Source organism: Petaurus breviceps, unplaced genomic scaffold (assembly GCF_028583685.1).
Source record: "Petaurus breviceps papuanus isolate PSGF00001 unplaced genomic scaffold, PetGlider_PUasm1.0 90977, whole genome shotgun sequence".
Classification (NCBI taxonomy): domain Eukaryota; kingdom Metazoa; phylum Chordata; class Mammalia; order Diprotodontia; family Petauridae; genus Petaurus; species Petaurus breviceps.
The window spans coordinates 13617014-13689102 of NW_027187391.1; the positions used below are offsets into that span (position 1 = coordinate 13617014).

Below are 72089 nucleotides of genomic sequence, written 5' to 3' on the forward strand. Positions count from 1 at the left end.
CCTGTAATAACCCTGGTTCCCTCATGAGGGACCACTCCTCTCCACCTGGAACGGGGACCAAAATTGTATATGGGCCATAGAATTGCCAGTCAGCATCACCTACAACCAGCACCAGTAAAGGGTCCTCTGCAATCTTTTTCTGACCAATTATCTGACCCCCTTATAACTCCATAAGATACGGCGGATTTAGTCACCTCTAAGCCTGGCTCTGGTTCTGCCGCCTGCTCCAGACTGGTTCCCACTCTTCTGTCTTAGATCTCTCCTGCAAATTTCCCAAGTTGTTTTAGGCTGGAAAAATGTCTCAGTCTGACATTTTGTTGGCTCTACTATTCTAAATTTTTATTTGAGGAGTTATTTTAAAGTTGTTTGGAGGGGAATGTTAGGAGAGTTTGGCTGAGTTACTGCCTGTACTCTGCCATCTTCTCACACCTACCTTTAGTATTATTTCAGAATACTCTCCTTCCCAAAATCTCTGTTCTAAGAAAAATGTCCTGCTAACTGTTTTCTATTTCCATCTCTCAACACTGTGCCTTTTCACAGGTGGTCCTTGTCTAGAGTCTGAGGCTGGATTTGAACTCAGGTTCTCTTGACTCCAAAGTCAGTACTCTATTCACCCTGCCAACTAATTGCCCTTCTACAATATATTCTAAGTGAACCCTGTGACCTTAATATGAAAGATAAGACTTTTTTTTAATTAGAAGAGAAATAGATTACACACACACACACACACACACACACACACACACACACCTACAACAGTGCAAATGGAAAGAATAACCACAAAGTAAAAATCTAAAGTGAATATACAAAATTGTAAAGATAAAGCATAACTCAAATTAAGAGCTATGAGAAGATATATTCTTTGTGCACATGGGAGGTCCACAGCTATCACATATTTAATACATTTTTGGACTTTTTCAATGTATCAGTCAGTTATGCTAATTTTTTTCTCTTTAAAAATATTATTTGTTATGTGGGATGGCTTTCTGGGAAGGAAAGGGGGCTGCTTGATCCTGGGGAAACAGAAGATATCAACACAACCTTATTAAAAAAATTTTTTTGAGATCTAGCTCAAATGCCAATTCTTCCACAGAGTCTTCCTGAATACCCTTATAGTTAGAGATGTTTTCTTCCTTCTCCAATTGTTTACAATACTTTGCAACTTGACTGCCTTTTATTGGAGTTGCTTAGCTACACATCATCTTCATTATTCAACTGAAAATTTCTTGAAGGTAAGTTCACAACTAATTCATCTTCATATCCACTACAAGAGAGGTGTCAGACCCAAGGCTGCTGCTGCAAACAATTAGCAAAACTCCTGAGCTCAGCTGGAACCAGATTAAAATATAATTGAGAAATGTTTAACAAAATAAATAAAAATACAATGCAACATGGATGATATTATTTTGTGGTTTTCTAAGTCAACATATAACCTTCAGGGCTATGTTTCTAACAGTACTTGGCATAGTGCCTTACACCAAATAGGAGTTCAATAAGTATTTGTCGGATGAATACAGGAAACACTGAAAAACTTTGGATCAACATGGGTAGAAACTTAAGGGAAAAGACAGAAAAATATGGTGTGAGAGAAAATATAGGTCAACCTGTGGGAGAAAGCATTAGTAAAAAGTACCTTCTTAACACTGTTCTGTTTGAAAAAGAGAACCCAGTGACCCGGAATTAACTGCAAGTTTTCACCAGCTTCTTTTATCAGTTATATGGGAGAACAACTATGAAGAAAAAATTGCCAGTATGCAGAGGGATGACTTTCACAGTTGGATTATAAGTTCTTTAAAAAGAGGGACCATTTCTTTTCTTCCCTTTTGTAAAAGCTGACAATGCTATTTACTTACCAAACTAGCCAACGTGTTATCTCATTCAATAAGTTCTCTTGACTGCTTGATTCTATGTAAAAGTTCGTTAATTCACAAAGAGGTTCAAAGGGGAGAAGGCCTCCAGTGAGTTAAATGCATTATATTTGTAAACCCTCGGATTTCTTGCTTTTTCTTAATTCGAATATCTTACCACTGTATGTTTTTACTTCTTATTGTTAGTTGTATCCAACTCTCCATGACTGCATTTGGGGTTTTCTTGGAAAAGATTGAGTAACTTGCTATTTCCTTCTCTAGCTCATTTTACAGATGAGGAAACTAAGACAAATGGGCATAAGTGACTTGCCCAGAGTCACACAGCTAGTAAGTGTCTATGGCTTGATTTAAACTCAGGAAGATGAGTCTTCCTGACTTCAGGCCCAGCACTCTATACATTGTACCACCTAGGGGCCACATGTACTAAGCAATCATAATTAAGGGTTTGGCGCTGTATCTCATTTGTATCCTATTAGGTATCAGATAATTTTGCTGAATGAATGACAATTCTGGGACTTTACCACATCCTGAAGTGCTCCATCACTCACATCATCAAAGAAATAAATTATATTCAGCATAGTTTTTGAATCATTGAATCACATGTATAGACAGAGCTAGAATTAATAAAAGAATGAATAAATACATTTAAAATGAATTAATTAATCAATTAATTAAAAAATAAATAAATGGATAAGCCTAGATTCCAGAAGGAACCCTGATCCCACATCATATGGTTTTACTTATCTTCATAAGGAACTAGAAAACACAAATCTTACCACTCCCAAATTGTGGATAAGGAGATGGGCTGTGATTCATTTTTTTCCTTATGGCTACAGAGCTAGCAAGAGGCAGAATTAGGCCAAGAATCTAGATCAAAGGATTGTTACATTTAGATCTGAAAGGTGCTTCCAGAAATCAGTCACAGATCACTTCTGATTCCTCTGATTTGCAACTTGTTCTTGTTTTCTAATGGCCATCATTTCTTCTTTGTAGATACTGCCTTTCACCAAAAAGCCTGCCTCAAGAAATATTTGAATTCAAGCATTAGTTGAAGTGGAAAAAAAAAGACTGGATTTGGAATATGAGGACCTGGGTTTGAATCCTGACTCTGTTACTTGCTAAATGTGTGACTTTGGGCAGTTCTCCAACAAGTCACATCTTTTTGTTGCAATCTCTTTATCAGCAAAACCAGAGGCTTGACCCAGATGACCTGTTAAGTCCTTTTGAATTCTAGATCTATGATCTTACAAGCTCTCTATTTTACAGGTTTTAAAACTGAAGCCCAAGTAGAAATGGTTCCCTTGGGGCGACTAGGTGGAGCAGTAAATAGAGCACTGTCCCTGGAGTCAGGAGGACCTGAGTTCAGATCCATCTCAGACACTTAACACTTACTAACTGTGTGACCTTGGGCAAGTCACTTAACCCCAATAGCCCTGGATCCCCCCCTCCAAAAAGCAGAAAAAAGAAAAAGAAAAGAAAAAAGAAATGATTCCCCTGCTCCCACACTTTAGTCATAGCCAATGGTGGAATTTGAACTTGGAACTTTCATGCTTACATCTGGAACCTATTGTTCTTTCCGTTATACCATCCATCAGGAGGAAATTGAATGATTTCTAAATGATTAAGTGATAATTCCTAGAAATTATTAAGGAAAACCATCCCAATATCTTAGATCCAGATGGTAAAATAGAAATGGAAAAAATCCACTGATCACCTCCTGAAAGAAATCCCAAAATGAAAACTCCCAGGAATATTATAACCATAATGTAATTCCTAAAAATTTTATGATCTAACTGATTTTTAAAATATTTTCTATATTTGCTTCTTCAAAGGTTTTTAAAAGTCACTTTATTGAGTGGAAAGGGGTTCCATAGAATATTATTGGAAGGCAAAGGGAAAGGTTAAACATTTAGAATGAAAGGATCATATGGTGTTCTTAGAGAGTTAAAAACAAACATTTGTATCTTGTAATATTCCAGATATGAATTTACAGGAGTCCCTTGTATAAAAATTTTAATTGAAATGAAAAACAAATTGATTCAGAGTATGAAAGAACAACTGCTATTATTTCGAAATACATAATTCAGTCTTCCTTGATTTTAAGAGCACAGAAGAAAGACTTGGGGGATTAGATCTAGGGAAATTTCTGAGCTAAGTGTTCCCATAAGACAAGCCAATGTTGTCAGTGGCATCTTAACAGGCTGTACTGGGAGCTGCTAGGCCCCCGGGAAACAATCATAACAGTTAGGATGTAACTAAAAACTCTGTCAAGCAGTTTGTAATTTTAAGTTCCATAATTAATGTGGTTTCTGTCTCAATTGTCTTTTACAAACCTTGGAACCAAGTTGAAATGGAAGGTTGGTCCAAATTTTTTTAAAATGGGAACCTTTAATATACTTCTCACTAATCACTCTGTCAACAAGTATTTATTAATCATTAAGCACTTATATATCTCAAGAAGTGTTCCAAGTGCTGGGTATACAAAGAAAGGCAAAAAAAGTCTCTGCTCTCAAGAAATTCGCAGGATGATAGAACAGACATCATGCAAACAAATAAATATGTACAAACAAGATCTATACAGGATAAATTGGGGTTTGTCTCAGAGGGAAGGCACTAACATTAAGAACTATGAACAAGAGATGAAACTTTAGTAGTACAGAGGTGTCAGCAACAGCAGCAGCAGCAGTGATAGTATGCATACACATATACATATGTATACACATATATGCATATGTGTACATACATCCATACACATATGTGTATATGTCTATATTCACATATGTATATGTATCCTATGGATAAATGAAGAAATGTACTCTTGGATAACTCTGTTTAAGTTCTGAGCTACATGACATCTGTAGGCAGTAGCCTCCAGTTTCTTTTTGCAGGCTATGTCAACGATTGATGCTTCACAGGACCTCTCCACATTGTAGCCAGCTGTGTGATCTTGGACTCTTTTGTGCCTTGATGTCCACATCATATAAAACAAGAATAAAAATACATGCCTTACCTGCCCCATGAGAATAAAGTTAGATATTGATGATAAGGCTTACTTTTTAGACATCAAATGTTATGTAAATACATGGCACTATTAGTCAATTCAATAAGCATTTTTAAGGACCTACTATGTGCTAGACACATGGGCAGCTGGGTAATTCAGGGGATAAAGTGCTGGGCCTGGAGTCAAAAAGATTAATCTTCTTGAGTTCAAATCTGACCCTCAAACACTTACTAGCTGTATGATCCTGGGCAAGTCACTTAACCTATTTGCCTCAGTTACCTCATATATAAAATGAATTGTAGAAGGAAATGACATACCACTTCAGTATCTTTGCAAATAAAATTGGGGTCAGGAAGAGTCAGACATAACTGAAAAATAACAGAACAACAAATGTGCCAAGTACTATGCTAAGCATTAGAGATAGAAATGAGAAAAAGAAAGAGAGTCCCTTGCCCTCAAGAAACTTAATGGAGAGGTTGGTAGTTGAAGGAAGGAATAAGCAGGAGTGGGAGTAGGAATGGACCAGTGTTGGAAGGTAAGGGAAGATGTGCTTGTGTTGAAGTTAAGATTCTTAATTGTCTCTGGCCTGAAGGATGGGCTATGACATTTTCCATCATTTTGCCACATTCCCCTTGTGGTCATACCAAGATCACTTTAGGGTCAACCCATATACCTTCAAAGAGATCCCTTGATACTACTTTGTAGACCACTGATCTAGTACAACCTTCTCAACTTTCCCAATGAAGATACTGGGACCCTGAGAAGTTAAGTGACCATCCCAAAGTCCCACAAGAAATGAGTAGAGAAAAAGATGAAATGTGATCAGGTCCTCTGATACTGAATCCATTACTTTTCTCCATTGCATCATGTTTTTGTTGACAAATTTGACAAAATATCTTTAGATTTATCAAATCATGACAATGCACAATTTGTTGTTGTTGTTTTTGATGTGGTAAAGTTATTTTCAGCCATGTCTCTTTGTGACCCCATTTGGAGTATTCTTGGCAAAGATGCTGGAGTGGCTTTCCATTTCCTTCTCTAGCTCATTTTATAGAAGAGGAAACTGCAGCAAACAGGTTTAAGTGATTTATCCAGCGTCATACAGCTAATAAGTGTCTGAGGCTGGATTTGAACTCAGGACAATGAGTTTCCTGACCCTGCGGCAGGTACACTTAGCTGCAGTTAATTGTATTACCTCTATGAGCTCCAGTTTCCTCATAAAAACTGTAAACTGACGATAATATCTATAGTTAGTTGTGAATATCTCCCTCATAAAATTATAAGAATCAAGGAAAGTAAAATAAGTGAAGTTCTTGGCAAGTGTTAAATAAGGGTCAACTATTACTATAACCTTACCAATTTTGTTGATGAAAAATGCAAAGCCCAGAGAGATCACCTGAAATATCCAAGGTCACACAATTAGGAGCTGGTAGGAGTAGCTAAAATCCAGGTAACATGGCTTCTCTCCCAGTCCTTTTGTCATCATTTCACTCTATCTCTCACTTTAATGCTAGTCTTGTAAGACTGAGGGACAAGGATGGCATAACTGTCCATTTTACAAATGGAGAAATTGAGGCACAGAGAATTTGAATGATTGACACAACAATCACTGAATTTGAATTAATCTAATCTGATCCCATGTGAAGTGTTACACACAATGTACACCCTCTGAATGGCATTAGACATAAGTATGTAAAAATAAACATAAGATTTGGCAGCCATTCTTGCGAAAACAATGGATTTGGCTTGGAAACCTGTCCCAAGAAAAACTTGCATGAGGTACAGCAAGTAAATAAAATGAGTGCAGTTTACAAAATAACTACAATAGTGTAAATGAAAATATTAAAAAATAGATAAATTTTGATTAAAGTTACCAATTTTGGTCTTAGGGAACAGATGATGAAACATACTTTTTGACCACTCAGTAGAATGGTTGATTGTCCACTCAGTAGAGATTATGAAGGCAATTCTCTTCTGTAGTTTTATTTAACTGTTTCTAAAAAACTTGTTACAACTAAGATTCAGTGCAGTGGAGAGGGCATGGGGCAATGCTCTTTTGGAATAACCTATATTGAGAAAAGACTGGCATGAAAAAAACCATCAATAATTTTGGGGGAAGTTTTTTTGGGGGGAGGGAGAAGGCAGGACAATTGGGGTTAAGTGACTTGCCCAAGGCCACATAGCTAGTAAGTATTAAGTGTCTGAGGTCAAATTTGAACTCAGGTACTCCTGACTCCAGGGCTGGTGCTCTACTCACTGTGCCACCTACTGCCCCCAGCAATAAATCTTTTTTAAAACTTCAATAAAAATGAGAGGATTGAATTGGATGATCTTCAAGGTATCTTCTAGCTTCACGGCTTCTTTAACATCTAGAAAGTGGACCATAACAGAGGTCTTTATTTCTGAATTGCAGCTTTCAAAATTATTTCTGTCTTTTACTTCTGCTTTATCTTGTTTACCCTGTATTCCAAGTAAGGATTGAAAATTGAAATCATTCTTAATTCGGTGGACTAAGATCCTCATTATAGTCAAACATTATGAAAAGCAATGACAAGCTTAATTATTAAGGAGGTTTAAATATTCCCTACTTTTTAATTGTTAATTTATGGTTAGACTATATTCTCCATTAATTTTTGCTGATTATCTTTCCTGTATTCTTCTTGGTTAGAATTTGCTGATTATCACTCTATTTTGAACACTCTATTTTGATTCTCCAGCTTGAGAAATTTATACGGTTTTAGAAATTCATTAGTATTTATTTTGCAATATTCAGTTGCCTTTCCCACAACTATGCATCCATTTAAAGTCTGTTTCCTCTTGCAGTACTAGCTATTTAAAAAAAAAGTCAATTGGGAAAAAGCAGAGGCTTCTAGGTATTATGTCTTGAATCCTTCCTGGACAGATATTTATGTATGATTTACTGTCCATAAAGGTAAAATGTAAAAAAAAAAAAAAAAGTAACGCGGGTTGCCCTGAAAATAAATTAGGCAATAATGAATTCCAACTTGAATTGGGCACTTAATGTTTATGGTTTGCTGAGATTTTTTTTTATTATTATTATTCTTAAACACCTGAGCCTTCATAGGCAGAAAATGTATCCCATAAAGGAATTCCTTCGAGACTCCCTTTGGTGCTCATTGGATACCACACTCCATATAGTTGGAGCGACTTTCTATTGAAGTATAAATTCATGAACGGATTTCACCTATGGATCTAAGCAGAACCCTAAGAAGGAATTCACAATGTGAGAGAACTCACTGGATGCAGGAAACACTCTTCCAAAGTGGTGGTTGCCCTTTTCACCTCAGTAAGTATTAAAACAACAGGAATATTGAAGTCCTCAGTTCCGCCTATTTAGGATTTCATTGCCCTCCTCCAGGATACATTAATCTGCATTTCCTGCCTTAATCTTAGCAAGACCTCAAAGTCTGAAAATCCCAATAAAGTGCTGGATTTGGAAATAGCGCATTGTTAATAGAAATCATATCTCTAATCTTTTAATTGTTGGGGTAATTAAAATGGGTTTAGTAGAGGTTGACGTATTTGTGGAATGAAACCTCTGAAGGTGATCCTTTAAGAAGCAACCTCACTGATTTTTCAAATGGTGAGTCTGGAACTTGTTTACCAAGTACTGATTTAGTTAAAAGAAACAAAAGGAAAAAGTTATGGCTCCTTGTTTGGATTTGGACTACGGAATCTAAATCCGGTCTAATAATCCTACTTTGATTTTCACAGGGCTCTTTTTTCATAATCGAGTAACATTCTTCTACTTTTCTAGCCCCGGAGGAAGGCAGATCCTGACTTTTCCTTGGTATTTGCATTTTAACCCCAACTCACTTTCCCTCCCCTTTTAAACTGAGTAAAAGCCCCCTAACTCCGAGAAACCTTTGGTATTCAAATGCAATCACTCTGAGTGTTAAGTGGAGGATTCTTTGGGCGGGGGAGTGGCAGACCCTTTCTTTGGCTTATTTTACAGACAAAGCCCCGTTCCTGGGTGAGGTGAGAGGACTGGATTTTCTGGTGCAGTGACTCGGCCAAAAATGGGAGCTCTCCAGGAACTTGGTTCTGAAGATCATCCCGTAACTTTATGCTATCAGGTGAATGGGTCTTGTCCTCGAACCCTGCATCCGTTGGGCGTTCAGCTAATCATTTACCTGGCCTGTGCCATAGGTATGTTGATTACCGTCCTGGGGAACCTGCTGGTGGTGTTTGCCGTGTCCTATTTTAAAGCACTCCATACTCCTACCAATTTCTTGCTGCTCTCCCTAGCACTGGCTGACATGTTCCTTGGGCTCCTGGTGCTTCCATTCAGCACAGTTCGATCGGTAGAGAGCTGCTGGTTCTTTGGGGACTTCCTCTGCAGGTTGCATACCTACCTTGACACGCTCTTCTGCCTTACCTCCATTTTCCACCTATGTTTCATTTCCATTGATCGCCATTGTGCCATATGCAACCCCCTCCTTTATCCTACCAAGTTCACTGTCAAGGTGGCATTTAGATACATAGTGGTGGGCTGGGGGCTTCCTGCAGCATACACTGCCTTCTTCCTCTACACTGATGTGGTTGAGGAAGGACTGGGCATGTTATTGGATGAGATGCCTTGTGTGGGCAGCTGCCAGTTGCTGTTCAATAAATTCTGGGGCTGGTTGAATTTTCCTGTGTTCTTCTTCCCCTGTGTCATTATGATTAGCCTGTATGTGAAGATCTTCATCGTGGCCAACAGGCAAGCCCAGCAGATCAGCACTATGAGCAAGGGCACAGGCACCTCTTCAGGTCAGATTGGTGCCTCTAAACGAGAGAGGAAAGCAGCAAAGACTCTGGGAATAGCAGTGGGTATTTACCTCCTGTGTTGGCTGCCATTCACCATTGATACCTTGGTGGACAGCCTCCTCAACTTCATCACCCCACCTCTAGTCTTTGATATCTTCATCTGGTTTGCTTACTTCAACTCAGCATGCAATCCCCTGATCTATGTCTTTTCTTATAGGTGGTTCAGGAAAGCTCTAAAACTCGTTCTGAGCCGGGAGGTCTTTTCCCCTAGAACCCCAACCATTGACTTGTACCAAGACTGACCAATTTTCCCCAAGTAAAGGTCCAGATCATGTATCACTAAAGGAGAGTCACAGAACATCACAGACCAGGAGGTTTGGCAGAGTCAAGTGAGAGAGTCTTTGGAACTGGGGACAGGGAAAGAAAGATTCTGAAACTAGAAACAAAGTAAGCTTTCATTTTCCTGATATAAAATTAGGAGTGAAGAAAAAAGAAGAAGAAAAAAGGGTTGTGCTATTAGAATGTCAACCAAAAAAAAATAAACAGAAGTTTATCTGGCTTCTCTCTTTTTCTCTCCTTTTCAAAGGTCTGGTGGATGAAAGTAAAACAAAACAATTAGTCATTAACTGGAAGTGAGGGAATCTGCTTCTAGCCCTGACTTTGCCAAGACTTGTGTGATTTTGGACAAGCCAATTTTATATTTCTGCTCCTAATTTCTTCACTAGATAATGAAATGCCATTCCAATTCAATAAAATTGTTAACACTCTCACATATAGAAAGTAATGTGCTAGGTCCCAGGGATACAAAGATAAATAGTACACAGCCCTTATTCTCAAGGAACTTCCAATTTATTGGGGGAAAGACACGAAAAGGGAAAAACAGTGAAGAGGAGAGCTATAGGTTAGAATGCTCTGACAAATTTGAGGAAGGACAGAGAGGGTCACTTTCATTTGGTAGGCCGCAGAAGTGAGAGAGGGTTTGGAAGACAAGAAGTGACAGCTCTTAACATCTATGATTCTAAATTGATGAGATTTTCTGCAATCACTCTTACTTTATAGCCTAGTTTCTTTACTCAAGTCTTTGAATGTCTACTTTCTGGAACATTCATTTTAAGATTCATTTCTACTACTTACTCTGAACCAGTTTGATCTTTAAAACCAATGGTTTTGGAGTGAGAGTTAACTTCCTCCCACCTATTATTCTCCCTACTATCAGGCAATTTCATTAAGTACGCACTTCACAATTTTGGAAGACTGTTCATCCCTTCATTGGTTATTCTGGAAAACAGCTAGGACTTTCTATAGAATTGGTGTCTTTAGTCACATTACTAATTTAGCTTTTGTTTTGTTTTTTCTTTAAACATGTATTTTACAATTTGTCTTACAAAGGAAAAAAAATACCCACTACTACATGGTTTAACAATTTCCCTCGAAACCCCAAGTACTAAAATCACTTTCCTGCTCAAAATGAAACACTCTTCAATTTCATAGGGGATTTCAAAACTTATGGCTACTACTTAAAAATCATTTATTTTTTTTTCATAACTTATCAGGTAAGTGAAGACAATGCTTATTTTTGACCCCTATTTTTTTACCCTGTTTCAGAAAAATATTCTATTCTCCCCACTTCAATTTATTATTTCATCATTTTTCCAAATGAAATTTTGTACATCATGAATGAGATTTTAATGTACCAGCATTACAGATTTATAGTTAAAAGTCACCAAAGATTTGTCACTTGTCAAATATACTTTTTTACAATCTTCATCCTTCTTCAACTCTGCAGTCTTTGAAATTATTGATCACCCTCTTTTCCTGGGTATTTTCTCTTTTCTATGTTTTCATCACACTACTTTCTTCTGGCTCTCATGCCTGCCTGTCCACACCTTCTCAGCTTGTTTGCTGGTTCTTTCTCAAGGTCATGCTTACTTGTTCCCCAAGGTTTTGTGCCGAGGCTTCTCTTTTCACCTCTCTACTATCTTGCTTAGTGATTTCATTATCATTTTGGTCTATATCTATACTCTTCACTCATCATCTCTTTGCAGATAATTTCCTGATCTATACTTCTAGCTTTAACCTTCCTCCTGAACTCCAGTCTTGCATCAGCAATTGCCTTTTCGATATATCCAACTGTATGTCACATAGGCGACTGCTACTCAAAATGCCATTATTTACTCCCCTATACTTCTTCTTCCAAACTTCCCTAATACTGTTGAGGGCATCACTATTTTCTCAGTTACCCAAGCTCAAAATTTGGTAATATCCTTGACTTTTCTCTCACTCTCACTCCATAAATATGATTTGTGGCCAAATCTTGCTTCTGCACTCACTATATCTCTTACATAATTCTCTTCTTTCTACCCACAAAGTTATCATCCTAGTGCAGGCTGTTACTACCTAATACTTGTACAATTAAAATTGCTTTCTGGTTTGTCTTTCTGCCTCAGGTCTCTTCTCACTCCAATACATCTTCCAGTGAGGTACAAAAGTGACCTTTAAAAAGTACAAGTTTGATCATGTCAGCTCTCTCTACGAGTGCCTCCCTATTACCTTCAGGATCAAATATAAAATCCTATGGCATTTATAACCCTTCACAATCTGGTTCCTTTCTACCTTTCCAGTCTTCTTACATTTTATTTCCCTCTATAAACTCTGTGATCCAGATATTGATACTCTGGGCTTCAGTTTTCAACATTCTATGGTTGTATAGTTTACTATAACATGAAACAGTATATTGTAATAGATAGTGATCAAGTTAGAACTGAGATCGAGTCTGATTTCTGATATCAGAGTAACTAGGGAAAGCAGTGAATATCAAGTTGGACTCAGAAAGATTGGAGTTCAAGCAGCCTCAGATACTTACTGGCCATGAGCCTCTGGGCAAGTCTCTTAACCTCTACCTATATTGGTTTCCTCATCTGTAAAATGGAAATAATAATGGCATCTACCTCCCATGGTTATTGTGAAGATAAAATGTGAGCATATTTTAAAAGTGCTTCACAAACATTAACGTGCTATATAAATGCTAACTTTTGTTATTGTGATTATATATCCTTGTTGTGTGACCCTGAAAAAAATCTGTTAACCTCATAATCCTATAGGGAACTACCAAAGACTATGAATTATTGAAGATTTGCTATGGTAGAGGGCATTTCTTGGGAGTTCCTGACATTTTGATATTTATACATTTATCTATTTTTTTGATGTTACTAAATTTATGGCAAAAAAGTCCCCTTATTTTTCAAACTCTAATTCTCAGATAAAGGAAACAAAAATATATTTTGAGGCACAAGATTATATACACTCAATTAGAAATAATTATTTAAAGTAAGAGAAATTATTGTTGGCTGAATTATGGGGAAAGGGACATGCAGTAACATTGGTGGTAGAATGATTGATATAATATTTTTGTAGAATAATTTAGCAAAATATGACAAAGTATACAAAAATAATAATCTCTGACCCAGTGACATACTTATTTAAACTAAATGTGAAGGATGTTATTAAATTAGAAGAAAAATGTATACGGACAAAAATATTCATATTAACTTTGTGATAGCAAGAGTATGGAAAAACATACAATTCAGGAACGGCTGATTTAAGTGTACTATGTTAGCTGAATAGAATATGGCTATACCCTAACTGTTACACAAATGTGAAGAATATGAGGAAATATGGAAAGATGTGGCATGGAGAAAAGAAAATAGAGTCATAACTTACAAAATAACTATAACTACATAAAAATTACAGCAACAATACCTTGTAAGTACATAGATATAAAAGAGATCTGAAAAGAAATAAAGAACAAATAAAATATTTTATTATATATTAAGGGTCATGTTCTTTTCTTCAAATAGTTTGGAGTTTTATTTTTTTTAATCTGGTTTGCTTATTTGTTAATTTTCTTGAGATTTCTATTACTTATACCATTATTAACTGTGAATTAAGTAAGCAAGGGCTTCTATTCATGTAACATCTCTTGGTTACACCCATATTTGAAATACAATTTGAGTCATCCTCTATTCAAACCTACCACTCTTAGCCCCAATCCAATGGGTCTGCATCATGAAAAAATTATGGTACATGAATGCAATGGCATACTCTTGGGATATACCTAATGATGAAGGGATTGCTTTCAGAGAAAACTGAAAGAAATTCTATGAACTGATACAGTGAAGTGAATGGAACCAGCTGAACAATTTGTGCAATAACTTTAACATTATAAAAACAAACAAATTTGAAAGCCATAAAAAAACTCTGATCCATGCAGTGAACAACCACAATTCCAGAGAATTGATAACATAGCCTGCTACTCATCTCCTGATGGAAAAGTGATGGATTCATGATGAAGAATGAGAACATATATTTTTTGATGATGGTCAATGCAATAATTTATTTTGCTTGACTATGCATATTTGTTACAAAGGTTTCATTTTCCTTTTTTCCCTCTAATATGTTGAGGATGGTAATAGGGATATTTGTTGTTAATTTTTTTTAATGAAAATGTGTTTAGAAAAAAGAAAGAAAAAGATATTAACCTGAATTTCCTCTTTTAGTAATGATTTGGATGATCTTGGGCAAGTCTCTACCTCCTTCAGCCTCAATGTCCTTATTTGTGAAAACAAAGGGTTGGATTATATAATTGCTAAGATCTCTTCCAGCTCTTTTATTCTATGAATAAGTAACATTGATTTAAAAAAAAAAATCTGACTAGGGGATCAGCTAGGTGGTGCAGTGAATAGAGCACCAGCTCTGGAGTCAGGAAGAACTGAGTTCAAACCCGGTCTCAGAGACTTAAAACTTACTAGCTGTGTGACTTTGGATAAGTCACAACCCCAATTGCCTTGCCTCCCCCACTCCAAAAAAAAAAATCTGACTAGATACATTCAAATGTTTAAAGGAGAGATACAAAGGTTGGGGCATTTTAGAGCAGTGGAAATTTCTTGTTGTTCCCACAATATACCAAATGGAGATCTGTACTTACTGTCTGGATAAACTTGGCCATGGTCATCATGGAATAAATTTGCACACATTTGCTTTATTTGGCTAATGTCCCTAAATATCCCTGGAGTTGTGTGCCCCAAATCTCCCCCTTTAATACCATAGGGTCATGGGGCTGCCAATGAGTTATGTGTATGGGGGAAGGAGGAGGTAGTATGAGCAGAGAGCCTAGAATTTTTTGTTGTTGTTATACACATTTATAGGAATTTATGACTTGAATATCTACTTTAGGGACTCCAAGTTGGTAAAAAAATAAATGGTGAAACATCCTCAATATTTCAGTCACATATTACTTTGACTGTTTCTTAATTTTCAATTGCATGGTTCATTCATTCACTTACAAAAAATTAAAATACCCTGCTATGTGAAAGATTCTTTTTCCAGCACCATGGAAACGCAAAAATTTAACATGTGGGTTTTTTTTAATCACAAAGTTTAGCATGTATGCATGACAATCAACAAATAAAGTTCCTAACATGTTCCAGACATTATGCAATGCATTGGGAATGGAAAGAAAGAAAGAAAGAAGGAAAGAAAGAAAGAAAGAAAGAAAGAAAGAAAGAAAGAAAGAAAGAAAGAAAGAAAGAAAGAAAGAAAGAAAGGAAGGAAGGAAGGAAGGAAGGAAGGAAGAAAGAAAGAAAGAAAGAAAGAAAGAAAGAAAGAAAGAAAGAAAGAAAGAAAGAAAGAAAAGAAGAAAGGAGGAAGAAAGGAAGAAGGAAGGAAGGAAGGAAGGAAGGAAGGAAGGAAGGAAGGAAGGAAGGAAGGAAGGAAGGAAGGAAGGAAGTTTCCATTCTTAGGGAGCCAATTTTCCTCCCCTGGAAAACTGTTTGTATAAAATCATAGAAGCATGGATACCACTAGTTTTCTCCTATGTAAACTGCCCTCATAGTGAAATTTACAACTGAAATCTGCTTTCTTCCAATTCATATGACAAAACACTCCAAAACCAAGTGAGTTCTCATAAAAGGTCAGACATTACATTTTTTCTTTCAGGATATCCCCAAATAGTAAGTCACATAGCAAATAGCCTTCTTCTCTGCACCATCTATGAAAGGAGTAATTGATTTCATAAACATTTATCTGAATGTTTATAAATTGGGCCAAAAGTAAACAAGAGTTCTAAAACTAGACCCTAGTCTTATTGAGCAAAAGCAGAAGTGAGGGGTAGAAAGAGGCAAATTTAGACCTGATTCCAAGAAAAAGAAATAAAAACACAATTTCTATGAGAATGTTCAAGTAGATGATGTATGTCCACATTTGGGTATATTATAGTAAGGATTCCTTTCAGATATAGATTGAACTAAATGGCAGTTGAGGTCTCTTCCAACTCTAAAATTCAATGACTCTGTGACATTACTTTTAAGTACCAAACCAAAGAAAACTGATGACCATCAGACCAAAAGAAGTATCCTCAAAGTGGACTATGACACTGTACTAAATGTCTCCATAACCATAGGAGAAGGAGATTATGCCTTCTCTCACTTCCCACCAACATCACTGGTAATATTAACTATCATTTGGAAGAAGACCTTATAAGCCTGCTATGTCTAGCATAACAAGCAATGAAAACTTCCACTGAATAGAACATTGACAGTTCTGACAGAGTCAGGGGTGAAAGGAAAGCAGGAGGCTACTACTGTTTGTTTCATCATACTAGGAACAGGGAACTTCTAGGGCATGGCTATCTTCATATGTCCCTGGATTCTTATGCCCACCACCACTATGGTGTGAGGACTGGCGGCATGTCCTTTCAGAGAAACTACATTTCTCAGAGAGCAGGCCTTTTAAAAATATTTCTTATAAGACTAAAGATGAAATACAGAAACCGCCTCCTTCCCAAGAAGTGATAGACTTAAAAGGTAGAAGGACACTGTTTTGGATGTGATCAATGTAGAAATTTGTGTTGTTTAACTGTAAATGTTTGTTATGCAGACTTCATTTATTTATTTTATTTTATGTCTGGAGGTCATTGTGATTGAGAGATAATTAATTCTTATAAAAATAAATTTTAAAAATTATTATAGATATGATAATAATAAACCATGAAGATTTCCATAAGCTGTCGAGAAGGGAAGTAAATAGAACCAGTAAGAAGATAGATATACAGATATAGATATAGATATAGATATAGATTCTTCTGTCTTACCTCCACTCTGCAAGAAGCAGATGCGGGTTTTTCCAGACTAGGTCATACTTCACTCTCTAGATTTTGCCACCATGTATCTGAGCAAGTGGTTGCCTTTCTCCTTTCCCCCTTTTCATCTCCCTTTCATGTTTTGTTTTCCTTTATCATAATGTTAGCTAAGAGAGGAGACTATTTTATTTTATTTTCTTTGCTTTGCTTTAATTTGTATTTTCAGTGGTAAGCACAGTGCCTGGCACATAGCAATGCTTAATAAATGCTTGTTAGTTTGACTTGACTTAAGGAGAGCTGAGGAGGAAAGGAAACATTATGAAAGAAACAGCTGTTCTGAAAACTGAGTTGTACATGTGACTACATTGGTCCAAAGAGAAAAGCTCCTGGAAACCAAGCTAGGACCAGCTTCAAACCTGAAGGTTCCTGGGAGTAGAAAGCCAGAGCAGTGAACTTCACATCCTGCATCTGAAAAGACTGAGCCATCCCTGTAGCCCTATGTTAAGTGGTTTGTGGCACCAGTAAAAAGAATGTCCAGAATGTGAGTGACTGAGAATACAGAAAAAAAGATGAAATACTAAAGATATAAAGAGAAAAAACATATTAAAAAACCTAAAATTCCATCAGAAAAACCAAGAGATGATTCTAAATTTCCAAAGGAAAAATTAGCAGAACTGTAGAAAGGAACCAAATAGTGAATGTTACAATGTTAAATAAAGTGAACCAATAGTGGATGATGATAGAATGAGTCTTATGTACCCACCAGATATCGTGGGTAAATAAGAATAAGCCTTTGAATGACTCAAAAGAGAAATAAAACTGATAAAGGAAGATATTATCAGTTTGGGTAAAAAATGAGGACTTTCAATTCAGAAAATAGAGAATTCCATCTATAATTATAAAATGGAATTCATAGACTAAGAAAAATTGCATCCATGAAAGTCTCTCTAAGGAAGTGAAAGAAGGAATAGCATACTTAGAAGAAAAATCTTCCAAGAAGTAGAGAAAATTTTGGCAGAAGAGAAACAAAAGGCAAAATATTGAACTAATGAATGAATTCTATATAAGCCAAAGCCACTGATTTTGAAAACAGGGCATACAGAATTAACATATTATAACACTCCCAGAAAAACAGTATGAATTTTTTAAAAATACTGAATAGTGGAACACAAGAAATGTTGCAAGAAAACTGTATCGAACTTCTGAATGAATATAACAAAACATTAATTGAGAGAATTCACAGATTTCTATTGGGAGGAAGGGACCCTGACTTCAAATTCTAAGACACGTGGTCATAATATTTAATAATTTAAATGATGAACAATGAATTTTTCAAGCAGCCAACAGAAAGATTTTTAAATGAAGGAAAGGCATTTTGAACAACACAGGATTATTCTGTAATTATAAGAAATCAGAGGAAGGAATGGTATTGATATCAATAATAGGAATGATGTATTAAAGGAATGGTATTCAAACTGCAACCAAAGAGAAAATATTATACAACCTGAGGCTGTCTATGAAAAAAATGGATATTCAGCATAAAAGAATGTTCCACATTATTTGAAGTATTTCTTTAAAAAAAAAACACCTTATAAATGAGCAGATTATTTGACCTATAAACACTGAAAATAGAATCATGAGAGGTAAAAAAAAACATAACCATAAAAAATAGACTAAGTAATAGAAGTAATTATTAATAAATTACTTTTATATAAAAAGTAAGAACATTGAACTATAGGAAGAAAGAAAGAATAGAGACCATCAAGGTATTGAAAAAAAAAGAGCCTAAGGGGCTAAAAATATCCAAAAAACTTAAAGACTCCAGAGATAAGCAAAGTTGGAAAAGTTGAACTGGGGTACCACAAACTAATTTTCAGAAGCTCACGTATGGACCAAATTTATCTATTTATTTGTGGGAGGGAAGAACAAAAGATTGCATTAACAGATGTTGGAAGACAAAGGGTAGTGGGTGATGCATATTGTTAAACTGGAATGAACCTATTAGAAGATAGTTCTTGAAATAATATTGTTTATTGCAAAGAGAAAAAATAGGAGTATCCAGAGTTAATGCATTTAGGTAACCTGTGAGAAACCACAAGAGAAATATACAATAGCACTCTTTTTTAATACAGATAATGGAGTGATAAATTTTGTAGGCATCTAAAAATAACTTGTAAATAATACAACTATTTCTCTGAACTTGTTTCAATACAACCTTCTGTCAGAGCTATTATCTCATTATTTCTTCATTGGTAATTTTACTATGACCTAGGTGCATTGATAACATTGGCAGTACAATCAGTTTAGTATAGCTTCAGTATGTGTACCTGTTCTTGGCAGGAGCTAAGGTATTTTAGAACAAGATTCCCTAAGGCTGTGGTATATCATAGTATAACCTCCCTAGAAATATGCTGTTACCATTTAAGCCTCACTTATTCCTTCTATACCTACCATTCCCTGGAGAGTGAAGAGATCAATTCTATTATCTACTGGCATTAGAATAATATTATTATTTTTTTTTATTTTTGAAGGGCAATTGGGGTTAAGTAACTTGCTCAAGGTTACACAGCCAGTTATTTCTGGGTGTGGTGCTAAGTATCTGAGCCTGGATTTGATCCCCAGGTCATCCCGACACTGGAGCCAGTACTCTTACTTGCTGAACCACCTGGCCGCCCCTAAGCAATTGGGGTTAAGTAACTTGCTCAAGGTTACACAGCAGGTGTTTCTGGGTGGGTGCTAAGTGTCTGAGCCCAGATTCGATCCCCAGGTCATCCCGACACTGGAGCCGGTGCTCTTACTCACTGTGCTACCTGGCTGCCCCTAGAATAATATCAATAGCTGGCATTTATATATTGCTTTAAAGTTTGAAAAGAGCTTTACAAATATTATCTAATTTTATCATTACAATAACCCTGGAAGGTAAGTGCTCTTATTAACCTCAGTTGACAGATGACAAAAAAGGTAGACAGAAGTTAAGGAATATGTCCAGGGTCACATAGCTAGTAAGTGTCTCAGGCTAGATTTGAACTCAGTTCTATATACTCTACCACTTAGTTACCACTATAGTAGTCAGTCAAGGAGTCAAGAAAAGGGGATTACAGTGATGACTGGGAAGAACTTTGACAAGGGGACCCAAGGGATGCTCTCTCATCTTAAAGGGGTAGAATGTAATATAGTGAAGAGCATTTCTATAGGAGAGGAGAGACAAGCCAATGTGGGGATGTGGAGATCTTCACAATGGGATTATTTTGGGAAATGTTTGTTAATTGGGAGTCTGCTTTTTTCCTCCTTAAAAATATGAGGGTTATTATTTATCTGGGTACATGTGATATCCCCCCTCACTTGGATGTAAAGTCCTTGGGAGTAGGTACTATTTCATTTGCATAGATACCTATTGAATATTAAGTGAATGAATGATCTACAAAACTTAGCATCATCTCTAATTTACTAGGGCATTTGAAGCTTGCAAATATGATAAACAATTTTCTTATAAACGTAATGGGACCTGGCCAGTAGTACCCTATCTTCAGAGTATGTGTAGTGTGCTCTGCCTGTTGCTAAAGATTCTGCTTCTTGAAAGGCATGATAAAGAACAATGCAAGGGCCCTGCTCCTTAATTAGGAACATGCATAAGCATTCTGTAATTGGTTCTACCAGCTAGCCATGTGGTGAAGACATAAGGTTGTTGACTGCCTGCTGAGTTAGAATTGGGGTGCATTCAAAAGGTAGACACCAGTCAAAGCAAGGTTCTTTTCTTGCTCTTTTGTGCCTGGCTACTGTGAGAAAGATATGCTGTAAGCCTGAGTAGTAAAAGCAGAAAATCAGGTCCTTTCCACTTTGGACAGGGATGTGGCCCTATCTGTTCTTTGCCTCTGAGTCTAGTATTTCTTGCATTTAAGTGGAGTATTGAGATGGCTTCAATTTTATGAATTTTGAAAGGTCAGAATGGTGAATTCCTAGAGGTTCTGGACCCAGAGTCTACATCAGATTTTTTTTTTACCAACCCAGATGGTGAAAAGCAAAGCCCCCAAAAGCCTGTTCACTTGAGCATAATGCTTCCAAGAGGGTGCTGCAGTAACTTATCCATCAGTCATCCAAGTCTAGAAGGGAATTTGAGGGCTAAGATGATATGTAGAAATTGCGTTAATTTTCGGCCTATTCTCCTAACTATTAATGTCATATAGGGGAGACTGTGCCCTCAGATGTTGGATAGAATGTTTGTATTTCCTTTCCTATTTCTTCGTAATAAAAGTCCCCTTTTAAAATATAATTTATTTTACTTAATTAAATGAAACTAGATGCTATAAACACTGGTGATTGATATTGGGAAGAACATACCAGAATGGTGACTTGAGCTGATATCATTAGAGACTCGTATCTGCACCCATCCAGGGAATCTCTAAAAGCCTGAACTGGAAAATTCAGTCTGCTAGCATGCATTTGTATTGGGAGTCTAGAGTAAGTCTAGAGCATGTTGTTGTTCAGTAATTTCAGTCATGTCAGAATCTTTGTGACCCCTTTTAGGGTTTTCTTGGCAAAGATACTGGAGTAGTTTGCCATTTCCTTCTCCAGCTCATTTTATAGATGAGAAAACTGAGGCAAAAAGGGTTAAGTGACTTGCCCAAGGTCACAGAAGTAGTGTCTGAGGCCAGATTTAAACTCAGGGAGATGGGTCTTCCTGAGTTCAGGCCCAGGTGCCCTGTGTATGGGCTCTGTCAAAAATAGATAGATGGAAACCAATGTTTTTCTTTTCTACACTTAGTTCTAGAAGATGTGAGCCAGGGGAAAAGAAACCACAACCATTTCACATCTAAAAATCATGCAACCACCTGGTGGCCTAATATTAGAAAGTCCCCAACCCTCATACAAAGACATGGTCAAGTGGATGGTCTCATCCACTATTGTAATAACTACTTTGATGAAAGACCTTAAAGTTTTGTGTAAATGGATTACTTTCATGACTATGTAAGCAAATAATTTCTTTCCCTTATCTTCTTCCCTTGCATAGGGAATATTTTCATATTCTGATGATAAATTGCACCATTGCCTTCCAAATAGTCCTCTTTTCTCCCTTGACACATTCCTCTCTTTCTCTTCCTCACCTGTGAAATGATTTACTCTTCTGTTGCCACAGAATGCTGCTGACTGGCTCTGTACTTAAGTGGGCCTGAAATTCAAATAATATAAAAAACCAAATCTGTACCTCAGGAACCCAAATTTGCTATAATTGAAAGCAGATTCCTCAGCATGCTAATATACCTCTTTACTTTCAGCTTGGTCTCCTATCTTTGACTCACAGTCACTGACCCTCCTGCTGAGTGTACTTCTCCCAAGAGGTTGAAAGAATTCCCCACCAAGAGAGAACAGAACGGTGTGTATGGTTAAGAGATTTTTGTTGCTGGCGATTTTTAATGAGTGGTGTGGTTTAAAAAAATCTTGTGTCTAAGAAATTAAAGGCAAAATAAAAACTCAGGATTTCTTCACAAGGCATTTTATTTGCAAACCTACTTCTTTAAGTTTTTTTTTCCTTTTTTATTTTTGGAAAGACAGTATTATCTTTAGCACATAATTGAGTAGAATAAGCCTACTGGTTCACATTTACAGAGTAGTTAAAGTCTTATCTTCTCTAAGAAACCATTCCTGATCCTCCTTAATGCTAATACTTGCTCTTTTCTTAATTTTTTTTCCTGTATATAGCTTGGTTTATACGTGGTACTTTGCATGTTCTCTCCCACCATCAGACCGGTGAGTTGCTCGAGAGCAGGAACAGTTTTTTGCCTTGCTTTGTATCTCCAGAATTTAGCATAGTGTTTAGCATTTAGTAGGTGCTTAATAGGGTAACATATATTAGTAATTAATTTGATCCTCATAGGAAACCTCTGATATACATACAGTATAAGTATGATCATTCTCTTACTTAGGAAAAAAGACTCAAAGCAGCCATATTTACCCAAAGTGATGCAGCTAGAAGATGGTAAGTCTGGAACTGGACCCTAAATCCTTTGACTTGAAGTCCAGCGATTAATATATAGTTCTGCCAAGAGTCTGTCAGAAAGTAGTAATGTGGATCTTCTATGTAGGTTGTGTGCAATGTAGGGTCCCCCAAAGAGGGGATAAACAAGGTTCCAGCCTGTGTGAAGCCTGTAATTCAGTTGGGAAACCAAGATGAACACAAATAACCAGTTAGAGAAAAAAAGTGTTATGTGATACTATCTAGACATATATTAGGAATTCAGAAAAAGGAATGATTAGTGCAGATTAGTCAGAAAAGGCTTCATGGAAAAGAGAATAATTAAATGAGGTCTTAAAGGATGGATAGAATTTATATAGGTTACAAAATGATGAAAGGGAGATTCAGGAGTACAGAACAATATCAGTTTAGAAACAAAACCAGGAAAGGTCTTTTCATGGCTTGTGTGAGGGAAAGAAAATGGACCAACTTGGAAGGGAGATAAGATGTACAAAAGAGGGAGAATTAAGGTTATCAGGTTTGAGTTTGATATGGAAAAACTATGAACTTCTTTCAAAATGTTAATGAGAAATAAGAATTAAGGCATCAAGTGAAAGAGATGCCAATGGCATCTTTTTCCTTTTTACTCCTATAAGGTCCCTATGCAAAAAAAAAAAATTAAATCCATCCTCTTGCTGTCAAAGTAGTTATTTTCATATAAACAGCAATTTATATTATGGTATTTATGGTTTATATTATGGATGGCGTAGCCAGATGGAATCTTTTACTTATTAAGGTATAACTTTTCTTTATTCAGTATATGGCTAAAGTGGTGAGTGACAAACCACAGCAGAATGAGTAGGGAATTTAAATAATGCTTAAAGAACAAGGGTGAGGTATGTTTCTGAGCCAGTTTTTGTTGATTATCAAGGATTCAGTTCTGTATGACCAACAGCTCAACACCTGGCATTGAAAATGGATGCAGTTAAAGGATGCTAGGTAGCACAATGGGTAGAAGGCTGGACTAGGAGTTAGGCAGAATTGACTCCTTGGAGGCAGGAAGATCTGAGTTCAAATCCTGCCTTAGATACTTATTAGCTGTGTGACCCTGGGTAAGTCACTTAACCTCTCTTGCTTTAGTTTCCTCATGGGTAAAATGGATAAGAGTAGTTCTTGCCTCCCAGGTAATTGTGAGAAATAAATGAGCTAATGTATGTAAATTGCTTTACAAATGTTAAAGTACCATATGAATAATAATTATTATTCTAATTTGCTCTGTAAAACACAGTTTTCTTAAAAACAGGATGTATGCATTGTATTCTTGGGGGGAAATGTTCTGTAACAAAAGGTCTGACATTTCTTTTGCTTGGATCCAAAGTCGAATATGAGAACCAATGGGTGAAAATTAAGAGACACGTTGTGATTCAATACCAGGATAAGACTTGGTAGTGCAGTGAATAGAAAATTAGACTTGGAGTAAGGAAGACCTGAGCTCAAATCCAGCCTCAGACACTTAATATCTATGGAACTACGGACAAGTCACTTAACCTCCATCTGCCTCAGCTTCCTTATCTATAAAATGAGGATAATAGCAGCTACCTTCTAGGGTTTTGGGGAGGATAAAATAAAATATATATATATATATATATATATATATATATGTAAAGTACTTTATAAGCCTTAAAGTGCTACCTAAATGCTAGCTAGAGAATACTGATTCTGGAGCTAGGAAGACCTGAGTTCAGATGCTTTCTACCTGTGTGACCCTAGACTAGTCAGTTAATCCCCTTTCAGTCTCAAGTATCCTCATTTCTAAAATACTTCTCAAGGTTGTTAAAAAGATGAAATGAGATTTTTGCAAAGTGCTTTGAAAACTTTAAAACACCACATAATGCTTACTGTTAGCATATGAGGCAGAACTTTCTAACTATCAGAACCATCTAGAAGTTGACTAGGCCACCTCCAGAGGCAGAACTCCTTGACACAGGAGACATTTTAGCAGAGAGTAAATGACTACTTTTACAGAATAAATCCTTGAATAGGGAAGGGCAATGCTATGACTCTATGATTCCAAGGCAGGCAGCATAAAACAGTGAAATGAATAATACCTTTGGCATTAAAAAACCTTGGTGTGGGGCAACTAAGTGGCACAGTGAATAGAGCAGTGGCCCTGGAGTCAGGAGAACCTGGGTTCAAGTCCAGCCTCAGACACTTAATACAAAAACTAGCCATGTGACCTTGGGCAAGTCACTTAACCCCAACTGCCCTCCAAAAAACCCCAAACACGTGTGTACAATGCTCGACCTGTCACTGTTATCCATATAACCTCAGACAAGTCAATTTCCATTGCTACACCTCTAATTTGTTTAATACTGTCTTTTATGCAGGCAGTGAGGGCTGTACAAGTTGAGATGATTGATCCCCAAATGGCTCTAGTCTAAGTAGGGGTTGGGGGAGGTATCAGGTGGAATTTTAGCTAAACTTAAAAGGAAAGGAGAGATTTTATGTATAAAAGGAGGGAAAGACTGCCCTAAACAAAAGGACAGGTATGAATAAACCCACAGATACAGAAATGTATATGTTATTTCAGGAACATATTAGCAGTTCAGTTTAATGGTAGAGAAGGTTTATTTAAGGAAGTATTAGAAGATATGGAGATATTGGTAAAGTCCAGATTGTGGAGAACCTTGAATGCCTATCTTGTCTGCTAGTCATATAATAATTTTTCAAATTTTTCACAGGATCATAGATTTAAAATTGTAAGTGACCTTAGAAATCATCTAGTTCAATTCTAATATTTTGTGGGTGAAGAAGAGGCACAGAAAAGTGTAAGTTATGTGTTCAAGGTGAAAAAGACGGCAAGGGGCAGAACCAGGATTCGCACTTGGGTCTGCCAGCTCCACGTTTGGCCCCCTTTCCACTGCCATGTTTCTTCCTTCTTATTGCCGAGAACAAGACAAGTCCTTGTTATTTGTATCCTCCACTGTGTCTTCTACCTAACCCAGGGATATCTAGTATTTTTTGCCTGAATTTACTACATGATTTATAATTCCTATTACAAAACAATAAAAATGATGTAATAAGTTAAACAATGGCTTTGAAAGTTGACTGAAAGATCACAGAATGCAGTGACAAATTATTTTTATTAAATGAAAAGGGAAGACTCTAGAAAAACATTTTAAAGGCAAATTTGACTAAATGAGCCAATGAAAGGGACTGAGGCTTTACCAACAACAAATATGCCAAGTAATAATTCACATTTCAGTGTTCTGAGTGGTGAGAAAACATTTACCTATTGGGGTGACTGAAATGACAAAACAAATAACATTTTCAAAATGTCCCATTGATTCCAATCTTGATCTGTTTCATATTTATATTTTTTACTTTGGCCATCTGACACAAACAGCTATTATTACTTGAACTGAAGGCAAATATTGAATCATTTTATTAGGAAAAAAAGATATTGAACAAATCACATAAGGATGACAGAAAATAGACTAATGTGACTAAGAGATAGGAAGCCATGGGTCTGCGTGTGGTCAATATGAAGGCTGAACATCTGTTGGGGTAGTGGTCCAGTTGTTCAGGCAGAAAATGACACAGAGCAAGGACACAGGAAAGTGAAAACTATCCCCTAAAATACTGAGCCTGAGGAAGAATAGACAATGCTATGATATTTCACAAATAATGGGGGAAGAGGAGGAAAACTTAGAAGAATGATGGGTACTGGGGTGAATAGAAAGAAGAATGGCTTAGGATTTCACACCAGAAAAAAAAAACAATCAATGGGTGCTATACTCCAGGTATGTTAGGTACTAGGAATACAAGTACAAAATCCAGAAAAATCTCTATCTTCAAATAGCTCTATTCTAGGGAGAGGTGATGGTGGTGATAATGGCAGGATATACAACGTTCAAAGATAAATAAATACAAGATACATACATATACATATACACACATATAAATAGATTTATATAAACATGCTTATATATGTGTAATAATACATATATGTGCACATATGTATTGTGTGGTTGCATATAATACAGTTATGTGCATATGTGTATATATACACATTCTATACACACACACACATATAAATTATGGGAATGGGCTGGCACTAACAACTAGAAATGCAGTAAACATTTAGCATGGTGCTTGAGCTAATGCTTTGAAGGGCAATGGTAGAGATTCCAAGATACAGAGCTGAGAAGGGAAACCATTAAAGGCATAAGTCATGCAAAGGCACAAAGGCAGGAAAGGGATTTTTGTGTAAGTGAAACAACAAGTAGTCCAGCTTGACTGGACAGATCATGTGAAACAAAAGGTCAGTAGGCCTTAAGATGAAACTGAAGAATCCTAAAGATAAATCATTGTAAAGAATATGAGACAGTTAATCTTGCATAATTTAGCTTTTGCAGCAGGGATCAAGAAATCCACACATTTAAACACTCTTAAGAAGCCTTATGACTTGGCCTGCCTAATTTTAAATGATTGCTTTTTTCCTCTTTTGAGAGATTATTTCTTTCTTATATGCTTCTCTTTGCAATTATGTAGCAATTGTACATACATTCAGAAATCAGGAATGCATAAAAATATGTGGTAAAATTCCTTATTCTAATCCTTTGCCTTGCTCAGAGAATAAATTCATGCTTGAAGAACTATCCTGTAAGATTTTTCCAGTGACAATCAGTTTGATTGCTTTCCTAAACCATGGGTAAAAGAAAGCATAAATCAAGGGGTTCATGGCAGAGTTATAATAAGCAAACCAACAAAGTATTTCATAAATATAGGCAGGGGTGATAAAGCCTACAAATGCATCGATCATTGCATCAATAGAATAGGGTAACCATGAAATCAGAAATGCAATCACTGCAACACCTAGCGTTTTTGCTGCTTTTCTCTCCCTCTTGGACACTCTGGCTTTGTAACTCTCTGAGGATGAAGATTCCCCTTGGCTACTTGTGTTTTCAATCTTTCTAGCTTGGAGTTTAGCTACAAGGAAAATCTTAGAGTAAAGAATGACCATAACCAGGGTGGGGATGAAGAACAACAAAAAATCTACCAGCACCCAATTTTGATTCACGTAAACCTGACAAGTCCCTACACAAGTGAGGGCACTTTTAATTCCTCCAATCCATCATCATTGGCACCTGTGTAGAAAACAGAACCACTGTAAGTAATGGGGATAATCCAGGAGAGAGCAATGCATAGCCCCGAAACATTCACTGTGAACTTGGTTGGGTAGATCAGAGGGTCATTGACAGCAATGTATCTATCAATGGAGATGAAACATAAATGGAAGAGGGAAGCATAGCAAAATGCTGTATCACCACAGCTATGAAATGTACAGAAAGTCTCTCCAAAATACCAGCAGCTCTCCACCGACCTCACCATGCTGAAGGGCATCACAGTGGCTCCCACCAAAAAGTCTGCACAGGCCAAAGAGGCAATGAGAAAATTGGCAGGAGAGTGCAACTGCTTGAAATGAAAGATAGAAATCATTACCAGGAGGTTTCCAAATACTGCAAGCACAGCCCCAGAACCAAACACCACATACAGGATCACACGGGGTCCTTGGGAATAGGGATTTTTAATACAGGACCCATTTACATTTTCAAAGCAGAGCTGTACAGGTGCAGGCTGGGACTCAGAACTGCTACTCATGATTCTTCTCTTACAAACTTGGAATATCTGTGTTCTTGATGATCACAAAACTCTCAATTTTCCTACAAAAGAGACACATTACATTTAAATAAATAAAATGATTTAAATTAAATTTATGTCCAAAAATTCTCCCTATTACCTCACCTGAATGCATTATGATCCTTTCCTGTTTCATCTATAAACTCCAAATTATTATGTGTAATCACAATATGAACTGTATTTTCAATGTTTTCAGTAAATAAATGAGAATAAAATAAATTAACTGTGAGCACATCTACTTTGGATATACATAAGCAGAGTAAATGCCATACCAGCTCCTATGATGACGTTTCTTCTTAATCTTCTGGTTCTGTACCTCGAACAGCTTCTGTTTGTCAAAAGCTAGAAGATATTGCATGGTTATGTTGCTACTGGATCACCTTTTATTAGAATTGCCTCCCCTACGTTGTCAGATTAGATTAATGCCCTAAACACAATTTACTTTCAGGAGCTTTGCCAAAGAAGTCTCATCTACTGAAAACCCTTAAGATAGAATCCCTGTAGTGTAAGGTGTGAACTGGGAGGATGAACTTTTTTCCTAGGAATCATTATCTAGGAAGTTCTCCTGCAAAGCTGCAGTTCATATTCCAGTAACATATACACACATATGTATAAGCATATACCTACATATATAATATTATACAGTACATGTATATAATGATATAAATGTGTATGTGTATATGTGCATGCATGTTTACATACTATATATGTAAATATGGCTATATAATTTGTGCATTGTACAGCATATATCCATTTGATGGCTTGTCTAGACCAAAATAATAGTTATCAAGTTACTGCCCAGTTAATGCCAATGTACCAATAATTCTACAGATTTTACATACGTTATAAAAACATATGTTATTGTGCATCACATACATATGCATAATTCAGTATAAACACACAAATGGATGTATGTTTATATGCATGCATATAGGCCCAGAATTTATTATATAATGTTTATTTGCACATGTGCACACATGTTTGAGTTTGTATGCATATACATATGTGTACATGCATATCATATGCATATTTAGGAATAGTATCCTGGAGGATAAAAAGCTAGCTTTAGACTGTAAGTAAGGTGGATTTTAGTGTGTGTAAAATGAATTTTTATTATTTCTTAGAGTTCAGTTTCCCAGGATCCATAGCCATAAAAAGTTCTTGCTCCCAAGTATTAGATATGAGTTCCCACAGTTATGGTTCAAAACATTTCCACCACTCTTGTGCAGCATTATATAATGATAAATAATATAAACATCCATTGTTTTTGCACAGTGAGATACAGGGATGAAGAGAGGTAAATTTGTGAAGCGATTACTGGCAACATGCTTTCTTTTTTCTGTTCCCCTATGAAGCAGGTGGACATTGGTCAGTGAATAGGGAACCTTAGGGTTGAATGCACAAGCTGGAATGCTGTGCATGCCTCAACTGACCCCCATTGATAAGGCCCCTGTGAGAAGGGTGATTAGGGAATGCTGTAGGAGTTTATGCTCCCATTATCAACAATCCTCTTCTGAGAAAACTAGACTAGAATAAAGTAATATTATTAACCCCTTCTTAGTGTCTTTCCTGTCTGACCAGATCAAGACTAAACCTGTGCTAGCAGCCTTCTTGTGTGCTGTGTTTATGTCTTACACAGACTCAAGAAGACCAGAATTCATCTGTACTATATAACACCTGTTGTCCCTTCACTTAGTGTCCCAACCACTCTAAAATTCTGAGTTGCAGAGCAGGTAATAATCTATATTGGTAGATGGAGCTTGCTATGTTAAAGAAATAATGTGTCGGGCCAAAACAACCACCACCACCACCCAATATGCCTATATTAATAATTCTCATATTAAAATTTATCTATAGCCACAAATTCAAGCAAAGATTTGCAAAGTTTCTGTTCAAAATTCCAGCACTTAGCACAGTGCCTGGTGTTTAATAAATCCTTGTTGACTAATTGCCAACATCAAGGATTTAATAAATTAACAAATTTGTCATTAGTTAGGAACGTAAATTCTAGTGGGAAGCTTGCAATGGTTCCCCATGATTGTCTTCTTATGTTGGCCTCTTGGGTATCTACACTAACCAAATAAGACAAGACAATCCTTTTGTACACAGCTGGAATCCATAAAACTACATGAGCAACAAAAAATAATGATCCACCATTTTTAATAGGATCCCAAGCTTGGAGGACATCGCAGGCAAAAGTGAGGAGAGTATAATTCAGGGCAGTGTTATTGGAGATGGATGTAGAACACCCATCCCAAGGTGGGTGATAGTCTCTCTCAGATTTCTCTAGTTCTAGATAATTTTCCTATGCTTCCTTAGAACCCTGCTGGAGTAAAATAAGGAAATGTGAAGATGTCTTGGCAACCTGTCTACATCTGAAATGCTTACATTCAAATAATGGGTGTCCAGACTGTTAGAATTACCCTTAAACTATGAAATAGCCCATATTATAGTATGCCTTTGTTTGGTCATTTGCTCATGTAGCAGCTAATTTCAAGAATGGTTGGATTAGATAATCTCTAAAGTACCTTTGTGTTTTTCTATTATAATATTACATAGATAGGAAGGGAGGAAGGAAGCCAAAAAGAAACACATTAAGCACCTATTATAGACCAAGTACTATGCTAAGCACTTTACAAATATTTCATTTGATTCTTACAACAGCCCTAAAAGATAGAGGCTATTATTATTCCCATTTTACTGTTGAAGATACTGAAGCAGACAGAGATGAAGTGTCTTGCCCAGGGTCACACAGTGAAGAAGTATGTGGATCCAGATTTGAACCCGGGTCTTTCTGATTCAAGGCCCAGCACTATATCCACTGTACCATCTAACTGCAGGGGGATTAGTTTTTCCTGACTTATGGTATATAGATATCTGTCCAAACAGTTCATTGAATTACTTTTCTATCAATAGTACATTAACCCTTGAACAGTGTTCTATAGTGATAAAGGCATGTACTCAGACTCAGAAAGCATGAGAACTAGTATTGGCCTTGGCATTATCTGTCTTTGATTTAATTCAGTTTTCTGGACTTGAGGTTCCAAATGTCCGATGAAATCAAATGAGTAATATGGGTTTAAAAAAAAAGCAAGTTGCTTAACCTACATCTTCCTCAGTATCCTTAGCTGTAAAATGGGGATGATAATAATAGTACCTACCTCCCAGGGATTCAAATGAGATATTTGTAAAGTACTTAGCATAGTCCTTGGTATATAGTAGGTGCTTAATAAATGCTAATTTCCTCCTTTCCTTCCATCTTTCCTTTCTTCTTTTGTTCCTATTTGTTCATTGGTAGGCTGAGACAACATAATAAAAATGATAATACTACCTAAATTAATTTATTCTGTGCCATAAAATTACCAAGAAATTACTTCATAGATCTAGAAAAACAATTAAAAATTATTTGGAGGGGCAGAAGCCAATAATATTAGAGGATTTTTTTTTTATGGAAAGGAAGGGACCTAGCAATACCTCATCTTGAACCAAATACCAGATCTACAAAGCTGTAATTGTCAGAACAATTTGGTACTGGCTAAGAATCAAAGAGGTTGATCAGTGGAACAGAATAGGTACATGGTACACAGAAGCAAATGAATATAATCATCTAGTATTTGATAAACCCAAAGATTCTAGCTGCTAGGACAAGAACTCCCTATATTACAAAAACTGTTGGAAAAACAGAAAAGCCATCTCACATAAACTAGGTGTAGACCCACATTTCACATTGTATAGCAAGATAAACTCAAAATGAGTGCATTAATTACACATAAAGGTCAATATAAGCAAAATAATTGACTAGGAATGGAATTATCTGTAAGATAGTTGGATAGGGGAGAAGTTAATGAGTAAACTAGAGAGAAGGAGAAAAACAGAGGAAAAGAGGGGGAGAAAGGAGAAGAGAGGGACTGAGAGATATTCACAGGAGGCAAAATGGATTATTTAGATTATATAAAATTAAAAAGGTTTTGCACAAGCAAAATCAATGCAAACTAAAATTAGAAGAACATCAGGAAATTGAAGAACAATCTTTATAGCTACTTTTTTGGGTAAAAGTCTCATTTCTAAAACATATAGGGAACAAAGTCAAATCCATAAGAATAAGAACATCATTCTCCAATTGATAAATGTTCAAAGGATATGAATAGACAATTTTATGAAGGACAAATCAAAGGTATCAATAACCATATAAAATGCTCTAAATCAATAAAAAATTAGGGAAATGTACATTAAAACAACTCTGTAGAACCACCTCATACCCATCAGATTGACAAAAAAGGAAAATAACAAATATTAGAGGAAATACAGGAAAATATACATACTAGTGTCCTGTTGATGGAGCTGTGAACTAGTCCAACCATTCTAGAAAGAAATTTAGAATTATAAATATTAGTATATTTATATTATAAATATTATTATATTTATATTATAAATAATATTATTATATTATAAAATCTATTAAATTGTTCATACCATTTTACCCAGCAATACCACTACTAGATCTGTATTCCAAAGAGATCAAAGAGGAAAAGGACCCATGTATACAAAAATATTTATAGTAGTTCTGGTTTTTGTGGTGACCAAGAATTAGAAGCTAAGAATATGCCCTTTTTTGTATGAATAAGTTGTGGTATATAAATGTAATGGAATATTATCATGCTGTAAGAAATTATGAAAGGGATGTTTTTAGAAAAACCTGTGAAACTTCTATGAAATATTACAAAGTGAAGTGAACTTAATTAATCTATACAATAACAGCACTATTGTAAAGACAATGAACTTTGAAAGACTTAGTAACCCATCAACACAACAGTACACCACAGTTGCAAAGAATTCATGATTAGACATGTTATCCACCATTGGAAATAGAAATGATGGACTCAGAGTGCAAATTGAAATATATATATTCTTTTTCTTGCTTTAAAAAAGGTCATGGCTAATAATATCTGTGATAGATTTTGTTTTTCTTACCTTATCAATGAGTATGAGAGGGAGAGAATTTTCAAGTAAAAAAATAATAAAAGTGTGCTTTAAAAATAATTTAAAAATAAATAAATAAGCATCATGCAGTGTCCCTGTTTTTTTCTTTTAATCATGTATATTTTACTATTATCTTTTCTAAAATTATGATTGTTGCTCTGTATTTTTTTAGTACAACTCAAAACATAATGTATTTAATCTTAGTCCTCTATTTTAACCCCATCTGAATCTTTGTTTAAAGTGTTTTTCTTGCAAACAATGTATTGTTACATTCTGTTTTCTAATTCATTCTGCTATACTCTTCTTTTATATGAGGGAATTCAACCCATTCATATCCATAGTTTTGATCATTAATTTGGTATTTCTTTTCATTTTAGTCTCTATTTTTCTTCTTTTTTCAACAGATCCCATCTTTATGAAGAAGATGATAAAAAAAGAAATGTGCTTAACACTAGTAACCTATATTTGAAGTTACTTGCTTTCTCTCTACTGCCCCTCTTTTCTTCCCTATATACTGGGCTAAGTTTGATGGGAACCAGTCACCTGGTAGGTTAGGTTAATACTGGAACAAAATGAGAAACTTAGATATCCTTTAAGTTATTAAAATGAAACTTACTGAATCATAGAAAGAGAATGCTATTGAACAGGGATAGATACTGAGGACACCTCGAGTAGATTTAGCTCAGTGAAGCTCCCTTGCCTTGGTTGTCCATCATTTCCCACTAGCCAAATAGCACAGAAAGCATCTGTAGTCCTCATGGATGTTTTGTACCCAGAATGTTTTTGTCCTCAGGTGTCCTGCCTGGTTTCACCTCCACAGAGCAAAATGTCCCTCCCAGGCTAATCTCATCACTTTTAAACTCACCGCCATGTTGCTAACTTAAACCTTAATTGATATCACTTCCCTCAGCCTCCTTTCCTATCTAATGGAGGATTGGTGAGTGGAAAACAAAACTGTCCCATTGCTTTCCTTTATGGAGGGCAGAAACTGGGCCTGGCTCACTATACTTCATATCTGTTGTCCTACCTGGTTTCAACTCCACATAACAAGATGCTTCTGAGCTGGGTAACCCCCACTGATCTTCCCCTACCATTTTTTTACTTCCTTTTGTGTGTTGTCTTCCCCTCTGTAGTGTAAGTTTCTTGAGGGCAGGGACTGTCTTTCTTTTTTTTTATTAATTCCATCCCAAGTGCTTAGCACAATGCCTGACACAGTGGGTGCTTAATAAATGTTTATTGGATTGGATTAATGAAAAGTGATGTCTAAAACCTGAATCAAGCAAGTATTAAAGATGGTTTTAATACATTTTTTAAAAAATTGCAGGGGCAGCTAGATGGCACAGTGAATTCTATTCTATGGCACTTGCCCTGGAATCAGGAGGACCTGAGTTCAAATCCAGTCTCAGACACTTGACACTGTGTGACCTTGGGCAAGGTACTTAACCCCAATTGTTTTGCCTTCCCTCCTCCAAAACAACCCAAAAACTGTGTGCAATTTGCACTAGGGCAGTACCTAGAATTTTGCATGTAACATATCATCCCTTGGCCTTTACTATAGGTTTTCAATTTTTATTTCTTTCCTTTTATTTTCCCTTTCTCAATCCACTCCACCTGCTAATGTTTGTTTTGACAATTTGAGCAGGATCCTACTATCTCTCTTTGAAAACCACTTCTCTCTTTCCCCATCTATTTCCCTTTTGCATTTAGCATATGTCTACAACAAACGTGTGTATGAACATGTGCAAACATGTCTCTGTGTGTTTTCTCCCTATTTTTGTCCAGATCAAAGTGAGGTTCATGTGATGTTCTTTCCTCTCATCCAGTCTTCCATGTTGGTACACTTCTTGTTTCGCACACCTTGATTGTGTGAGATAATTATTTCCACCTTTCTTCTTCCTCTTTTCTTCCTTAATACATTGTCTTTTCACTCCCTTTACTTTAAGAACAGCAAACTAGAAAAAAAAAGCTACCCCATGATATCTGTTTGTCTATCTCTATGTATTTAACTATCTCTATGTCCTTGGAAAAGGAATAGTTATTCCTTCTTCCTCAGCTTGTAAGCACTTCATATTCCCAAAGCCCTTTCTATTTACTCAAATCTAATTACTTTTCTAGGATTCTTTCGACTTTTCTGTTTACATTTCAAAGCTTCTACCCAATTCGGACCTTTCCCTCAAGAATGTTTGAAAAGTCAGTGAAACTGGCACCCTCCCCCATCACTGAAGGATTTGAAGGAGAAGGCATCCAGGAGTGTTTTAAATGACAGTGTAGATAGTTTTTGGAATTACACTGTTGCATACATATTGCAAAATTGCCCCCCCTCCAAATTACACACATTCTTCTAAAAAACATATTTATTTATTTTCCATGAAAAGCCCTAGTTATCCTGTTGAAAACTTTGTAGGGCATCTACAAACCACCACTAGGTCATTTGATCAGTCTTTCAACACTATATCTAAGTCTACTGCATAGATGGTGGTCACTGAGTATTGTGGGCAGTTTTATACCTGGAGTAGAGATTATGAAGTGAATAGGTAGGTTAACATTTCTTGAGTTCATCAGTCAAATATTTGTCAAGCATCCACTGTCTTTCAGGCATTGTACTAAGTCCCGGGACTATAAAGGCAAAAGATAGTCCCTACCCTCTAGGAGCTCACAATCTAATGGGAGAGACAATACACAGATATTTAAGTACAAATAAGCTATATATAGGATAAATTTGAAATAACAGAGGGAAGGTACTAGAATTAAGGGGGTTGGGAAAGGCTTCCTGTAAAGGGTGGTATTTTATCTGGGACTTGGAAAAAGCTAGAAAGTCAAGAGGTAGGAATGAGGAAAGAGAGCATTCCAGGCATAGAGAACTGTGAGTGAAAATGTCCAGAGTCAGGAGATAGATAGTCTTGTTGAGGAATAGCAAGGAGGCTGGTGTCACTGGGTTACAGAGTTTAGGAAGTTTTGGAGGGTTAAAGTATAAGAAGACTGGAAAAGTAAGGGGAGGAAAAAAAAGTAGAGAGAGGAATAGTTATAAAAGACTTTGAATGCCTAACAGCAGGTTTTTTATTTGACCCTGGAAATGATAGGGAGTCATTGGAATTTATTGAGTAAGGGGGGATGGGTGACACGGCCAGACCATTGTTTTAGGAAGATCACTGACAACTGAGTAAAGGATGAACTGACCATGAGGCTACTGAAACAGTCTATGTGTGAGGCAATGAGGGCCTGTGTTATGGTGGTGGCAGCATCAGAGCAGAGAAAGGGGCATATGGGAGAGATGCTGAAATTGTAAAATTGACAGGTCATGGTACAGATTGAATATAGAGCATGAGAGAATGAAGAGTGGAAGATAACAGCTAGGTTTTTACTTCTGCAGTCACACAGATGATTAGTCTGGCCCTGGGTTTGAATTCAGGTTTCCTTTATTTCAGATCCAGAGTTCCATCCACTCTGCCACCTAGATGCCTCTACTTTCTGGGAGCCCTCAGGTGTTGTTAGAAAGCACAGAGTTGACCAATCCTTAGAACCAGGGTTAGGAAGGCTCAGCACTATAACTAAGCTAGACTCTAATGACAAATTGTTCCTCAAAAAAATATATCTAGTTCCCATAAGAAGTTCTAAGGTACATGCACGTGTATCAAATTACAGGTAAGAAAAAATTTGTTGGGGGTGGCTAGGTGGTGCAGTGAATAGAGCATCGGCCCTGTTGTCAGAAGAACCTGAGTTCAAAGCCGGCCTCAGACATTTAACCCACACAAAAAAACTAGCTGTGTGACCTTGGGCAAGTCACTTAACCCCAATTGCCCCTCCAAAAAAAAGAAAAAATTTGTCTCACATACACAATTATTAGGTTCATTTCCACAAATCATAGCACAAAAAGAATCCAGTTTCCCAAAGAGCCTGGTATACTCTGAAATGAACAAAAAACCTAGTAAAACTTGTCAATATTTTAAGATCTTTAATGGGGAACATCCTAAAATCAAATACATCCACAACTTGTTTTCATTTCATTTTTATTTCTAAAGAAAAGCAAAATACTTTTGAATTTCTAAATATATGAAGTATTAAAAAGTGCCATCATTACTGACTTAATTGATAACTTTTTTTGCACAGAAGTTTAATAATGTTGGCATCCTTGTTGTAATAACAAACTGAAATATGCACAGAATTTTTTTTGTTTTATTTTATTCTGAATTTAAGAAAAAAACATTTTAATAAAATAGTAGAATAGGAAAAAAAAGATGATTGCACATGAAATTGCAAATTTATTGTGCATAGCTTTCTATATCTCTTAAATATATAATAAAGTTATAATGTAATTTTCACTCCTCCCCTTATTTCCTCCTCTTCTCCACCCTAGGGAAGGTCACTATTAGACATAAATATGGATGGATGAGTGCATGCATCTGTGTGTGTATAATCATTCTATACATACTTCTATTTGTCAATTCTTTCTCTGAATGTAGTGTCTTCCTTTATAGGTCCTTTGTAGTTTATTTGATTATTTATAATAGTCAAAATGACTTAGTCACTCAAAGTTGTTCTTAAAACAATATTGCTATTACTGTATATAACATTCTCTTGGTTCTGCTCATTTTGTTTTTCACTATTTCATACAAGTCTATCCATGTTTTTCTCAGACTATCAAGGTCATTATTTCCTATAGTAGAGTAGTATTTAATCACAATCACACATCAAACTTTTTCACCTATTCCTTAATGGCGTCCTCCCAGAAATTCCCAGTTCTTTGCCAATTCAAAGAGAATCGCTATAAATATTTCAAACATATAGGTTCTTTTTCTTTTTCCTTAATCATCTTGCGAAACAGACCTATTAGTGGTATTGCTGAGTCAGAGGGTATAGGCAGTTTAATAACTCTTTGGGCCTATTTCCAGATTGCTCTCCAAAATGGTTAGATCAGTTCATAGTTCCCCCAACAGTGAATTAGTGTCCCATTTTTTTGACTTCTCCTCCAACAATTGTGGGTTTCTCCTTCAATAATTTGAGCCAGTCTGATATGTATAAAATAATATCTCAAGATTGTTTAAATTTTCATTTTTTCTAATCAATAATGATTTAGAGCATTTATTTTATATGACTATAAATTGTTTGGATTTCTTCATCGGAAAACTCTTCATACCCTTTGATCATTTATCAATTGGGGAAGTGCAGAATTAACCGAACACGAATTATTGTACTTGTCAGATACTGAAGTTCTCTATTATATTAATGGAACAATCAAATAGAGTGAAAGCAAGTCAGAACCTGTTTTAATCATTAATTTGTCATTGTTATTGGTGTTAGTGAAATAATAGCAATGAAACAAAGATTAAAATTGTTTTTTTATGTGATTGGTGAAAAATTGAATTAAAAAGAGAATAGTAATAACTAAAAAGCAATTTATAAACCAAACAACACTTTTGGGTGGGTAAAGGCAGTCCCAGGTAGTTCTGTGGTTAAGGATGAAAAGGGACACAAGAAGTAAAGGACATCTATGGTAATAAAAACATTATCTGTGAGAGTGATTTATTAACCGCTTTAGACAATGAATCAATAAACATTTCATTAAGTACCTACTTTGTGCTAGGGACTGGAGAGGCGAATGCAAAAGTAAGACTTCCTGATCTTAAAGAGCGTATCTTCTCCTGGGAGACATAGCATGTTCATATATAAACACAAGACATATTAAAAAATAAATATAAAGTAATATGGAGGGTGAAGGGAGGCTAACAATGGGGGAGTTGGGAAAGGACTCTTGAATGAGGTAGCACTTGAAGTAAAAGTGAGGAGAGAGAGGTTTAAAGGCCCCCTGGACAACCTGTGCAAAGGTGGCATTAAGTTTTTATTATTTGTTGGAAATGTGAACTATACTTTACTTCAGTCTTCAAAACAGTAGGAGAAAGAAAAAAGAACAAAGTTCTTCAATCCAGAATGGAGCTGATATTGAATGGACCGGAGTGAATGAGAGGAAGGGTGAGTGAGTGAGAGGCACCCACAGAGACATAGAGATAAAGACAGAGAGAAAGGGAGAGACAGAGACACAGATGGAAGGAATAGTGCAGGTACATCACAAATAAATTTTTAAAACCAAAGGTATATGGGAAGTGTTTTTGAAGAAAATTAAAATACGTGACTTTTCTACTTCATTTGAAATGATAAACCAAGAAAAGGAAGAGAAAGAAAAGTGCTATGAAATAAGAGAAAAAAAGAACCAAGGGAACCCAGGACTAAAAGACAGAAATGGAGACCAAATAAGTAGAGGCAGACAATGGTAGGAAGCTTTGAAATTTTGTAATGTTACTTAGCAAAAGAATTTTACCAAACACTTTGAGATTAAAATTAGAGGTTTGTGTTTAATATAAAGAACAACAAAATTTTTATATATTAAAAAGTCCTATATCTGGATAATAATTTTCTTTTAAATGAATTTTAACTTCTTCCATCTGAAGCCTTTACCTGCTCAGAAAACAAATCTATTGTTGATGTGTGACCTCTGAATATTTTCCCAGTGATTATCAGTTTAATTGCTCTTCGAAACCAAGGGTAAAAGAAAGCATAGATCAAAGGGTTCATGGCTGAGTTAAAATAGGCAAACCAAACTAAAATTTCGTAAATATAGGTTGGGGTGATGAACCCTAGGAAAGCATCGATTATTGTTTCAATAAAATAAGGGAACCATGAAATCACAAATGCAATCACTGCAATGCCCAGTGTTTTTGCTGCTTTTCTCTCCCTCTTGGACACTCTGGCTTTGTAACTCTCTGAGGATGAAGATTCCCCCTTGCTACTTGTGTTTTCAATTTTCCTAGCTTGTTGTTTAGCTACTAGAAAAATCTTACAGTAGAGAATGACCATAATCAGAGTGGGGATGAAGAACAATAGAAAACCTACTAGTGACCAGGTTTGATTCATAGCAGTCTGACAGCCTCCCACACAGGTGAGGGCACTTACTAATTCCTCCAGCCCATCATCATTGACACCAGTGCCAATCAGTGAAAAGAAGTAACTAATAGCAAGAAGCCATGAGAATGTGATGCACACCAAGGAAACGTTCAGAGTGAACTTGGTTGGATAGACCAGAGGGTCAGTGACAGCAATGTATCTATCAATGGAGATGAAACACAAGTGAAAAATGGAAGAATAACAAAATGATCCATCAAAATAACAGTGAACTTTACAATAACTCTCCCCAAAGTACCAACAACTCTCCACTGACCTCACCATGCTGAAGGGCATCACAGTGGCTCCCACTAAAAAGTCAGCACAAGCCAAGGAGGCAATGAGAAAATTGGCTGGAGAGTGCAGCTGCCTGAAGTGAAGGATTGAAATCATGACCAGAAGGTTTCCCAAGACAGCCAGGATAATTCCAGAGCCAAAGGCCAGGTAGAGGATGACTCGGGGTCCCAGAGAGTAGGGAGTCTGAATACAGGACCCATTGATGTTCTCATAGCAGAGCTGCACTGCTACAGGCTGAAACCCATCGTTGCTGCTCATGATTCTTCTCTCTGAACCTCGAAGAATTTTCATTAGCTTGTGTATTTTGGGTGTTATTGAAATAGTTAATTCTCTCCTTAAAATAAAGATGCATTGAATTAATGTCTTAAGAAATCTATGGGTTTCTATTTTTAATAAATTATGAATCTTTTCCATTGATAATATAAATTACAAAATTTCTTATACATATTCAGAAGATGCCCATGTAACTGAGAAACATATTTGCAACTAATTTCAAAGCAATTCAATAAATCGCCTTAGCAAATCTACTAGAGATTTCTATGAATATACATAAATACCTTAGCTGCTTATCAAAGAAAATTTCTCTTTGAACCTTTAGTTATTTTCCTCTGAGGAACTTCTCTATGTCAAGAAGAGTGACATGTGATGTGATCACCCAGTTCAAATGTCAGCTTTTATTCCAGCACTTTCTCCCTTGGCATCACTTAAAAGTTAATGCCCAAAGCACCCATGAAGCATTTAGGAAGTAAGCCAAAGAAACCTCATTCCCTCAAAACCTACCAGATTGAATCCCTATAGTGTGAGGTGTGAAATGAGGAAAGAAACTTTTTTTTCAGTCATTAGAAAAAACTGACGTTTAATCTATAGGAAATCTCTTATCCATTCAGTTTTGTAACATATGCATATCTATTCACATGTGTTTCCTTTCATAGATTTCATTATCTGATGGGGAGCAATGTGTGTATATGTATGTGTGTACATTTAAATAATAGTGAGCATTTATTATCATTTTAAGGTTTGCAGAGAACTTTACACATGTTATCTCAATCCTCACAACAATACTGTGAAATAGATGCTACTGTCCCCATTTTACAGATGGGGAAACTGAGGCAGGTAGGTTGAGTTACTTGTCTTATTGCTTGGAAGTATATGAGGCAGCAATGAAGCTCAAGTCTTCCTGGTTCTTAATTCCTGCATTCTATCCATTGATCCATCTAAATTATTATTTTTTTTTAGTTCTCTGAACAATTTTTTTTTAAATTTCTGTGTAAATCTTTGGTCTCCCAAAATTTTTCACAGTGTGAAATAGATTTATGAAGCAAACCACCAAAAACAAGAGAGCCCTGACTCTCTCTTCCTTAGGTCAGAGAAAGGACTGTGGAGCAGGCTGCTGTGTAGTAAAGCATGGGGAAAGAGTGCTGGAGAAAGAGTCATGAGTTCAAATCCCAGCACTGCCACTTGGACAAGTCACAGCCACTCCACCTCACTTTTCTCATCTATCAAATAAGAGGTTTGGACTAGATGCCCTCTAAGCTCTGTGCTCTAATCCTTTCATCTTTGATGGATTTTAGAAATATACATACCCTGTGATACTTTCTTCCCTTTTCCACTCATTTTTCTTTCCTTTTTCTTCAGCTTCACTTCTTTTCCTCTGACTTTTTGATGTGATATTCCTCTGAGATGGTAGTACTACAGAAAAACACACTTCACTGTAATCCATTCTCGCCTCAGCTGTCAAATAGATCTTCCTAAAGGACACATCTGTTCATACCATCCCCTATTCCATCAAATTCAGTGGCTTCCTGTTACTTCTGCGTGAAACAGAGCATCCCCTGGTTCTAAAGAATGTGGCTCCTTTCAAACTTGCCAGTCTCGTTATAACATACTCCCCTCACTATGGTCTGAGATTCAGTGGCACTGGCTTCCTTGCTGTTCCTCCTACAGGACACTCCATCTCCCCACTTTGAGTGTTTTCACCAACTCTTCCCCAAGCCTGGAATGCTTTTCCTCCTCACCTCTGATTCCTAGTTTCCCTGGCTTTCTTCAAGTGTCAGATAAGGATCCTCCCCCCCTTCTGCAGAAAACTTTTACCAGTCCCTCTTAATAATAGTTCCATCCCTTTGAGTGTACCCAATATTTATTCTTCCTCTATTTTGTTTCTACTTAATTATTTACATGTTGTCTCCCTCATGTTTTTTGCCTTCACATGTCTTTGCCTTCCTTTGTATCCTCAGGGCTTACCACAGTCCCTGGAATATTGTTCTTCAATCATTTGGTTGTGTCTGATGACATTGGAGTAGTTTTCCATTTCCTTCTCTAGTGTGTCTTCATTTTACAAATTAAGAACTCAGACAAAGTGTGGTTTAGTGAGTTACCCATGGTTACACAGCTAGTAAGTGTCTGAAGCTGGATTTGAACTCAGGTCTTACTGAGTCCAGGTCTAGCACTCTATAAATTGCACCACTTAGGTATTCTGAGATATACTAGGCCTTTAATAAATACTAGTTGATTGATTAACTGATGCATGTTGTATCAGCATAAACAAGTATAATGCAGGTAATGGAAGAGATGAACCAACATTGATTATAATAACAGTAACTATGCTAATAATAAACTCATACTTATAAAGTACTTTAGGATTTATAAAACACTTTACCAACATTAATTCATACTAATTAATTATTAATTCATTAATTACCCTGGGGGGGTAGGTGCTATTATTATCCCCTTTTCAGAGATGAGGAAATAGAGGTAAAAGGAAATTAAGTGACTTGCTTGGGGTCACACAGTTTTCTGAGACTGTATTTGAACTCATGTCTTCCTGTCTTCAGGTCTATGGCTATATGCTCTTCCCACCTAGCAGCAAGTATGAGAGCTGTGATCAGTGCAACTCAGAAGCAACAGAGGGTGGCCTTTCTTCTCCTATTTTTCCATTTTACTTTGTCTGAGTCATTAAATGTATGTCTTTCCCCCTTTTCCTTTCCTACAAGGGGTAGGAATATATGGGATTGTATTTCCCTACAATTCTACCTGAAGATAAGAGAAGATTTTATGAGTTCTAGGATATAGTTTTTTTCCCCAAATATATTCATATGGTAGTGACTTGTTATAGTCTTTTCACTTTAAGTCCCATAATAATATACAGTCACAGCATGCTAAATCCTGAGTAGGCAAGTAAAATTAAAAGTAGTTTGATGATGAAGAATCCAGGTAGGGTGGGAGAACCGAGCTGGGTAGAGAGAAGATTTTATGCTTTTCTATTTTGAGTACAGTGCATTTTATCTCCTCAAATAATCTTATGCCTGGGTAACAAGAGATTAATCAAAATTGCTTAAGGAAATTGTCATTTGATCTTGGCAGAGGAGAAACAGTTACAGGCTTCACACTGAGTGCCTACTGCTGGCCAGAGAGGATACTGCAGCCTCTCAGGAAAGAGCTTTCTCATGACTATACCAGAGGTCAAACTAGGTCATCTTTTGCCTCATTTCTTACCTAGTCTTATGCACTGAATGGACATTGCCTCAGACAAACTGAGACCTAGGAAAGACCTTACCTTAAAAAGACCACTACATCTAGGGCCATTGCCAGTTGTTCTGACCTATGTCTTGCCACTGAACTCAGATGACTGTGGAGTGAGTGAGGCTGATGGCTTTGCACAGTCTGGCTTCACTGAAATCCAATTCACTTGCAATACTCAGCCAGTACCAAGTAGTTTTGATGACTGCTGCTTTATAGTACAGATTGAAATCTGGTATAGCTAGTCCACCTTCCCTAGCATTTCTTTTCATTAATTCCCTTGATATTCTGGACCGTTCATTCTTCCAAATGAATTTTGTTACTATTTTTTCTAGCTCTATAAAGTAGTTTTTTGGTAAATTAATTGGTATGGAACTCAGTACATAATTAATTTAGGTAATTTTTATTATATTAGCTCGACCCAGCCACGAGCAATTGATATTTTTCCAATTAGTTAGATCTGACTTTATTTGTATGAAAAGTGTTTTGTAATTATGATCATAAAGGTCCTGGGTTTGTTTTGGCAGGTAGATTCCCAAATATTTTATAATGTCTACAGTAACTTTAAATGGGATTTCTCTTTCTATCTCTTGCTGTTGAATTTCATTGGAAATATGTAGGAATGCCGAGGATTTATGTGAGTTTATTTTATATCCTGCAACTTTGCCAAATTTATTTATTGTCTCAAGTAGTTTTTTACTTGATTCTCTAGGATTCTCTAAGTATGTCATCATATCACCTGCAAAGAGTGATAGCTTGGTCTCTTCTTTGCCTAACTTGATTCCTTTGATTTCTTTTTCTTCTCTAATTGCTACTGCTAACATTTCTAGTTCCAGATTGAATAAGAGGGGTGATAGAGGACACCCTTGTTTCACTCCTGATCTTATGGGAAATGCTTCTAGCTTCTCCCCATTACATATAATACTTGCTGGTGGCTTTAAATAGATGCTACCTATTATTTTAAGGAAGGCACCATTTATTCCTATACTTTCTAATGTTTTTAATAGGAATGGATGTTGTATTTTGTCAAAAGCCTTTTCTGCATCTATTGAGATGATCATGTGATTTCTGCTAGTTTTATTGTTGATATGATCAATTATACTGATGGTTTTCCTAATATTAAACCATCCTTGCATTCCTGGAATAAATCCTACCTGATCAAAGTGTACTATTCTTGAGATAAGTTGCTGTAGTCTTTTTGCTAGTATTTTATTTAGAATTTTTGCATCTATATTCATGAGGGAGATTGGTCTATAATTTTCTTTTTCTGTTTTATCTCTTCCTGATTTAGATATCAGTACGATATTTGTGTCATAAAAAGAATTTGGTAGGACTCCTTCTTCACTAATTTTCCCAAATAGTTTGTAGAGTATTGGAATCAATTGTTCTTTAAATGTTTAATAGAGGGGCAGCCAGGTGGCTCAGTGAGTAAGAGCACTGGCTCCAGTGTCGGGATGACCTGGATCAAATCCGGGCTCAGATACTCAGCACCACACCCAGAAATAACTGGCCGTGTAACCTTGAGCAAGTTACTTAACCCCAATTTCTTTAAAAAAAAATGTTTGATAGAATTCACTAGTGAATCTGTCTGGCCCTGGAGATTTTTTCCTAGGGAGTTGACTGATGGCTTGTTCAATTTCTTTTTCTGAGATGGGATTATTTAAGTAATTCACTTCCTCTTCAGTTAATCTGGGCAACTTGTAGGTTTGTAAATATTTATCCATTTCCCTAAGATTGTCAAATTTATGTGCATACAATTGGGAAAAATAATTCCTAATTATTGTTTTGATTTCCTCTTCATTGGAGGTAGATTCACCCTTTTCATTTTTGATACTCATAATTTGGTTTTCTTCTTTCTTTTTTTTATCATATTGACTAAGGGTCTATCAATTTTGTTGGTTTTTTCATAAAACCAGCTCTTGGTTTTCTTTATTAATTCAATAGTTTTCTTATTTTCAATTTTATTAATCTCTCCTTTGGTTTTCAATATTTTTAATTTAGTATTCAATTGAGAATTTGAATTTGTTCTTTTTCTAGGTTTTTTAATTGCATGCTCAATTCGTTTAGCTCCCTTTTCTCTAATTCAACCATGTGTGCCCTCAGGGATAGAAAACTTCCCCTAAGAACTGCCTTTAATGTATCCCACACATTTTGGTATGTCGTTTCATTATTATCATTCTCTTGAATGAAATTACTGATTGTTTTTATAATTTCTTGTTTGACCCACTCATTCTTTAGGATTAAATTGTTTAATTCACAATTAGTTTTTAGTCTGTCTTGCCCTGGACCTTTATTGCATATAATTTTTTATTGCATCATGATCTGAGAAGGACGCATTTAATATTTCTGCCTTATTGCATAGAATTGTGAGGTTTTTATGCCCTAGAACATGGTCAATTTTTGAGTATGTGCCATGAACTGCTGAGAAGAAAGTATATTCCTTTTTATCCCCATTCAGTTTTCTCCAGAGATCTATCATACCTATCCTCTCTAAAATCCTGTTCACCTCCTTAATTTCTTTCTTGTTTATTTTGAGGTTGGATTTATCAAGCTCAGATAGGGGGAGATTAAGGTCTCCCACTAGTATAGTTTTGCTATCTATTTCTTCCTCTAATTCCTTTAACTTCTCCTCTAGGAATCTGGATGCTACACCACTTGGTGCATATATGTTAAGTAATGCTATTGTTTCATTCTCGATGGTGCCTTTTAAAAGGATATAATTTCCTTCCTTATCTCTTTTAATTAGGTCAATTTTTGCTTTTGCTTTATCTGAGATAAGGATTGCTACCCCTGCTTTTTTTACTTTACCTGAGGCATGATATATTTTACTCCCACCTTTTACCTTTACCTTGTGTGTATCCCTGTGTTTCTTGTAAACAGCATATTGTAGGATTATGATTTCTAATCCATTCTGCTATCTGTCTCCATTTTATGGGAGAGTTCATTCCATTCACATTTACAGTTATGATTGTTATCTGTTTCTTTCCCTCCATTCTATTCCCAACCCTGTTAATATTCATATTTTCCCTCTCTTCTTCCTTCCCCCCTTAATAGTTTTCCTTTTGAGCACTGCCTCCCTTAGTGTTCCCTTTTCAGCCCCCCTCCCTTTTCCTCTCCTTTCCCCTTACTTCTTCCCTCCCTACAAACCACTTCCACACCCTTTCTTAACCCTTTCCCCCCTCCTACTGACTGTAGGATATTTTTATACTTAATGCAGTATGTTATTTCTTCTTTGCACCAAGAGTGACTGGAACAAATCTCATGAGAAGCTCCTCTCTCTCCCCTCTTTCCCTCTAAAGTGATATTTTTGCATTTCTTCTCCATAGAGTCCTATGCTTAACTGGTTGTTATTCCCTCCTTGTACCAGAACCAATGATGGGAAAGCTCATATGCTTCCCAACTCCCTCCCTTTTTTTCCCTCTGCTATACAGTTTTTATGCCTCTATGGGTGGCATAATTTACCCTTTTCCACTTCATCCATTCCCTTTCTTCCACTGCAGTCCCTTTGTAGCCCTTAATAAGATTTTTTTAAGTCCTCATTTTGTGTATTTTATACTCATACCCTCTACTTGTCTATAACCAGTTTGCTCTTATCAAATAGCAGGGTGTGTGTGTGTGTTCTCCTTGTTTATCTTTCTAAGTCACTGTTGCATCTCGTAATTGGAGGCTGAATTTTCCATTGAGTTCTGGCTTTTTTATCAAGAAGGTCTGGAACTCTGTTATATCATTGAATGACCATCTCTTTGCCTGGAAGAATATGCTCAGTCTCGCTGGGTATGTGATCCTTGGTTGTAACCTGAGCTCTTTTGCCTTCCGGAAAATTGTATTCCACTGCCTCTGATCTTTCAGTGTAGAGGCCACCAAATCCTGTGCAATCCTCACTGTGGACCCTCAATATTTGAATTGTTTCTTTCTGGCCACTTGAAGTATTTTCTCTTTTATCTGGTAGTTCTGGAGTTTGGCCACAACATTTCGATGACTTTTCAGTTTGGGATCTCTTTCAGCAGGTGTCCGGTGGATTCTCTGGATTTCTATTTTACCCTCAGGTTCTAGTATGTCAGGGCAGTTTTCCTTAACAAGCTCTTGGAGAATGTTGTCCAGGCTCATTTTTTCATCATAATTTTCTGGTAGGCCTATGATTCTCAGATTCTCTCTCCTGGATCTGTTTTCCAGGTCAGTTATTTTTTCTTTGAGGTATTTTACTTCTTTTTCTAATTTTTCATTCTTGTTGTTTTGCTTGACTAATTCTTGGTTCCTCATAGAGTTATTTGTTTCCATTTGGTTAATTCTAGTTTTTAGCAAATCATTTTCCTTGGTTAATTTTTGGAGTTCCTTTTCCATATCATACACTTTTCTTTTTAGAGAGTTGTTTTCTTCAATATAATGTTTTTCTAATTCTGCTATTTTGCTTTTGAGAGAGTTATTCATTTTGTCTTCTATCTCTCTCATTTTGTTTTCAAAATTCCTTTTGATCTTGTCTAGGAGAGCCTTCTGTGCTTGGGACCCATTCCCTGTTGAAGTTTCAGCTTTGGGTGTGGAGTCCACATTGTTTCCCTCTGAAGTTGGTTCCTCCCTCTGAGGATAGTAGGACTCCAGAGTCTTTGTCTTTGTAGTCTGCTTTCTACCCATTTTGAGGCAGGGTCCTAGCCACGCCCTTCCTCTAGGATCCCAAGCCTTTACTGTAGAGGGTTTTGCCCTGGGGCAAGAGTTACTATGTTTTCAGGGTGAGAGGGGGGTTTTGGAGCAAGTGAGGTTCACTCTGTCTTCCCAGTCTTTGGAGGTCCTGAAAGGGGCTTTTTAAAAAAATTTCTGGGCTATGAAGTGGTAGCCCCAGGAGTGTTTGCTGTCTAGGACAGGGGCCCCTGTATTTGCTTCTTACCTTGCTCTTTCCAGTCCCAGCCCTTTGGTGATAGGCCTGGTAGTGGACCTTGTGGTTGGTGGGAAGACTTGCCCTCTGAGTTGATCAGGCCCCTTCGCACGCGCGGCCGGCCTTGTTCCCTTCAATTTCAATAGTATTTTCATTTATATTATCTAAGGTATTACAAAATTAGTCTTCTGGGTTTATTTATCAGATCATAAGGTCACATCTCCAGAGTTTCCACTTTGCCTGTTATACAAAGTACACACTCCTGTGTTTGGAATTTAAAGTCCTTGACAATCAGAAACAAGCATACATTTATAGGTTTTCTATACATTATTCCCTTGAAACACACCATAATCTACCTTTTGTGTAATTGTTCATTCAATATCCTCCTTTTATATGTGAGGATACAGATCCAAAGAAGTAATGTGAATTTCCCAGAATGAGAAAGATTTTAAGTGTTAGAACTGGTATTTGAACTGATGTCTATAAACTCCCAGGTCCACTTTTCTTTCAACTATGCCACATTGCCTCAATATCTTGGCAGATGGGCTAAATCAAGTTGAGGGGAACAGTCCTCAAACCCTCAAACTCATTGGAGACTTAGGGGGTGAAGACTTCCAACCAAAGGAATGGGTAGATGAAAACAATTTGTTCCAATAACCATGAAGGTGGCAGAAGAAGGGATTGTGGAGAGCTTAGAGCTTGGTCAGACACCAAAGATACCAAGATATCCCGAACCATCACAATTTGTCATGATTTTTGTCTTGCAGCTGGATTTCAGTGACCCTGAAATAGAAAATGAGGCTGATAACTTTATGCAACTCTGCCTCATTTAAATCCAATTAACAGGTAAGTTAAGATGTCACTCCATGATATCATTGATCCTCTGAAAATGAAAGATGAACAACAGGAAGGAAGTAATGTGGTAAAGGGCCTTTGACATGAAAGGACCTGATTGTATTCCTTTTTCTACCACTTTCTATTTGGGTGACATTAAGCAGTTTGCCTAATCTCTCTGAAATTTCCTTATTTTCAAAATGAAGGATATTTGACCAAATGACTACTAAAGGTCTCTTGGGGAGTTTCTACATCTAAGATCCTGTATTGTCTCCCTTGATAGACTATAACATCCTTGAGGGCAGGGTCTACTTCTTTTTTTTTTTTTTGCTTTGCATCCACAGAGCCTGGTAGTGTCCATAGAGATTTTTACCATGCCTGCATCACATTTTCCTTTTTTTCATTTCAGTAAATAAGACACTGGGACTCAATGACTTCTGAGGTAAGTTGCTCTTCTGAGAGTCAATATCATATAATATGTGTGTGCTTAAACTTTCCAGTTTAAACAGTAAAAGATTAAATTAAATAAGTAGGGAAGCTTTGTATTAGTTCAAGTAGTTCAAGCTCAGTTAGCTTGAAAGTATTTAGAAATAATATCAATAGTATATAGAAATAGTCTTACTAGGTGCCACTTTATCATTTAGCATTGTTCAGTCTTTTTTTTTTCAGTCATGTGTGACTCTGTGACTCCATTTGGGGTTCTCTTAGTAAAGATACTAGAGTGGTTTGCTATTTTTTTCTCCAGCTCATTTTACAGATAAGGAAACTGAGGCAAACAGACTTAAGTGACTTGCCCAGAATTACACAGCTAGGAAAGTGTCTGAGGCCAGATTTGAAGTCAGGAAGATGGGTCTTCCTGACTCCAGTCCCCTTACTCCCTCCACTGGATGATCTAGCTGTCCCCATTTAGCATTGTATTGCTATATTATCTTTATAAACATTTTATGAGCCAGCTCTTGAAATGGAAATTCAGTTGGATTCAACAGAAACTAGTAAGAAGGATATCACCTCATGAGAGGCATCGCGCATGTCCAACCTATCTAAACAAGATTTAGTTTTAAGGTATCCTAGAGTTCATCTTATCCAATTTTCTTATTTATTCTGAAAAAAAAAATGAGACTCATGTAGGTTAAATATGAAGTTATATAGATAATAAGTTTGAACTTCTGGACATCTGGACTGACATATGATATTTAGGGGAGAGGAAAATGGAGTTAATTTTGTGAACTGTGGAATGGGAGGAGAGAGACATGTTTCAGAATATGAAATCCTGTGTTCTAAGGAAATGTTGGAATATGAGTACTTGGCAGAGCTATATAGCCCCAATACTTTTAAAATTCCTGCCTTTCTATGGTACTTCTTGTCCAAGGAGACCAAGACTGGGTAAAGACTGGAGAGTAACACAGTGATTTTATGGCCCAGGAAATAATGGCAGTGGATTATTTTTTCCATTAAGAAGTATTAACTAGGAGAGGCTAGGTGGCACAATGAATAGAGCACTGGCCCTGGAGTCAGGAGGACCTGAGTCCAAATCTGGCTTCAGACACTTAACACTTACTAGCTATGTGACCTTGTCCAAGTCACTTAACCCCAATTTCCCTCCAAAAAGTAAAAGAAAAAAAGTATAAACTAAACCACACCATTACCTTCAGTAAAGATGCAGGGGACTTTTCAGCATCAGTGTTATCGGCAAGGGAACCAACCCAACAGAGTATACCGTAAACAACTTGAATGGGAAGGCTTTAGAAGCATTAATTGGGAAGTGAAATCTTTGTAATCTGAGCCTACTCTCCAGGTACTGGAGTCATTAGACAACTAAGTGGTGAAGGATATAGAATTTTGGATGTGGAATTGAAAAGACTTGAGTTTAAATCCTCCTTTAGACATTTGTCAGCTGTGTCAGTGGACAAGTCACTTAAACTCTCTAACCCTCAGTTTCCTCATTATAAAATCAGGGCTTTAGATTGGATGGCCTCTAAGGTTCCTTCCAGCATTAAGTCTATGATCCTCCATATTCCATTTTAATGTCTTTGTTTTGCTTCATTTTCCTTACACCTGTCTTAAGGAGAGAATAACCTGTGTAGGTATGTTGGGCTTTCTCTCTAACAAACAAAGTGGATTATCTCAGGTTTTTCAGTGGAAGGTGGAGACTATAGGGAATGACACTCCTCACAGATGGGCCCTTTCCCCACTAAAATATCACTCAACTAGATTTTCTTTTAAGGCAAATGCCAGTTAGAAAGGTGTTGTCGAAAACTGTGTATTCCATCTAGGGTATGCAACCAGCCCATAACCCTTTTACATAACCATGAAAGTACAATAAAGATTGAAGGCATCATCTGGCCATTTAATAAACCATGCCCAAATGTTGAACACCAATGGGTGAGAAACCCTCCAATTTCCCCTGAACCATAGGCAAGCCCATCTAGAAAGAATATGTGCTCTTGTGGAAGGCCAGGCTTACAAGTTGTAGTATCTGGTTCCCAAGACTGATATGAGGAAAAATATCAAGTTGTAAGGAAGACACAGTTTGTCTGACATTTTAATATTCACTTCACAACTTAGAAAACAAAGAGAATCATGTTTTCTAACAGGTCTACTGTGCATTGAAATACACAAAAAACTTAAGACATTTCAGCATTTTTTTCATACACATTTCTAATTTAGTTCCCAAAGACTTAAAATAAAGACATCCAAAATCTCTTTTAAAATTTTCTGTTCTTTTTACTTAAATAGAAAGGAAGCTACATTCCATGGGATTGATGCAAGTAATAACAAAAAATGTTTTTTTTGTTTGTCAAATATTGTTGTAACTTTTGATAGTATGTTGTGGGCAATAACATATATGTATGCATATACACATGTACATGTTCATGTATCTATATCTATATTCATATATATTTGTGTATATATATGTGTGTGTGTGTATGTATGTGTATATGTGTGTGTGTGTCATTTCAGGCTAAAATTTGGACAGCTAAATGGCACAGTGGATAGAATCCTGAGCCTGGATACAGGAAGATTCATCTGCATGAGTTCAAATCTGGCCTCAGACAATTAACTCTTTGACCTTGGTCAAGTCACTTAACTCTCTTTGCCTTAGTTTCTCATCTATAAAACGAGCTGGAGAAGTAAATGGAAAACCACTCCAGCATCTTTGCTAAAAAAAACCCAAATGGATCAAAATGTGTTGGACATAACTGAAGAACAACCGAAAATCGATGTTGTCTCATATTAATTTTATAAATTTTTTAAATGATTAAAGTAACCTCTTATATTGATGGAATGAGCAAATAGTTGTAAAAGTAAATTAGCTCCTGCTACAACTGCTGGTTTGGGAATGTTATGCTATTGAAGTATAATATCGCTAAATAAGCAGCTCCTTGCTGTAGTGGATACAATTATGGCCTCAAATCAGAAAGACCTGAATTCAAATCCAGCCTCAGACACTTGTAAATCTGAGCAAGTCACTTTACTTCTGCTTGCCTCAGTTTCCTCAACTGTAAAATGGAGATAATAATAGTAGCTACTCTCCAGGGTTATTGTGAAAAACCAATGAGAAAATATTTGTAAAGCAAATTTGCAAAGTACAATGCTTGGTATGTATAATATATAAATGCTTGTGATTATTATTATCAATGAAGTAATGGTTTAAGAAGCAATGACAAAATACATTTACACTCCAAAAATAATATCTGGGGAGGGCTAAGTTCTCTTACCATCTAGAACAGGGGTGAGGAAATTACGGCCTCAAGGCTACATGTGGCCCTCTAGATCCTCAAGTGCAGTCCTTTGTATGAATCCAAACATTTCATGGAACTTGAAATTTGAATGGAATTGAAAGCTTGAATTGAATTTTGGATTTAATCAACATACCAGAGTTGAAGATCTTGAGGGCCACATGCGGCCTTGAAACCACAGGGTCCCCCTCACCCCAGTCTAGAATGTAAACAAAGTCAAGGACTTTGGGGGCAAAAAAATCATTGTTATTGTATGAACTCCTTTTGCAGGGAGGTTCAGCTTCATTATTAACTCTAGGGGAATTGATCCCTCACTTCCCTTTGTTTAAAAAACAAAGAAAGAAATAAAAGGGAAAGAAAAAAAAAACAATAACAACAAATTTTTATACTCCAGAATATAGCTGAAAGCTTTTCAGGGCTATTTATTTAAATAAATATAATTGTAAAATACACAATGTTATATATGAATGTTAAATACACAATGTTATATATGAATGTTAAATACACAGAAAATTACAGTTTTATTATATGTGAAAACAATTTTAAACACCTTTTAAAAAGAAGAAAAGACATCAGAAATGTTCTTGGAAGGAATCAGAATAGGTGAAATAGGTGCCTTTTCTGCTGCAAATGAAAGGTTGACAGAAGGAGGGGATCAGATAAAATATTTTGTAGAAAAGAAAAAAATATCCTTTTACCCCTTGTTCCAAGACAGGAATAGTGAACAAAAACAAATGTCAAATGAGAAAAGACAGCAACAGGAGTACAACTCTGAAAACAACTGGTAAACACTATTCACATGCAATTTGGCATGTAAATATATTTTATTAAATATCAACTCTGAAACTGGGATTTGGACTGAATGAAGAGAGTGTACTTTCATCTAATAATAATTAACTTATTCCATTTTTAACATTGTTCCATATTTTTTATTATTCAATCTAAAACCTTAACTTGTTCAGAAAACAAGTCTATTGTTGAAGAGTGACCTCTGAAGACTTTCCCAGTGACAATCAGTTTAATTGCTCTTCGAAACCAAGGGTAAAAGAAAGCATAGATTAAAGGGTTCATGGCTGAGTTATAATAAGCAAACCAAGTTAAGATTTCATAAATATAAGTTGGGGTGATGAACCCTAAGAATGCATCAATTAGTGAGTCAATAAAATATGGGAACCATGAAATCAGAAATGCAATCACTGCAATGCCCAGTGTTTTTGCTGCTTTTCTCTCCCTCTTGGACACTCTGGCTTTGTAACTCTCTGAGGATGACTCTGTTTTGCTGTTCATACTTTCAATCTTTCTAGCCTGTTGTTTGGCTACTAGAAAAATCTTACAATAAAGAGTAACCATGACCAGAGTGGGAATGAAGAACAACAGAAAGTCTATCAGTACCCAGGTTTGATTCACAGCAACCTGACAACCTCCCACACAGGTGAGGGCACTTACTAATTCCTCCAGCCCATCATCATTGACACCTGTGTAAAGAAGTGAAAAACTAAATGTAATGGCAAGGAGCCAGGAGAATGTGATGCATATTCCTGAAATGGACAGAGTGAATTTGGTTGGATAGACCAGAGGGTCAGTGACAGCAACGTATCTATCGATGGAGATAAAGCATAAGTGAAAAATGGAAGAATAACAAAATGATGCATCAAAATAAGAGTGAAATTTACAACAGCTCTCCCCAAAGTACCAGCAACTCTCCACTGACCTCACCATGCTGAAGGGCATCACAGTGGCTCCCACCAAAAAGTCAGCACAAGCCAAGGAGGCAATGAGAAAATTGGCTGGAGAGTGCAGCTGCTTGAAGTGAAGGATTGAAATCATGACCAGAAGGTTTCCCCAGACAGCCAGGATAATTCCAGAGCCAAAGGCCAGGTAGAGGAGGACTCGGGGTACTGGGGAGTAGGAGGTTTTAATGCAGGACCCATTGATATTCTCATAGCAGAGCTGTACAACTCCAGGGTGAGACTCATTTCTGCTACTCATCATTCTTCTCTTTCAGATTACAAATATCTTTTTGTTGTTATCACAGAAAAATGATCCTTGACATTTTAAACATTCCTGAAAAAAAGATAAATTAAATGTTAAAATGTTAAAAGTTAAATATTATCCTTCATGAATTACAATCCATTTCACTGAGATAATATTTGTAAATTACCTAACACATTGCCTGGCACAGTAAGCACTATCCAAATGCTGAATGATTCCTTTCCCCTTTCCTATAAACAGTGAAGCCCCCTCTGTTATACTCAATATGTGGCCATTTAACTCAGTAGAACTGCTTCCCCTGTTCTCAAAACCACTAAGTAAAAAGCTTTTAGTAAGTCTACTAAGATTCAGCACCAAGACAATCAGTACTTATTTGCTGGGTAACATTTCCTTCTAATCCTCTCATTCTGTACCTCTGACAAGCTCCTCTTCAAAATTCAGTGAGATACTAAAGGATTCCTCAGTTCAAGGGTCACCTTTTATTACTTTAGTTGCCCTTCTTCATGTTGTTAACTCTGATTTAATGCCCAAAGTACCACAATCTTCTGGAAGTCAGCCAAAGAGAAAAGCCCTGTGGAATTAGGTGTGAGCAAGGAGAAGAAACTTTTTTCTAATAACCTGTAGTAAGAAATTTATTCTCACATACTTCTGTTTACTCTAGAGGAATATAAATTGTCCATTTAATTTTGTAAGATGGATTACATGGTGAATGTACTGGCATCTCATATAAATGTATATCTGTGTGTGTGTACACAAACAAATGCCAGCATATACATACATGTATATGTACACATAGCTATACATATGTGAGCATGTGTTTGTACATGTATTAAAACTTTAAATTGCACTTCTTTGTAGGGCATTTTGCCTATGTGTATATAAAAGCATTTATATGTATAAATGTACATATATATGCACATGTGTAGGTATATTTTAAGTTTCTCCTCATCATTAAGCAATAATCTGTACTTTCTTGGGTATTGGCTGTCCATGTTAGCACAAAACTCCTGAAAAATATTTTTGAAATTTTTCCATTACTAGTTAATCCTCAGACCACAATACAAGCAATTATTACATCCATAATTTAAAACTTTTTAGGTCTGATCTACCTGAATATACTTGTATTCATTGGCAGAATCTTTGAAAACCCTTGGACATTCCCATATTATATTAAGGCACCAGAGGAGGATTTTATTGGAAACTCTGAATACATATTATACATATATACATGAAAATATACACACACATATAATAAAATCAATGTGAAAAACATCCACTGTGAACACATATATTACAAAGCAAATTGGCAACTACTATGTAACTTCAATGTTATAGAGTTCTAGGGGGAGGCAGTAAGGAGGCTACTGAGAGGCTAAGAGACCAGGAACCAGCATGTGTCAGAACTCAGGGCTTCATAATTATAAATCGAACCTTTCCTCTACTAGGTAATGCTGCCCCTCCATAAATAGGGTGTCACAAAAGTATTAGGTCAGTTTTAAGCTTTAAAAGTTTAAGATTATACTAAGACTTTTGAGATATCCTATATACACATATTGTATACCTATATACATTAAAGATAATGTATATTCAATATATGGATATAATAATACATATATTATAATATATAACAATAAAATACATGCATGTAATAATAATATACATGTGATAATATATAATATGTGCATAATTTTGGGATACCTTTACATGCATTATATACGTTATATATAACATAGACATATTTATACACATATAAATAAGTGGAGGTGAGGCCTTAAACTCTTCAGTACCAGAGTAATGGACTAGATGCCACTGGAATTTCTCCAGTGTTAGGCACCTCTCTCCTGGCAAATTTATTGTTCTCACTCCTGCTCCATTATAAACCCACCCTTGATTGATGTCAATTTCTTTTTGAGGAAAAACTCCAGGGCCCCTTTGTTGACTAGGTTCATCCTGGATCAGTCTGGTAAGGCCTGTTTTGCACCTAGATTAATTGACTTAATTGTGTGCCTATTTTCTGTTTGTGTATTTCTTTTGCACTGGTCTGATAAATTTATGTCTTCATAAGCATCTGGTCTGTTTAATTGTTTATGCCTCTGGTTTGTGTGTCTCTGGAACCAGTAAAGGCATGCCCAGCTATAGACTGTGCAGTTTTCTTTTTAACAGGATACAAGTATGAACATCTTACAATTTTAACCTGTATTTTTGGTCAAATTATAATATAGGGAGGATAACCTCCTAAGGGGAATGTGGTTAGACAAAGTAACAAGACAATGATGCAATGTAAAAGTTTATTAATTAAATGGAATAACATATTTTGAAAAAGCAGGATGAGACTGTTTTCTCTAAAGAACTATTTCCAGATGTATATGATTGGCTTCCAAATTTTACCTATCATACATATCCAGGCTGTGAATTTTAGTTTTAAGTTTAGTAATATGTTTTGATAATAAATTCTGAAGAATGGATTAAGGATTTATTAATTGAAGATTAATTGGATTTCACACAAAAATTGCACTGATAATGGTACAGAAAGTTAAATGATTTTCCCAATTTTTATAAAACAGTCTGATAATATTAAGGATAGAAAATTTTCCAAGATGTATCTGATGGAGTCCTAACAGAACTGCCCTCAGTCCCAATATCCAAACTTCACTACAGGTCTGCTCTACCTGGAGCCCCACCCCCACCCCGTCTATGTCCTAACTCATGCCTCACTGCACACTAGAACAAGTGCGTCCCTGAACTCTAGGTTCCCACAGAAATAGCAGGTATGCCCATGTGATAGAAACACAGCACTCCCCCCAGACCCATTCCCACGAGAACAGGTGTGCAATCACAATCATATCATCCATTTAATCCAAGACAGGACCACAATACCTCACTATCCATCTTGACCAGACAAGACCACAATAGTTAGCCTATTAGAAGACACCACCACCAGGATGTAAAGCAGGATGCTCTACCACCTAACTGTAGAAGGGGTCCACCCTATGTTAGCCTTGGGCAGCAATAGTAAAGAATTGACCTAGAGTGAACCTATGATGTAGAGAGGCTTATTGTAATATCATTACTATATATACATACCCCCTAACTGTATGCATTATGGGTAACCACATATACAGTTACACTAAGGCTGGGACCCTTCTCCGTTATCTACTCCCTCAGCAAACTCCTCCTGCCTTTTTAATATTAATTATGTCCCTATGTCCTATGTAAATTTTGCTTCAGTAATAAGCATCATATTGTCTATAAAATTGTGTGTCTTGCCTTACTGAAGTTGCTAAGTTCCTCTAAGGGACTTAGCCGCTTGCCAGAGCATGAAACCTCAAAACTATAATTAATCTTTCCAATTGACTTGGAATTGACCTGAGTCTTTGTAATTCTTTAGAGACTGCCACTACAACTCAACTGAAGCCCCATTAGTAGCCATATAGAATAAGGTGTGAACTGAGGAAAGAAACCTCTTTTTGTAAAAAAATAATTGTCATAAAAACTGCTGTTTAATCTGTAGGAATCTCTTATCCATTTGATTTTGTAATAAATGCACATCTATTCATATATATTTTGTTTCACAGATTTCATTATCTGATTTGAAATTGCATGCATGGGTGAATATGACCTTCATACACATGCATATATACATACATATAGATACGTACCTGTACATGCCAGTCTACACACATATGCATGCGTGTATACACATATATTGTGTATATACACATATACATACATATACATGCCATCCTAGCAAGCCATCCATGGTACCAAAGAATACAGAAGAAATGAAGATAACAAATTCAGCAAAACCAACATATCAGTACAGTCTGGTAATATATGCGGAGATACCACACCAGAACAGAGAAAAGAAATGAGATGCTCAGTCACATAAGCAGTGAATGATTTTTGGGTCAGGCAGAGAAAAAGGAGTCTCCTAGGCCACATTGTAAGTGGAGAATAGGTCTTGGAAGTCCCACTTCTCTGTGCATATTCTCAAATCATTTAAGTCAGTTTTTTTTTTATTCTGTCTATAGCTAATATGATTGAAGATGAAGATTGTCCCATAGCCAGAATCCTTATATACTGATTCTACTGAGATCCTAGAATTAAGAAAGTTGGGGAATAGAAAGTACTACCTAGAATTCTATGACACAGTCATTAGGTGAAATAAACTATAGTTCTTTGAGGGACAGTGTTATACAACACCAAGAGAGAGGAGTGTGAACAAGCCCAGAACTGGGTGAGGAAAGAGAGAATCCACATGAAGAAAAGGTTTTGGTCCAGTGTCTGTTTCTAAAAACCTTGTAAATTTGACCAAATAACTTCATTACTTTGGTATTAAATGCCATCTTTAAAATTGCAAGATTGAAGTACATGTTCTTTAATTCCATCCCTCAGAGAGTATGATTCTGCTTTCTGTGGTCACCATATAAATGTTAAATCTTCAAAGTAGTAGAGATAAGATACATTTTTCCAGGAAGAAATTATTATAGATGTGGTGGAGAGGAGAGATTATTGAATTTAGAGGCTATCCTTGGTGCCATTCCAGTGTCTAAAACTTTATAACTGTATGTGATAGTGGGTAAACCATTTTTCTTCTTCGATCCTGGGTTTCCTCACTTATAAAATGAGGGTATTGGACCACGAGCTCATAAGGTTCCTCAATCTCTACATCCTATAGATGCTTGATACCACTTATCTAAGTGAACCTTTTAACTCCAAAGCTACCAAATAACAGCAATGTTATGCATTGTAAAAAGATAAAAAGGATCAATTTCTGCAAAATTCTCTTCTATTCATTCTAATTCAATTCAAACTAAACAGTCAGGCATGAAATCCAATGCATTTTGCTTTTGGCATCACTGACACAAAAACATATTCAGTTGAAAACTAAAAAGAATCTCTGTTCTGCTACACTATCTACCTATTCAGTCATTCATAAAATATTTACTTATGCAAGGTTTTTCTGCACCACATTCATTTCCAGGCAAGGCCAATGCTCTTCCCCCATGCTTTCCACATTTGAACTATCCCTATTAACAAAGGAAAACAGTTAAGCAACAAATCAAACAATACATTAACTACTTCATTTAATCCATACAACATTCCTAGCTGAGAAGAGGCAAGTATATCTCACTATGAACCTCAGGATAATTATTGGCTTTTCAATTTTTCAGAGTTCCCTTCGATTTCAATAATATTTTCATTTATATTATCTGAGGTATTATAAAATTAGTCTTCTGGGTTTATTTATCAGATCATAAGGTCACATCTCCAGAGTTTTCACTTTGCCTCTTATACAAGGTACAGATTCCTGTGTTTGGAATTTAAAGTCCTTGACAATCAGAAACAAGCATACATTTATAGGTTTTCTATACATTATTTCCTTGAAGCACACCATAATCCACCTTTTGTGTAATTGTTCACAGATGACATTCAGCCTCCCATATCTTTGCTTCTGACATAGGCTGCCAGAATGCATGGAATGTGTTTTCTCTTCACTTCTACCTCTTCAATACCCAACTTCTTTTGAAATTTATTTAAATCCAACCTCTAGTATAAAATATTTCCTAATTTCCCCACTTGTTAATGCTTTATGCCTCCTAAAATTACCCAGTATTTACTTTGTGTTTTGTATATATTTAGAAGATCATTGATCCATGAGAGACCATGAGACTCATCTCATTCAATATCCTTCTTTTACATGTGAGGAAAGAGATCCAGAGAAGTGATGTGAATTTCCCAGAATGAGAAAGATTTTAAGTGTTAGAATTAGTATTTGAACTGATGTCTATAAACTCCCAGGTTCGCTTTTTATCAGGCTTACCAATTGTAGTATCTGGTTCCCAGAAGAGGGCTCCAAAACTGATAGGAGAAAAAATATTAAGTTGTAAGGAAGACACAGTTTGTCTGACATTTTAATATTCATCTCACAACTCACAACACAAAGAGAATCATGTTTTCTAACAGGTCTACTGTGAATTGAAATACACAAAAAAATTATTAAAACATTTCAGCATTTTTTCATACACATCTCTAATTTAGTTCCCAAAGACTTAAAATAAACACATCCAAAATCTCTTTTAAAATTTCCTGTACTTTTTACTTAAAGAGAAAACAAACTACATTCCATGGAATTGATGCCTATACAGCAAGTAGTAACAAAAAGTATAACATGCATAGTTGCAACATATTTGATAGTATGTGGTGGGCAATAGCATTAAATATGTATACATACATACTGTACATGTTCATGTATCTATATATTCATATGTATATTTATATGTATGTATGTCATTTCAGTCTAAAATTGTTGCAGCTAAATGGTACAGTGTATAGAATGCTGGGCCTGGAGGAAGACTCATCTTCATCAGTTCAAATCTGGCCTCAGACATTTAACTAACCAAATGACTGTAATGTAATGCCAAGCAAAGGCAACTTCCCAAGGTTCAAAATACCAGCATAGGTGCTCTCCATTTTATTCAGTGACAAATTAAGAACAGAGAAGATCAAAATATGACATCATTCAAAATACAGCATTTACTAAGTATGATTAAATAATCTCCAAGGACTACCCCACCCCAGGACCTTACATTCATTCAATCAATTACAAAGTCCCTGTTCTAAATACTACTCCACCCCTAGGTTGTACCTTCATTTAATCCATCACAAAGCCCCTCTTCTCAAATGGAGATTAGTTTCCAATCATAAGTAAAGTACATTCATTTGTTCAATCATAGAACACAAAAAGGTCAAAAGTTCCCCACCCCTGAATCACAATTGAATCTACCCCAGAGTTACAACAAGTTTAAGCACAGCACTTAATACCCAAATGGAGGTCTTTTCTTCATCTTGACACCAGGCAAGTTCTCAGCAATCTTTGTTCCTGGGGAGACAAAGCTTAGCAAGGCCACAAGATACATTGCCAGTCTCTTCATTAATTCATCCTCTGTCTGCAGAACAGTCCTAGGACCCCTGAAAACATTAGCAAAACCCTCTTCCAGGATTTCTGTAAACATACAACAAGAAAATCCTTCTTCAGGGCTTCAGAACCAACAGCAAGGTTCCAAGTCCTCTGCAACAACAGCACTGTCTTTCACCAGTGGACAGTATTCACTCTCTGTCTGCAGAACAGTCTCAAGAGCTCTGAACCAACAGAAAGGTTCCAAAACTTCTGCAACAACAGGATTGTCCTTCACCAGTGGACAAATCTGGCAAAACAACATCAAAACAGACAAAGTACCAGCAAAACAGCCATGTCTCCTCAGTCCTCGGCAGCTCTGGGTGGCAGCTCTCAAAGTCCTGGGCAATTCAAAGTGGCCCTCAGCAATCCTCTCAGTCTCTCTCTGCCTCCAAAGGTGCTGCTTCCAAAAAGTTCTTCTGCCTTTCTCTTGTGTCTCTCCAAATCTATGTCACCAGCTCCTCCCAGTTCAGCCCTCTCTTTTCACATCAACAAGTCCATCCCACAAGTGGGATTAACAAGCTCTGGGTTTTAACACCAAAAACCAAGCCAATACAGGGGGATCTTTATATTCCATTACTATTACAATGACCTTGGTCAAATTGCTTAACTCTATTTGCCTTAGTTCCTCACCTGTAAAATGAGCTGGAGAAGGAAATGTCAAACCACTCCAGCATTTTTACTAAAAAACAAAACAAATAGATAGAGATGAGTTGGCCATAACTGAACAACAACCTAAAATCAATGTTGACTCATGTTAATTTTATGATTTTTTTCTTTTTGGAGGGCAATTGGAGTTAATTAACTTGGCCAAAGTCACACGGCTAGTAAGCATGTCAAGTGTCTGAGTCCGTATTTGAACTCAGATCCTCCTGACTCCAGGGCTGGTGCTCTGTTCACTGTGCCACCTAGCCGCCCCAATTTTATGAATTTTTTAAATGATTAAAGTAACCTCTTATGTTAATGGAATGAGCCAATAATTATAAATATAAATTAGCTTCTGCTATAACTGCTTGTTTGGTAATGGTATGCTTTTGAAGTATAATGTTGCTAATAAAGCAGCTCCTTGATAGAGTGGATACAATTAAGGGCCTTAAGTCAGGAAGATCTGAATTCAAATCTAGCCTCAGACACTTGTAATTCTGGACAAGTCACATTACCTCTATTTGCCTCAATTTCCTCAATTGTAAAATGGGGGGTGGTAGTAAAAATAGCACATACTCTCCAGAATAATTGTGAAAAACCAATGAGAATATATCTGTAAAGTAAATTTCCATAAAGTACAGTGTTTGCCATGTATTCCATATGAATGCTTGTGATTATTATCTATGAAGTAATAGTTTAAAAAACAATGATAAAATGCACTGACACTCCAAAAAAAAATACCCATGGAGGTTTAAGTTCTCTTACCAACTAGAACCGGGTTGAGGAACCTATGGACTTGAGGCTACATGTGGCCCTCTAGACCTCAAGTGCAGCCCTTTGAATGAATTCAAACTTTACACAGAACTTGATGTTTGAATAGAATTGAAAGTTTGAATTGAAGTTTGGATTTAATCAACATACCACAGTAGAAGACCTAGAGGGACACATGTGGGCTGGAGGCCACAGGTTCACCCTCACCCCAGTCTAGAATGTAAAGGACTTTGGGGGCAGAAAATCATTCTTATTATATGAACTCTTTTAACAGGGAGGCTCAGCTTCATTATTAGCTCTAGGGGAACTGATCCCTCACTTCACTTTCTTTTAAAAAAATAAAGAAAAGGTAGAGAAAGAAAAAAAAATAACAACAAATTTTTATAATACAGAATATAACTGAAACTTTTCAGGGCTACTTATTTAAATAAATATAATTGTTAAATACACAAAGTTATATATAAACATTAAATACACAGAAAATTACATAATTTTATTATATTTGAAAATGTTTTTTAAAAAACTTCTTAAAAAGAAGAAAAGATATCAGAAATGTTCTTGGAAGGTATCAGAAGAGACAAAATGGGTGCCTTTTCTACTGCAAATGAAAGGCTACCAGAAGGACAGGATCAGATAAGACATTTCTTAGAAAAGAAAAAATATACTTTTACTCCTTGGACCAAGACAGGAATAATGAACAAAAACAAATATCAAATGAGAAAAGACAGCAACAGGAGTGCAATTCTGAAAACAACTGGTAAACACTATTCACAAGCAATTTGCATGGTAAATGCATTTTATTAAATATCAACTCTGAAACTGGAATTTGGACTGAATGAAGAGTGTTCTTTCATCTCATAATAATTAACCTCTTCCAATTTTAACTTTGTTCCATATTTATTTTATTCAATCAAAAACCTTAACTTGTTTAGAAAACAAGTCTATTGTTGAAGAATGACCTCTGAAGACTCTCCCAGTGACAATCAATTTAATTGCTCTTCTAAACCAAGGGTAAAAGAAAGCATAGATTAAAGGGTTCATGGCTGAATTATAATAGGCAAACCAAGTTAAGATTTCATAAATATAAGTTGGGGTGATGAACCCTAAGAATGCATCAATTAGTGAGTCAATAAAATATGGGAACCATGAAATCAGAAATGCAATCACTGCAATGCCCAGTGTTTTTGCTGCTTTTCTCTCCCTCTTGGACACTCTGGCTTTGTAACTCTCTGAGAATGACTCTGTTTTGCTGTTCATACTTTCAATCTTTCTAGCTTGTTGTTTGGCTACTAGAAAAATCTTACAATAAAGAGTAACCATGACCAGAGTGGGAATGAAGAACAACAGAAAGTCTATCAATACCCAGGTTTGATTCACAGCAACCTGACAACCTCCCACACAGGTGAGGGCACTTACTAATTCCTCCAGCCCATCATCATTGACACCTGTGTAAAGAAGTGAAAAACTAAATGTAATGGCAAGGAGCCAGGAGAATGTGATGCATATTCCTGAAATGGACAGAGTGAATTTGGTTGGATAGACCAGAGGGTCAGTGACAGCAATGTATCTATCAATAGAGATGAAGCACAAGTGAAAAATGGAAGAATAACAAAATGACAAATCAAAACAAGAGTGAAATTTACAATAATTCTCCCCAAAATACCAGCAACTCTCCACTGACCTCACCATGCTGAAGGGCATCACAGTGGCTCCCACCAAAAAGTCAGCACAAGCCAAGGAGGCAATGAGAAAATTGGCTGGAGAGTGCAGCTGCTTGAAGTGAAGGATTGAAATCATGACCAGAAGGTTTCCCCAGACAGCCAGGATAATTCCAGTGCCAAAGGCCAGGTAGAGGAGGACTCGGGGTACTGGGGAGTAGGAGGTTTTAATGCAGGACCCATTGATGTTCTCATAACAGAGCTGTACAACTCCAGGCTGAGACTCATTTCTGCTACTCATCATTCTTCTCTTTCAGATTACAAATATCTTTTTGTTGTTGTTATCACAGAAAAGTGATCCTTGACATTTTAAACATTCCTGAAAAAAGATACATTAAATGCATGTCTGTTCAAAGTCAAATATTATCCTTCATGAATTACAATCCATTTCACTGAGATAATATTTGTAAATTACCTAACACATTGCCTGGCACAGTAAGCACTATCCAAATGCTGAATAATCCCTTTCCCCTTTCCTATAAACAGTGAAGCCCCATCTGTTATACTCAGTATGTGGCCATTTTAATTCAGTAGAACTGCTTCCCCTGTTTTCGAAACCACTAAATAGAAAGCTTTCAATAAAACTATCAAGATTCAGCACCAAGACAATCAGTACTTATCTTCTGGGTAACATTTCCTTCTAATCCTCTCATTCTGTACCTCTGACAAGCTCCTCTTCAAAATTCAGTGAGATACTAAAGGATTCCTTAGTTCAAGGGTCACCTTTTATTATTTTAGTTGACCTTCGTGTTTTTAACTCTGATTTAATGCCCAAAGTACCACAACCTTCTGGAAGTCAGCCAAAGAATTGTCAGAAAACCCTTAAGAGAAAACCCCTGTGGAATTAGGTGGGAACAAGGAAAAGAAACTTTTTTCCAATAACCTTTATTAAGGAATTTATTCTGGTATAGTTATGTTTACTCTTGTAAGGTGGATTTTAGTGTGTGTAAAGTGAATTTTTGTTATTATTTCTTAAGAGTTCAGTTTCCTAGGATCCATAACCATAACAATCTCTTGTTCCCAGGTATTAGATGAGTTCCCGTAACTATAGTTCAAGACATTTCTAGCATGCTTGCACAGCATCATATAATGATATTAAATGATAAATAATATAGACATCCACTGTGACAGGGTTGGGGTAATGTAAACTTCTGAGGCTATTGTTGTCAATATGCCTTCTTTGTCTGTTGCCCCTATAAAACAGGTGGTCAGTGCTCAACGAATGGGGAACCTTAGGGTTGAATGCACAAATTCTGTGTGTGCCTTGACTGGCTCCCATCAAGGCTTGGGGGGCAATCTATGTTTGCCTCAACTGGCTCCCACTGAGGCTTGAGGGAGTTTAGGGCATGCACAAGTAGTGCCTGTCTTGACTGACCCCATGGAGATGTAGGGGTAGTTCTCCCCACCCCTTCTTGCTGGCCCCTTTGAGAAGGGTGATTAGGGAATACTATAGAAGTTTGCCCTCCCATTGTCAGCAATCCTCTTCTGAGAAACTAGACTAGAATACAGTAAGATAATTAACCCCTTCTTAGTGTCTTTCCTGTTTGACCAGATCAAGAGTGAGCCTGTGCTAGCAGCCCTCCTGTGTGCTCTGTTTGTCATACAACTCTATAGGAACATAAATTATCCATTTTATTTTGTCAGATGAATTTTTCTCAATGTTGGAATTTATGATGAATGTATTGGCATCTCATATAGATGTATATCTCTGTGTGTGTACAAACACATATGAGATGTAGGTGTATACATATATGTGTACATATATCAAGCTATACATGTGTGCATATGTTTATACATGTAGCTACAAAATTGCACTACCTTTTAAGACTGCCCACATTATATAAAAGCACACACATATGTATATAAATACATATATATATGTACACAAACATATGTAGGTGTATTTTAGCAGTTTCTCCTGATCATTAACAATAATCTGTACTTAGGTATTGGCTGCCCACATCAGCACATTACTCCTCAAAAATGTTTTTGAAATTTTTCCGTTACTAGTTGATCCTTAGACCACAACATACAAGCAATTATTAGATCCATAATTTAAGACTTTTTAGCTCTCTTCTGCTTGAATATACTTGTATTCATTGGCAGAATCTTTCAAAACCCTTGATCATTTCCATATTATATTAAGGCACCAGAGGAGGATTTTATTGAAAACTCTGAATACATATTATACATATATACATGAATATGTACACACACACATATATACATATGTAAATATATTTATATTCAAAATCAATGTGAAAAATCTTCCACTGCAGATACATCTTTTTACAAAGAAAATTGGCAACTACTGTGTAACTTCAGTGTTATAGAGATCTGGGGGAAGCATTAGGGAGGGTCCTGAGAGGCTAAAGGACCAATAACCAGCATGTGTCGGAACTCAGGGCTTCATAATTACAAAGCAAACCTTCCCTCTACTAGTCAATGCTTCCCCTCCATAAATAGGATGCCACAAAAGTGTTGGATCAGTTTTAAACTTTAATAGTTTAAGATTATACTAAGACTTTTGGGATACCCTATATACATACATTATATACATATACATTATGCATAATGTATATGTAACATATAAATACAATAATATGCATATATTGTAATATACAACAATAATATACATACATACATATAATCTATTATATCTATACTTTTTAGATACCTTATATACATGCATTATTTACACATGTACATTATATACCATATAGACATGTTTACATACATATATAATATGTGTATATACAGGATATGTACACACATACTTAACTCCCACACTTATACATATACATACATACACACTCACTATATTTATATACACAGACACACACACACACACATATATATGTATATATATATATATATATATATATATATATATATATATATATATATGAATGACACATGGTGTTGTATAGGAAATAGCAGAACAAGATATCAGAATTAAATAATACCTTGAAATCCAAATCAATATTAGACTCCTTTGGTGAGTTTGAGTGTTACATAAAGAATTCCTCAATATATCTATAGGATGTGAAACCAAACTGGAATAAGACTTCACAGTGGAGCCTGCCTCCCTAATACATTCTGTTCTGATATATTTACTCAACAACAGAAATTAGTTGGAGCTGGGATGAACTGCGTCTGTTGTTTTTTTGTCTTCCATTTTTGAGGAGGACCAGTGACATCAAGTGGAGAATGTCTTGATTCAAGAATGTATTGGATTGAAGTGAGTCTGAATTGCATGAAGTCCTGAGCCTCACTCTCTCTTCCAGAGACATTGTAGGTGGCAGGTGGAAAGCAAAGTTAAATGATCAGCTCTGAAAATGGATTGTCAAGCCCTCACACCTGAGGTTCTACTCTTCCTGGAACACTCCATATACCCCTGGACTATACCTGCTTGTCATTTCATTGCTGTGGAGAATTGATGGTATGAAAACTTCCTCCATTAATGACAGTTTACAACTTGTCTGCCATTTATAATCCTGGAGAGTAAGCTTTGGGCACTGAGAGGATATGTGACTTGAGCTTGGTCACAAGTACCTTAAGTATCAGAGGTAGGAGAAGACCCTAAGATCCCAAGTCAAGATTGTTACTCCAAGACCAAACCCCAGTTGACTTTGTCATGCTGCCTCTCTCTGCATTAAATATAAATAAGTAGACTTTCCTTTACTATATGTACAGTAACTTAATAGCTATAAAATACACATTATGAATAGGATGATAGTAAGCTCCTATTTTTTGGGCATCTAGGTTTGCATGGATAGAGCCTGGAGTCAGGAAGACTCATTTTTCTGAGTTCACATTTGGCCTTAGAAACTTACTAGTTCTGTGACGCTGGGCAAGTGACTCAACCATGTTCTTCTCTGTTCCTCGTCTATCAAATGGACTGGAGAAAGAAATGGCAAACTACTCCAGTGCTTTTGTAAAGAAAACTCCAAATGGGGTCATGAAGACTTGAATCAACTGAATAAAAAACACTGATTAAAATGAGCACAGTTTCTCAGGAACACAGACCTTTCTCAGACAATAGAGGGGAAGTCAATGTTCTTCCAGGCAGTGTCACTGTGGATGCATCTAGAACTGTGTACCCCAAGCTGACGGGGAAGTGAGTAATGCCTCTTGAGATGTAGTATTTATAGCCCCAGGTCATTTTCCTTTTTTCTTCTTAATATCTAGCAGGGGGCATGAACTTGTCCTGTCAGTCTATTTATATTTCAAATACCAGCACTTAAGCAATGGCACTGGATGGGTGTATCCAGGCTGCTGGGGACACTGTGGATATACAGTGAGGCCTTCTCAAGTCCCCACCCCCACTGGCAATATCAATTCAGAGACTTAATGTTATGTGGTAGCTAAACGATTAAAGTTATGGAAGTTCAACACTACAAGTCAAGAATGCGAGGGAAAAAGCAAAAGGGGCAAAAGTCCGGTTTAATTTCAGTTCTAACTCACCAGATAGTGTTCAGAAATGACCTCAATGTCACTTAGAAATATCTTTCCTGAGTTCAGTCATGTCAATTAGGATTGAATATCTGCATCATTTTTTCATTCATTCATTTATATTTTTATTTAAGGATTTATTTATTCATTTATCCATTCATTCTTTTGTCTAAGTCTCTATCTTATAAGAATTTAAAATCAGGGAATAGAGAAGAAAGAAGAATGGATTTTTAAGTTATAATTCAGTAGGATGCATTGGATACTCAAAGATGGAATCATCTCTCAGGAAGTGCCACAAAGTCAACTCAACCAGAAAAAAAGTTAAAATAGTCAAAGGATTATGAACCAGGTGTTGGAAGTAACTTTATTTGAGAATTACTTATTGTTAGATTAAGAAACTAAGACCCATGGAAATTAAGTTCAAGGTAGGAAGTAAGAAGGAGATGAAGATCTGAATGAAGATCATCCATGCACGAAGTTAACATCCTTTCTACTATGCTACTTTGAAGATCCTAGGAACTGTGTCACCAGTTACCGAGTGCAACAGGATTGTTCCCAAGAAAATAGAGGAATTTGTCAGTATAACTTGGACCAATTATGTCCAGTATTACATCAATCATATTATGATGAAGGTAAATAATCACAGAAATAGATATCTGGACCAATATTAGATTGAAATTTGGGAATGAGCAGAAAAGTAAGATTTACGTGAGCATCACAGGGAGAGGAAAACTTTCTGTATGAAATCTACTACCAAGAGAAATTGGAATTTGAGGTAATTTGATTGAGTCTAAATATGTTGAAGATAATCTGGTTTCCCAGAACTAAGGCCCAGCAAGCAGTTTGTGCCCTGAGCTTGACATAACAATAATCCTTTGTGCTCTGGATGATGTATCTCATCCTCTGGCAAAGTATGGAGTACCAGGTTTTCACTCCACCTAATTCCCAACATGATTCCCACACTATTGGTGTCTCTGACATGCTCACAGTCCCTGTTCCTTGTATTGTCTTCCTGCTTCCATTATAGAACTCTGGTTCTGTACCCCCTAGAATAATCACAATTCTCAAGATTTGGAACAATACTATTCCCATAGGACCTGTGGGAACAATAACTCAAGACCTAGAAACGACTCCATCATAATCCAGCCCAGTACCTTAACATATTAAGCTATCCTACTCAGGAGGACTTCCATTGAAAATGTTTTTCTCACTCTGAAAAGAATTTAACCATTATTTGACTGCTATCACACCTGTTTTTGGACTGTTCTGTTTCACTAGGTTAGAGACCAGTTCAGTCTGGACTGCATTCAGAATTCTATTGATATTAATTGGTCACAGTGTTCTAAATAAGTAGAGTTGAGGCCTTGAACTCTTCAGTACTAGAGAGATGGAGTAGATGCCACTGGAATTTCTCCAGTGTTCGGCACCTCTCGTCTGGCAAGTATATTGTTCTCACTCCTGCTCCATTAATAGCCCACCATGGATTGAGCTCACATTTCCTTTTGAGGAAAAACTCCAGGGCCCTTTTGTTGACAAGGTTCATCCTGGATCAGTCTGGTAAAGCCCGTTTTACACCCAGATTAATTGATTTTCTGTTGTTTCTTTTGCACTGGTCTGGTAAATTTGTGTCTTCATAAGCATCTGGTCTTTTTAATTGCTTATGCCTCTGGTCTGTGTGCCTCTGTAACCAGTAAAGGCATGCCTGTCCGTGGACTGTGCACCTTTCTTTTGTGTTTATATCTGTCTTGTCTGTCTGTTTCTCTGTGTTTGCAGAATATCTGTGTCATGTTTGTGCTGTGAGCTTGATTCTGTTATGTTGAAAGAGTAAAAAGATTCAGTCAGCCAGAAGAACTTCTAAGGGTTGTAGATAGAGAGAACACTGGGAGAGATTTATGAATTTTACTTCCTCCCTGTTTATGCTTTCTGTGGGAGATTAGGTTCTAAATAAAAGGAAAA

At 36.4% G+C, this 72089-nt stretch overlaps 5 protein-coding genes across 5 annotated transcripts; 1 reads left to right on the forward strand and 4 right to left on the reverse strand.

The window, feature by feature from the left end:
- Window positions 1-8909: 8909 nt before the first annotated feature.
- TAAR5 (trace amine associated receptor 5) lies at window positions 8910-9941 on the forward strand. Its single transcript, XM_069077280.1, has one exon. It carries the CDS (start codon window positions 8910-8912, stop codon window positions 9939-9941), a length of 1032 nt encoding a protein of 343 aa, XP_068933381.1.
- A 17392-nt stretch (window positions 9942-27333) lies between these two features.
- LOC138153018 (trace amine-associated receptor 6-like) lies at window positions 27334-28388 on the reverse strand. The gene is given in 2 exon segments (XM_069077146.1): window positions 27334-27845; window positions 27848-28388. Coding segments are annotated over 2 exon segments (1053 nt in total).
- Window positions 28389-39830: 11442 nt separating this feature from the next.
- LOC138153164 (trace amine-associated receptor 8b-like) lies at window positions 39831-40928 on the reverse strand. Its single transcript, XM_069077328.1, has one exon. It carries the CDS (start codon window positions 40926-40928, stop codon window positions 39831-39833), a length of 1098 nt encoding a protein of 365 aa, XP_068933429.1.
- Window positions 40929-53990: 13062 nt separating this feature from the next.
- LOC138153019 (trace amine-associated receptor 7a-like) lies at window positions 53991-55650 on the reverse strand. Its single transcript, XM_069077147.1, has one exon. It carries the CDS (start codon window positions 55584-55586, stop codon window positions 54531-54533), a length of 1056 nt encoding a protein of 351 aa, XP_068933248.1. The 5' UTR covers window positions 55587-55650; the 3' UTR covers window positions 53991-54530.
- Window positions 55651-64722: 9072 nt separating this feature from the next.
- Window positions 64723-65978, reverse strand: LOC138153021 (trace amine-associated receptor 7a-like). The gene has a single exon (XM_069077149.1). It carries the CDS (start codon window positions 65920-65922, stop codon window positions 64867-64869), a length of 1056 nt encoding a protein of 351 aa, XP_068933250.1. The 5' UTR covers window positions 65923-65978; the 3' UTR covers window positions 64723-64866.
- Between the last annotated feature and the right edge of the window lie 6111 nt (window positions 65979-72089).

Bases quoted from the DNA above. Each gene is read 5' to 3' on its own strand.
- TAAR5 (XM_069077280.1), top strand. From the start codon at position 8,910: ATGGGAGCTCTCCAGGAACTTGGTTCTGAAGATCATCCCGTAACTTTA.
- LOC138153164 (XM_069077328.1), bottom strand. From the start codon at position 40,928: ATGAAAATTCTTCGAGGTTCAGAGAGAAGAATCATGAGCAGCAACGAT.
- LOC138153019 (XM_069077147.1), bottom strand. From the start codon at position 55,586: ATGATGAGTAGCAGAAATGAGTCTCACCCTGGAGTTGTACAGCTCTGC.
- LOC138153021 (XM_069077149.1), bottom strand. From the start codon at position 65,922: ATGATGAGTAGCAGAAATGAGTCTCAGCCTGGAGTTGTACAGCTCTGT.